This window comes from Paralichthys olivaceus, chromosome 5, assembly GCF_024713975.1.
Source record: "Paralichthys olivaceus isolate ysfri-2021 chromosome 5, ASM2471397v2, whole genome shotgun sequence".
Classification (NCBI taxonomy): Eukaryota; Metazoa; Chordata; class Actinopteri; order Pleuronectiformes; family Paralichthyidae; genus Paralichthys; species Paralichthys olivaceus.
This window is the reverse complement of record NC_091097.1, coordinates 2,504,172-2,565,119: the sequence shown is the minus strand read 5'-3', so window position 1 is coordinate 2,565,119 and position 60,948 is coordinate 2,504,172. Positions and strand designations below refer to the sequence as shown.

The 60,948-nt window shown below is 40.1% G+C and overlaps 2 protein-coding genes and 2 long non-coding RNA genes across 4 annotated transcripts; 2 read left to right on the top strand and 2 right to left on the bottom strand.

Moving 5' to 3' along the window:
• The first annotated feature begins 529 nt into the window (after nt 1-529).
• LOC109641948 (cytosolic phospholipase A2 gamma-like) lies at nt 530-15,408 on the top strand. The gene is made up of 14 exons (XM_069525240.1): nt 530-791; nt 1,708-1,818; nt 6,129-6,271; nt 6,497-6,683; nt 6,796-6,901; nt 7,226-7,366; nt 8,020-8,085; nt 8,202-8,342; nt 8,509-8,655; nt 8,737-8,820; nt 10,009-10,157; nt 12,738-12,909; nt 14,369-14,542; nt 15,212-15,408. The coding sequence occupies exons 1-13, from the start codon at nt 699-701 to the stop codon at nt 14,539-14,541; spliced, it is 1,713 nt and encodes a 570-aa protein (XP_069381341.1). The 5' UTR covers nt 530-698; the 3' UTR covers nt 14,542; nt 15,212-15,408.
• Nucleotides 15,409-25,226: 9,818 nt separating this feature from the next.
• LOC138407784 (uncharacterized) lies at nt 25,227-26,948 on the top strand. The gene is made up of 2 exons (XR_011241122.1): nt 25,227-26,146; nt 26,834-26,948. It is a non-coding gene; the product is annotated as an uncharacterized lncRNA (long non-coding RNA).
• LOC138407785 (uncharacterized) lies at nt 26,689-34,395 on the bottom strand. The gene is made up of 3 exons (XR_011241123.1): nt 27,862-34,395; nt 27,277-27,332; nt 26,689-27,095 (listed from the first exon to the last, which is right to left on the bottom strand). It is a non-coding gene; the product is annotated as an uncharacterized lncRNA (long non-coding RNA).
• A 1,024-nt stretch (nt 34,396-35,419) lies between these two features.
• On the bottom strand, nt 35,420-49,676 carry LOC109623911 (cytosolic phospholipase A2 gamma-like). Its single transcript, XM_069525338.1, has 15 exons — nt 49,534-49,676; nt 49,422-49,453; nt 48,180-48,290; nt 44,331-44,473; nt 43,922-44,105; nt 43,700-43,805; nt 43,222-43,362; nt 42,542-42,589; nt 42,281-42,421; nt 41,951-42,097; nt 41,786-41,869; nt 40,268-40,416; nt 38,395-38,566; nt 36,287-36,460; nt 35,420-35,616 (listed from the first exon to the last, which is right to left on the bottom strand). The coding sequence occupies exons 2-14, from the start codon at nt 49,425-49,427 to the stop codon at nt 36,288-36,290; spliced, it is 1,605 nt and encodes a 534-aa protein (XP_069381439.1). The 5' UTR covers nt 49,428-49,453; nt 49,534-49,676; the 3' UTR covers nt 35,420-35,616; nt 36,287.
• Between the last annotated feature and the right edge of the window lie 11,272 nt (nt 49,677-60,948).

Below are 60,948 nucleotides of genomic sequence, written 5' to 3'. Positions count from 1 at the left end.
CAGAGAAACTCCAGAAGATCTCCAGAGATCAGTGCATGACAGAAAGCAGCTTTAATGAATCAAATCATCTATACACACTCAGCGTTTCCAATATATTGATCTATGAGGGTTTATTTGCATTTTAATACCAGGTGAGAACAAGGCCTCGGAGTTTACATTGATGGGTCATTGTGCTGAAGAAGACCTGATTAACAGCTGGTTTTCAGACCGATGGAATCAACCTTGTCATGACGTCAGCAACTGTTCTGTTGTTTACCTGATGGATCGTAAGGTAAGATACTCTGACAGTTCATTCAGAGAACAACCAAGCTTGGCTCTTTTTTATAGCAACTCTCAAGTTTTATTCCAGTTTCACTCAAGAGGAAACATGCAAGGTGTTTTACTTGTAACAGTGTATTTCTATAGAAGATGAATCTCAGTACTTGTACCAACACAGACCAAAACCATGCACCTTTACGGTCTGTTAAATGTGTGGGAGTGTGTTTGTCATGACTTTAGTAATATCTGAGTGCCACCCCCCCCCCCTTTCTCTTTCTGCGTGCTGTGTTACCGAAGCAGTTGCTCAAAAGGAGAAAAAAAACCTGCCTCTTCTGATCAGACAAATAAAACAGCAGAGGAGTTTAGGCACAACTTTTACCACGACGAGGATTCAGCTCCAGAACTTAATTTTGCCGAGAAGTTTGTTTTCACATGCAGACATGCAGACTGGAATGCTAAACTTATCTTTCTCATTGATTTGCCTGTGGCTTGTGATTTCAGGAGCTCTGGTGGAAGCAACGGACAACATGGAGGTAAGAAGCAGCAGGATTGAAGATGCATATTAGTAGCATGATTATTAGAATAATTCACTGTTGAGGTGCTGTTACTCTGATCTGTATTTGTCTGTATGGTATGATATTAAAAAAACAAAACAAAGGATAATCTTTCATGCTGCTGGGCACTGAACCATACACTTTTATTGACTGTGATGGCAATGTATTATAATACTTTAAATATGATATCATTTTGCAGCAGCTGTTTATTGCAGTGTTTAAGAAATACACTGCAATATGTATAGTGTGTTATTGGAGCAAATTTCAAATTGTAATCTATCCATCCATTATCTATTCCACTTATCTGATGAGGGTCGGGAATTCACAACTACTGTATCTTAATAGTTATCAACTATTCCCTATAAAAGAGGTCAACTAGTCATTTCAATGTAAAAGACATATTTTTTTTCAACCCATATCAATGTACATGAGAGTGATATAACGTTTGGTTGTCAGTGATCGGACGTTCAGAGAATTGTTTCATTATCGTCTGCCGTCCTTGTCCACTCTGTTGGCGCTTCTCACTAACTTTGCTGCTGCTAGCGTTAGCAGCAAGCAGGTTTAGCTTTAGATTGTTGTGCATAGAGTTGGTATAGTTGTTGTACTTTAGGGCAATCGTACATGTAGCAGCTGACACTTTTATCTGCTCTGGTAAAATATTGATGATTTTAGCCGAGCACCTGAATTTGGTCGTACTGCTGCTTTAGGCAACTGCGACAACAATAGTTTTGATAGTCAACTAGTTGAGTAGTCCTATTTGAGCCTTATTTGAGGGTTGCAAGGGGGCTGGAGTCCCAAATTTAAATTCAGCTTTTAAATTGATATTTGAAGAATATACAATCACAGGTTCCATTCAGTGTGCTGTATAAATTGGTTGATCTTATTCCCCCCCCAGGAACACATCCATCAGTCCCACTCCCTGTGTGCTGGTGAGCAGGACTATGTTGACAGGAGGAAAAGGGTAGTTCTGGAGTCACTCAACAAACTGGGAATCAACTGTTCTACAGTAAGAAAGAAACTGCTCACACACTACACTACATTTCTGTCTGTCTTCTTTTTGTTTCATTGTCTGCTGGTTGGTGAAGTAAGGGAGTTAGGAGGAAGTGTATGCCTCTTAGTTCTTCTGCTTTCTACCTGATGTGGCATTTTGCTGTTTGTCATGCCTGAGTGAATTTCACCTTTGTGCATTGTCTCCCACTCCATATTTTTATCTGGGAAGGTGTCATATCTACTCAGATATCATTTTGCCTGTTTTTGCGTAACACACACGTCCTCCATGGCTTTGTATGATCACTATTTTAAGGTCTTACAGTAAAATTTGAGCAGACACTGCTGAAGCTGTATGGTCTTAGGGTAATGAATACAGTGGTAAGTTTTGTGATATGTTATAAAATGTATCACATAAATGTTACTCATGGGTTACTGACTCAAAATGCTGTCAAAGAGGTGCTGCCTGTTTACAGTAATCCACTGCAAATCCATAGTCTGTCCCTGCTTTGCACAACACAAACAGAGTTAAACTGCTTTCAGACATGCACTGAACTCCAGAGATCCTTTGGACATTCTCGGGAGGGTCTGTGTGAATGCAAATGTCTGAATGGGAGCCTCCAGGCTTTCTGTGGACTTTCTATAAAGTTTGCAGAAAGTCCAAAGGAGCTGATGTGAGAACACGACAGGATTCACTGTGACTGAATGGTTTAATAGATGACGACAGAAAACAAATACACACCAACGAAGATGTCAAGAGAGTTTTTTGCCAATAAGAGCTGATGCTGGTGTTGTATTGTAAACATGAAAATGTTACACCCTGCCTCTGCCGGCTGCACCAAATCAGCATACCCAAATTAACTCTGTCAGATTTGATTTCAACTCTTGTGAAGTGTCTATATGGGTCCACACAACAAAATTTAAGTCTTGGAGAGTTACTACTAACACTTATTAAGTGTAGTTATTGACTCTTTTTGGAGGTAAAATTTAACACTTTGTTACCTATACAAGTGTTAAATCCATATTAAGTCTTATAGGTGTAGTGATAGTTCTTCTTAATTCCTAAAAGTAATGGAGAAATAAAGTTTGCTGAAATAAAGAGGCCATGTTCAATTAAAACACATGTACCACATTAACATTTAAAACATAATTTAAAACATAAAACAATAAGGAACAATACATGCACATATGAACTCTCCACATATTTCTTTGTTGTTGTGAACATGTTTGAGCGGAGAATCTCCTGCTGCTCGGTTCTTGTGTGAAAGGCAAACCTGGGAAAAAGTCCAGACCCAATTCTCTGGACTTCCCCTGGAGTTCATGTCTGAAACTTATGTCGGACGAAAAATTACTAAAGTATAAATAAATAAATGCATAAATAAATGTGGAAATAGATGAATACATAAATAAATACAGAAATAAACATCTTAAATTTATTTCCTCATTTATTCATTTCTGTATTTCTGTGTCCGTATGCTAATGAGAAAGGCAGTCCTAACCTCAGTCTTGAGCAGGATTGGTCACAGGACTGTTGTGCAGTAGTTGCTGTTTGCAGTGTTGTGTAAGTTCTCACTTAAAAAGAACGAGTTCAAAGTTCAGTTCATGCACATGAATTGACCTAGTTCACGTTCATAGTTCATTTTTAATTGGGATGATTGAGAAACAAACTTACGATCATGTGTTTAGTTATTAATCAAAGGTGTGGGATCATGTCTGCGTGCCACTCCGGTCAATTTAACACTGAGTCCTGACTATGCGTCAAATCTCATGTTGTACTGAGCACAACATGCTGACAAGTCATTTTTCATGATGTTTAAATGAGTCTCATGAACTCTGGAATCAAACAAACACTGAGTTACTTCATGTACTGATCAGGTCCTGATAACTACTGATGAGTGTTTAAGAGTTAAAGTGAGAGCAGGTCAGAGTGGAGGAGGAAACAGAAACTCCAGCTTGATACAAACCAGCTGCAGCTTCTGCTCTGATCATGAAGCAGCTGTGACCAGAGGATCTCTGTGTTTCACTGTTTCCACTGTTCTTCAAAAACACACAGAGATGTTCCGACACCATCGATTCATAACTGAACACATGATCGTAGGTTTGTTTCTAAATCATCCCAATAAAAAATGAACTAGTTCGTTTTCATCTCGTTCTTGTGTGAACTGACACAACACTGCAAACAGCAACTACTGCACAACAGTCAGCACTGAAAGGCAGAAGTAGTAGAACTGGATCGTCACACTCCTGTGACCAATCCTGCATGAGACTGATGTTAGGACCGCCTTTCTCATTAGCATACGGACATAGAAATAAATACATTTGGAAAAGAATTTATTTATTTATTTATGCATTTGTATTTATTTATTTATTTATGTCTTTCTTTTTTTCTTTATACTTAAAGGTCCAGTGTGTAAGATTTAGGTGAAAGGGATCTATCAGATGAAACTGAATGTAAAATAATCTTCATGATGTTTCATGAATGTGTATCATCTAAATTGTATGAATTGTTGTTTTTTTTTTACCCTAGAATGGGGCCCTTTGTATCTGAATACTTTATATTTACATCAAGAGCAGGTCCTCTCTACGGAGGCCGCCATGTTTTTTACAGTTGTCCAAACTCTACAAAATAAACTTTACGTTTTTACGAAAACTGAAGGTTTCCACAGGTTCTCTCTCATGTTTGGAAGGGGAGGGTGAGGTGAGGGGCATTCGGCTGCAAAATGCAATTTCATCACTAGATGTCATGAAATTCTACACACTGAACCTTTAAGTCATTTTTCTGTCCTCCATAGAAAGCAGCTTTAGAGAGCAGCAGAAGAACATAGTTGAATATTCAGCAGCAGTACAGACATTATTCAACAGCTTTGCACGCCCACAATTTCAGCACTGACTGTCCTTTTCAGAATCAGAATCAGAAATACTTGATTGATAAATTGGAATTGTGTTTGTTACAATTGCTCCAAGTAAATGGTAGAAATATAGCATATAAGATTAAAAATAAAATATGAAATATATACAATATTGTGCGTACTGTACATTGAATATTTAGTGCAAATGAATATGCTTGTAATGACTTCAGGCAGGAATGACTTCCTGTGGCGCTCTGTGGTGCATTTTTATGATTTTCATGCGGTAATGAGGAGAATACAGGGCAAACATTTTCCTAAACAAAAAACAAATCTTTCATTTCATTTTCTAGAGTAACATTGAGAGAATGATAGTGGTCCCCAAACCCACCTATAATATTCTTTATATTTCATTTTTTGTAACCTGTCTGATGCACAAAACGTAGAACACGATGAAGATATTATTATTATTATTTAATTATTTATTTATTTATTATTTAATTATTTAATGGTGGTAAGAGGGGGATAGATATGTCTCAAAGTCTCAGATTTCTTTGAAGCCTCTGAACCTAAGTTTGCTGCCTGTAGACTTTTATTGTTATCAAACTACCTGCGAGCCAAATAAATGAAAGCACTTTACATGTGTTACAAATTCACTTGGGTACTGAGAGTCAAAGTTTTGCTTCAAGTGGTTCAGGTAATGACTGAATCATGTTCTCATAGTTCACAATATGCACTGAAAGTGTTCAGCCCTAGATACCTTTACAAACCTGCTTGACTTGACTTGACTTTTCTGCTGCTGATATTTTCTCAAGTACGAGTTAACATTCTGAACTACAGCCTGTACAACAAAGAATGCAGAGGAGAGACTGCTTGGGGGCTCAAAGGATTTGCTCACATACCTCAGTGGGACTGACTTAGCTTTTTAGCCTATTAGTCTCCAAGTTATTTGTTACTTCTGATAATATCATTGTACAACATGTATCATAGTGTGTAGAGAATATATATGAGTACATATGTAACATAACATAATTAAATGTGTGTGTGTGTTTGTCTTATAATATATTATATTGTAAAAAATAGTAAAAGTATTTTTCTGTCATTTACAATTTTGCCCTGTTTTTCTGTTCCTATTTTGATTGGCATGTAAAATAACAATTGTTTTATGTAATTTTGCATATTGCTACATATTGTATATTGAGGGAAAATAGCATGAACATCCCAACAACCGCAAAATATTCTGAATAAAGCAAACTTTTCACCTCAACATCTCATTTGATATAGAATGAGATGCAATATTAATTTTTTTTGGATCATTTCTGAAGGAAATGAGTGTTTAAATAGGATACAGAAACCCAGTAGCCAACAATAGCCTCATAAATAACCCAAACAAAGAAGTTTACCTAATTAATAAATAATGTCATTCTCTACAGTTTCCTGCAATTAGCTTAGCAGCTATCAGATTTACCATCTCTCCAACCAGGATTGGGTTCCCCACATCGCTCTGCTGCCATCAGGTGGGGGTCAGAGGGCAGCTGTGGGTCTGGTGGGGTCCCTCTATCAGATGGAAAAGGATGGTCTGCTGGACTCTCTGCTTTACCTTGGAGGAGTCTCTGGGTCAACTTGGTAACAATCACAGTTTCACACACAGAGTCAAGTTTGTGTAATGAGAGCTGAACAGCTGCTGATAGATTATGGGACAGGTGATGATGGGACATAATTGGCATGTTATTACATTAACATGTGGCTGGAAGAGCTACTACAAATAACTCATTACAGAAGAAGACTACATAAAAAAAACATTTACACTCGCTAATGATTTCATTTGACGTGTTGACCTATCTTCCTCAGGTCCATGTCCACCCTGTACAGTGACCCGCAGTGGAGCGTCAACATGGACAGAGCGGTGTCCATGTTTTCAGGTCCTGGGGTCGAGCTGGGGCATGCTCTGGCCTGGTTGGACAAGAGGGCAAATAAGGAGCTTTTCTCTCTCACTGATGTCTGGGGGGTCTTAACCTCTGCTGGGATCATGAAACATGTACAAGTCCACACATGCATGCACGCACACACACACTGTTACTTCCTGTTTGAAAACACATCCTGTTACAATGATTGTAAGCACAGTCCATAAATATCTTGTTTTTCATCAGATGGACTTGCGGCATCTTTCAGACGAGGCCAGCAGGAATGCTACAAACCCTTATCCCATCTACAGCGCTGTAGAGAAGGGGTGCTTTTCAGATGGGCCTATAGAAGGTATATACATGCATATGCTGTGGTTTAGGAGAAAGAGCGGGTTGTACACTAATCCAGAAGGTCAGAGATTTAATCCCTGTCTCCCTCATTTTGCATGCTGACGTTTCCTGAACCCCAAATTACCCCTGACACCCAGTAATGTCTGAGTGATGTGAGATAGAGAGAGTGCTGCACATAGATGCAGTGTATTAATGTCTGTGTGAATGGGTGAATTTTATAGATAAAAAACCTTCACAGAGCTTTTCTATGCACATGTCACCGCAGGGTCTAAGTGATTCACTCACTGAATAACAGTAAGTGTGAAATTCCCTCTATGTCTCGTAGGGAAATGGTTTGAGGTGAGTCCTCATGAGGCTGGATTCACAGAGCTGGGTCTCTTTGTTGAAACGTCTCTCCTGGGCAGTAAGTTTCACAGCGGTGAGCTGCTGGAGCAGAAGCTAGAGCGGGACATGGTCGAACTACAAGGTGTGTGTTTACATGTGAGAATGGTAAGTGCATGGATTTGCATGTTTAGAAGAATTGAATCAACAAGAAGCTACTGATGCTCTGGTATGTAAATTATGAGCATATATACGATGCAGAGTATGGTGTTCATTTTATGTTTTCAGTTTGTTTTACTGCCCCCAAGAGGCAATTCATCTGATGATAATAATAATATCAATAATATAAAAAAATCCGGTTTAAAATACAGGTTAGGATGAAATCATATACTGTATATGAAAGAAGGGGGGGGGGGGGGGGGGGGGGGGCATTCATTAAAATGCCAAAAATATACCTTGAGTTAAAAACACTACTGGAAATGTTCCTTCAAATGATCTCTGTGTGACAATGCATATTCATGACTGTAAACTCATATTGCATAAGTGAGATCATTATCTGTTTGACACATAAAAGGCTGCAGGGGTGTCGTTTAAACACATTTAAATGAGAAGAGCACAGAGAAAAGCAGAATTAAAGAAATTCTCTCATTTTTCAAGTAACTCAAACTGATGTAATTTTGTGTTGGTGTGTATTTTTGCCATATTGCATCATACAATAATAGATTGGCAGGAGTGTTGGCCATGCATGCATATGAGTCGTCATTTTCAAACCTGTGTGTGTGTGTTGAACTTGTGCAGGTGTTCTGGGTTCTGCGTTGGCTCATGAGGACGTTATCAAAGACGTGATCCCTCCCTGGTTAAATGGTAATTACAATCACATTTCTATACCCACACAGGAAAACAAGTAGTCACAGTAAAACATGTGTGAGTTGAACGTCATACACGTTTGCTCTCTCTGTGTGTGTGTGTATTTGGCTCAGTGGACGGGCATATAGACAGTGCTGCTGAGGAGTTCTTTCGTATATACAACACCCTTGACAAACTGGTGGACCTGATCAGAAGTTCCACAAGGGATCCGACTGCTCTTTCTGAACTGAACATGCTGCAGAAAATACTAGAAGGTGATGGTCCTGCTCAGATGACATAGTTTTACCCATTAAATGCTGTTATTTTGGCAGCTGTAAGCTCATTCGTTAAACTGCATTGACACCCAGAGAGAAATGTTGTCAATGATTCTTGTGATACAATAAAGAATGCACGGTGCCTATTAGATTCTCATTTTTCCAGACAAGGTTAATGTTAATCGTTCTATGCTGCTGGGGTCAAAGAATATGGAGGAAAGAAAAAGTATTTTTCAGCAGTGGAGAGTGGAGCTGCTGGAGGAAGTAGACACCTGGAGCCAGAGTCTGGAGGATGGAGCTTTCAAAACTCATGGTCAGTGTGAAAGTACTGTTTATTTACTTGATTGAAATGAGAAGGAAAAGCATCTATTTGTTCTCAATGTGTTTCCCCCAGTCTCTGAACTCATTGTGAAAGTCATTCAACTGATTAAGAAGTGGGAGTGGGGAACAACCAGAAACTACCTCTACCAACACAAAGGTGAGAAGACAGACCTACTCAGCAACTCTAAGAAAGAAGTTGAGTAATGCTCTAGTTCAGTCACCGTCATCACCATGGTTTCCATCAGCTGCTTTCCTCCGATGGAGGTAACATTTACTGGTGACCATACAATGTAAATAAAGATGGAAGACACATCCCCACTTCCACCCACTATTCAGAAATGAAGCCAAAATATCCTGTATTTGAACCCTGCCATCGTGGTGTTGGATCGTGATCGTGGTGGCAGCTGATCATGGACTATAATTACAACAAGACTGCTTGATATACAATACTCTTGCACACTTATTTTTCATTACTGGCAATAACTCCATTTCCATTATCATCGCTGCTCGGTTCATTTCTATCAGACAATTTATTATGTATAAATACTTCAAACGGCACACCTTTCTATTATGTCACAAACTTTCAATTTTAACTATTGTAATTTTGTTGAGGTGTTCAGTTTCACGCTGCCTCTATTGCATTGTTTTATTTTGGTCGTTTTTCCGTACTCTTGCTGATTGTTAAGGACAGAGGATGTCGCACCTTGTTAAGCCCCATGAGACAAATGTATGTGTGAATATGGGCTGAACAAGTAAAATTTGATTGATGAGTTTGCACAGTAGTGATCGGGGGATGGTCACAGTAGTAGGGTCCAGCTGATACACTCCCTCAACCAATCGCAAGTCAGTCTTAGCTGTCAGATATGAATATGAAGTTTCACCCTGTTTGAATAGCATCCAATGGTAATTATAACCACACGTAGCAGAAAAATGAACACATCAACAAATATTAGCGTAGCTTCATAACAACTACCTAAAATGACAGAAATCATGATTGAGAAAAAAACGTATTTGACACGTACTTTAACTTTTTAGTTTGGTCCCTATCCTATCCTCTAACGAGGAGGCAACAGAGTTTCTGACCTATATTACAACCAGCCACCAGGTGGCAATTGAAATGCTTTGGACTCACTTTTGGGGACCAGTCCTGTCGTTAGTCTATACATACAGTCGATGCTGGTGACATAGTTAGCAATAAAAAAGTAAAGAAACAAATACAGTAACTGAAAAGTGACATTGTCTTATAATGGTCCAATATGATAAAGACAAAATGCTAAGTATATAAATTAATAAATAAATAACAGATTTGCTTGTAATAGTGATTGCAAATGATTTTGCCGGTCAGATGTTCCACCTTGCCTTGGCACCAAAGAACAATTCCACCTGGTTGATGCAGGGCTGCTGGTCAATGTTGCCTACCCTCCTTTTCTGGGAGAGAAGAGAGACATTGACCTCATTATTGTACTGGAGAACAGCGCTGGAACAATGTTTGAGGTAAAGAGTGTGCATGTTTGAGCGTGTGTGTTCCTATACATTTCAGCCTGAGGCCTTGTTTTAAAACATGGGGTAACTAATGACCATATTAGCTAAATATATTTGATAAAATCTGTTATTTCAGTTGATTGTTGGCTCGTAATTAGAACTCACAAATAAGCCTAACCCTGCTCTGCACATGTATACACAGTATACACCAAAACTGAGTAGACTGCTGTGCAATGTCAAAAAATGTAAAAAAACTAGTACAACTTCAATACAACACAACTGTGGGACACCCAGTGTTTTCCAGGCTCATTGGATAAACAAGGTTTTTAAATTCACCTGTGAGTAGCTTGAACAGGTAAGAAACCAGGCTGCGAGAAGATCAGTAGGCTACTGAACGAGTGAGAGCCATCTATAATCAGGGAAACTTTCTTTTAATGGGGGTAGGTTGTGTTGTGGGTGAAAACTAAGTTTCACTCGTGGTCCAGAAGTTCAAAAATCCAGTCGAATAAAAAGCAGGAGAGTCAACTCAAAAGCAGCAGAGTTTATTGTCGACAAAAAACCCGAGAGCATTCAGTAGCAAGCCGGAGCTTAACCAGAGAAGGACTCTGTCTAAGTCGTGTGGTGCTGTCTTATAAACCCTTTAGTGACCACACTTGTCAGCATTTCATTGGTCATCATCATTTTGGGACACACGTGTCATTAGGTTATTGGTCTATCGTTTTATCGTGGGCACACGTGTCATCATTTCATTGGTCACTTTTCTAGCTCTGGAAACTTCCACTGGGCATGTTGTGATCTTACACTAGTTTTGCCCAGACATGTCCAGACATGTCTATTTTACTTTTAAACAGTTTTGCTCATTCTTGACACCATTATCTTTTGTTCAATCAGCTTTCTATTTTTTAAAAAGATATTGTTCTTACATTTGACACCATTATCTTTTGTTCAATCAGCTTTCTATTTTTAAAAAGATGTTGTTCTTACATTTGACACCATTATGTTTCAATTCGGTCAAATTGTCTTTTTTAAAAGATGAATATTTCTTCACACAAGTTATACAATCACCTCATACTGCTTGTTACACACAGAATATATGATTTGATTTGTAGTTACATTCACTAACTTATTGTAATCAGTAATAAATCATGTTTCAATCACACATGTGCAGATTCTTAAAGGTATATAGTGACATTCATAAGGGACATGGTTTGATGGCCAAAAATTATACTACAGTTGTATAATTATAGTGTTTGTATGTTCATTCAGAGAAAATGTTCATATTCCTAAAAACAAACCTCATAGGGTTATCTGAAAAAAGGCATTGTCAAACAATCAATTATATTTCAATTAATTCCTCATGACCCATTAAAGGGGCACTATTCTAGTCAGAGGACCCAATAAAGTTAAGGACTAAGACAAATTTAATGAAAGAATGGAGCAGCAGGGGGCAAGATGTTCCAACCTGTACTTACAAGTATGAATAGATCAGGCTAAAAAAAACACAGGGTCCTCATAATGCATTTCAGTAGCCTCTTTCTGGCCAGCAAATGTTCATGTCTGCCCCCAGTTTATAATGCAGACTTTGTTATAGCTGTGTTGTCTCCAATCCCAGTCTGAGGTAACCCCCAGGTTAAATCATCAAGTCTCTACCCTTAGGAAATCATACAGTTTTCACAGGCTGAGCACTATGAATGATCAAAGGTAAAATGATGTTTATATTAAAAATGCTTGAAATGATTTTTAGGTGAACTGAAAAAGGACAGTGGGGAGCACAGAGAGAGACAACTGAACTCAGGTGTAACACATTTGGGTGGTGCAGCCAATCAGAGGAGTGAGAAACAGGACAAAGACAAGTACATTAAGGTTGAGACACACAAGAGCTGTGTCTTAATTCAGTGGCTGTATGCTTTGTCGATCACAAAGGACAAAACGCAAAGACACTATCTGGTCTACAAATGCCCCCCCCCCCCCTTATTGCTGTTGCCAAGCAACAGACACAATGAGAAAGTTTTAATGCCCATTGATATTTCAACACTTGTACTGTTGGGTTGAGGTGAAGTGTGATACTCAAGCACTGGATGTCTTGTTGCTTGATTCATTACCTCTATGAAAAACAGTCACCGAAGCTCAAAGAATCCGGGGGAGCCTTCAAAATGGGACAGCCTAGTCACGCCACTTTGATGCAATCGTTAAATTGTAGCCTCCAAAGGATGCAGCCCCTGAATTGAGACACAGCTAGTGTCAGTTGCTTCAAAGAAAGACAGGAAATAAATAACTCAAAGTCCAAATGCCATAACATTTCAAACAGGTATAAACAGAAGATTTCTCAAAGTAAACCAAAAGTCCTCTGTTGACATTAAAGGTCCACAAAGACAAAAGTTTAAAGTCTCTCTATACCAAACTAGCTCCAAAACAAGTCCAAAAAAGTCTTGAGGGCAGAATAATAAGATTGTGAAAAAGTGGTACCTGTGGTTTATGAATTAAAGGATAGTTGAGTTATAACAATTCCTCATCTGTCATTTGTTGACCACTCAACAAGTTCAAGGATGTAAAACCGTGTGACACTGGTGTCCGCTCCTGCGTTCTCCTCAGACTCTGACTCTGGCCAGAGAATATGCTGCGGAGTTAAAGAAGCCTTTCCCTGAGATAGACGATAAGGTCCTGGAGGAGAGAGAGTGGCCAAAGGACTGCTACGTGTTTGAGGGAAAAGAGAAGGAGCCTACAATCGTCTACATGCCGCTCTTCAATAGACGGAACTGCCACGGTCTGTGACGCACACATACACACACATTGCATTGTTATGAATGTGTTTCTCTCTTGGGGCCACTGCTGTATATTGCAATGTACAGTGTATTATATTTGTGTAGCATAGGAACAGGAGCAGTGAATTATTTGTTTTGACAATACCTTTTGTCAATCTGAAAGCATTTCTCTCAGTGGAAGTCAAGATTGATTTCACATTAATCCATAAATATGAAGCTGGGGAGAAAACGAAGACCACACAAAATAGCATTTGGGGTTGTGTTTGTGATATTTCAGCCTCAGTGCTAATAATCACATGGCAGCTTGTCAGCATGCAAAAATGGAGCGACGCTTGCAAGGTAGTTCAGGAAGACAACTGAGCTTGGCTGATCCTATCATGTGGCATACCTCACTCTCTACAATCATCTCTAATACACATACTATGAGGCAGTCTATTTAAGCAGTGAAAGTTTCTCATCACTCCCTTTGCTCACTCCTTGCGATAGTTCAAGCTACATTACATTACATATCATTTAGCGACTTTTATCCAAAGCGACTTCCAATAAGTGCATTCAACCATGAGGGTACGAACCCAGAACAGCAAAAATCATGTAAGTACAATAGCTTCGAAAAGCTGAACTACAAGTGCTACATGTAAGTGCAATATACAATTCATATAAACACCAGAGTAGACGACATCTTCTTAACCAAGGTGCAGTCGGAAGAGATGTCTCTTCAGTCTGTGGTGGAAGATGTGTAGACTTTCTGCTGTCCTGATGTCAATGGGGAGCTCGTTCCACCATTTTGGAGCCAATACAGCAAACAGCTGTGATTTTGTTGAGTGGCTAGTTGCCCCTCATGGTGAGGGAGCAGAAAGCCGATTGGTCGATGCAGAGCTAAGTGCGTCCACTTGTGTAAGGTTTGACCATGTCCTGGATGTGGACTGGCCCGATTCATTCGCAGCGGGGTACGCAACATACTTGTGTCTTCAAACGGATGCGGGCAGCCACTGGTAACCAGTGAAGGGAACGGAGGAGTGGTCTGGATATGGATGTATGCTTTTGTATTTCAGTATCTGACAATGCTGAAATGCATTATCAGGGCTCTGCATGCTGATGCTTGCAGGAGTGTGCACAGTGGTGTCGTCTTTAAAATTCGTTTGCAAGCGATTTGCTGTACATAACCCAAAGTACATATACATGTATAATAGTGTCAGTATTAAGAAACTAAGGACTTGCACATATTCTGCCAAATAATCTCCAAGGATTAGCACCTGTTTAAATCCGAATTCAAGAGATTCTCAGGTATCCAGGTCAGACCTTGTAGATTCTCCCAAACAAATCAAATAGATACAAATGAATACTAATTACTCCTTGGCACACATTGTGTGACTTACTACAAGCTCTATGAATTTTAGCAAGGTGTCATAGAACAGCAGGATCTTATTTGATCAGAGCCTAATAAGCCTTCACTGTCTATAGATGCAGAGGAGATCAATGCGAAGATGGAGGAGTACACCACCTTCCAGCGTCCTTTCAATGATACCAAGATCAAGTTTGTGTTGGAGACAGCTGAAGCTAACATGAAGAACAACAAGGAAACTCTGCTGAGGGAGATAAACAAGGCCGTCCTCCGCCGAGAGAACAAGAAATGAGGTTTGGCCGGAGTGTTACAGGGTTGTCAAGCAAGACAATGAGAGAGACACATTTTAATTTCTAATTTGTGAGCTCAATGTCTCAAGGTTGTATTCACCAAACTCTCTCTCTCTCTGTCAGATACAATAAATAATCCAAAACATCCAAACAACTGAAATTAGCTGCTGTGACAAAATACCCCAATCAAGTAAATTGCCAGGCCGTGATGATGATGGTGATGATGATGGTGGTGATGGAGATAATGATATTTGATATCTCTTCATAAAAGAAATGTATCTATTATATTTGAACTCAAAGTTCCTTCAGGATAAGATAACGGAATTGCTCAGGCAAAGAATCCCCTGTAATGAAAGCTCTTTATCTGTTTTTCTCCTCATGAATTATTTGTGTACTTGAGAGGAAATTCTAAGTATGATTGAATTGGTGAATTCCACGAATTTTCTTCAATTGCTCGTACTACTTTAGAACAAATCTGTCTGTAGGACTGGTTCTCGCCTCTGTGAAAAATGGTAATTGATGGATCAAAAAGACACTCAATAAAATGAGTTCATGTCATATCTGTGCATCACTGTGTGTCTGAGACCGAGCGAGAGGGAGATGTGGATAGCTGATGAATAAATATTCGACTTATCAGAAATCTTTCTTCTTCTCTTTTCCTCTCCCTTCCAGGAAGTCTGTGCTGCACCAGCCCTGAGTCTTATCATCGTGGTGTGCTCTGAACTAACCTGTGTGGTTTCACAATGATTGTGAATCAGTCTCTGACTTCATCTACATAAAGAGTCGGAGGAGAAGAAGCACAAACAGAGCATGCATGTAATGATGTCTGCTAAGATGGCTGACACTCTAAATAAATGTCGGTTACATAATGTGAGAGTAATTGTCTTCTTCACGGGTTTACTGCACTGCACATACATAATGGGTTTGACAACATTGTAGAAATTATTTTTCCTATCACATGATACGATGAAGTCACAGGATGACTCTAGCAGTCACTTAAGACTTAGACTGCACTAACCCTGTGACCCCTTGCCACACATATCTGTACAATTTCAAGGATAACACAGCAAAGAGGTTTTGACCGATCAGAGTCCTGCAAGGGAGGAACTCCTGGTGTGAAGACATGTGAGAATGGAGTGTTCATTAACAACAATGACAGAAGGGTTATGGTACACACAGTGGTGAAGTGGTCCCTGGAGAAGTGGGTATACTCTCAATGTTTGCCCTTTTTTAACGCAGCCGAGAAAATGCCCTGTTTTAGAAACAGTGACATGTAAGACTACTCTATTTAGTTTACCCAAAAATCCATCAGTAGTATTTGCTCATTGTCACATAATTTCTGCTGCTTGATCTCAGGGAGGAAGGATTATGAAATTACTAAACCAATACTGGCCCACAGTCTAGTGAGAGACAACTATGCATTTTGAGTGAACTATTGACACCTATTCTCTCACTTGGCAAGTCAGTAGTTTCTTTTGTAAACTGTTTCTTTGAACAGCTGATTTGCAACAGATAGCGTTGGCCAGAGTGTGCCACTATTATAAAATTAACATGACTTGATCAGGAGCAGTTTGTCGGTATTACTGGTCACACGGGCAGCCTGCATAAATGTAAAATATAGATGAGGCAAACATGGTGTTTCAGTTATTTTTTGAGCATTTATTTAAATAAAATATGTGTTTGTATTCCACCTTAGATAAAAAAAATGCAAATCATTCTGTTCCATACATCAAAACCAATCAGATAAACTCAAAAGTGCACTTTCATAAAATTGAAATAAACACTATTTTAGCATAACTCATTAGATATATATATATATATATATATATATATATGTATCTAATCATATATCATATATGTATCTAATGAGTTATATATATATATATCATATGATGATTGAACATCATCATTCAAATTATTCAACAAAACAATATGTAACAAAACAATGAATAGTTAACAATGAAAAAAAATGCATTTACAACACATTAACAGAGATATACTCTGTCACTGTTATCTGTGATTGTGTTGTGTTCAGCTGTTAAGTGTCTTAGTTGCTGAAGCACTCTGTTTTCCCACATCATTGAACGTGTCACAGGTGGGCACCTGGCCGTTTGGACCAATGGTAGGGGTGGGATGGCATGGCTGGGTCCCCATTGGCCGGTGGTCAGCAGGTTGGGCCATATACCAGTGAATGGTGCGCATCAGGGGGATTTAGAAGTGGGTATGCGCAATGCTTACTGAAAAATAAGCGGGTATACGCCGTATATCCTGGACTACACCAGTGGGTACACGTACATAATGCTATTACTTATATTTTATATGAATATGATTTCAGTCTTCACACACCATATTCAGCCTGAGTGTCGCACTGCATGTGAAGGGAGTAACCCAAACATAACGCAAGAGGTCGCAGCACACCCACAAGAGAGAGCTCCAGTGTGCGTCTCACAGTCTGCGAACACCACAGGAAATGAAATGAATCACTGTGATAACTTCAGTCAGGTTGTCACTGAGGAAGAATTGTTCTCTTTATTAACTCTGAGATTGGGACAAGTGCATCTGAATCCAACAGTGTAATATTGTATAGACTCTCACCATTATATAGAAATCATTTTGTATAGCCTATTCTTCGGATCTTGAGTGGATGTGTGACTTTATCTCACTCTGTGTTTGTCCCCTCCTTGTTATTATTTAGGACGTCTCCTACTCATATACACTGTGTGTGTGTTACTGTGTGTGTGTGTGTTACTGTGTGTCATCATCACACAGTGTCATGAACACGCTGTCTCTGTCAGTCTGTGCGCTCCTGGCGCGCTGCGCGTTTGTGGGTAAAGTTGTCTGATCCAGCGCAGACAGGCGCCACTGACATCCACCCGCTCCGAAGGAGAACCAGCAGAGGAACACGCGTCAAGAAAGATTTTTACAGCTGGAAAATACTTACAGGCGGATAAACACACAGATAGATGGTTAAACGCTGAAATGATCCAGAACCGCGGAGAAAACGAGGACGACGCTGTGAGGGCGGATCTCCTGCGGGGCTTCACACCATCTCTGCGCTCCTTGTGAGGGGACACACCGAGGGGCTGAGGGGGAGAAGGAGAACTGAAGAGGAGGGGAAAATGCTCAAAGTTTGTCCGCGTCGTGTGGAAGTGACAGCCCGCAAAGCGCCGTCCCGCAACAGCTGCAGAAAATGAGCATGAATTGAACGAAGAATGCATGTCGTTTGGGAAATATCTGTGAGAGGCCGTTTAGGAAATAATTCATACTTGCTCTCACATGTTACATCATACTCTCTCACAAACACCACTATAGTCACACACACTTACTATCATACTCTCTCACAAACACCACTATAGTCACACACACTTACTATCATACTCTCTCACAAACACTACTATAGTCACACACACTTACTGTCATACTCTCTTACACGCTATTATGGAGGGAACAACATGATAGTGAGTATATGAGAGAATGATATGCGATGTGTGTGAGTATAGTAGTAAGTGTGAGAGAGTTTGATTGAAACGGAAGTCAACTTGAATTTTCAGTTTCTGATTGGCTCATCGCGGGTACCAGATGTGTCTCTCCAGCGGGATCTCAAGGACAATGTCCCGCCTCCTCTAAGATGACCAATTTTTAGACGTAACAAGTGAAAATGGTCGACGGGGTCCGGGTCAATGAGGCAATTGGACTTTTAAATAACATTTTAACCTCTTCTGATGTGATAACAACAATGTCAGACATTTCCAACCGTAATCAACAGCCCTCACGTAGCGTGGTCGATGAGGTAATGCGGCGGCTCTTCAGACCTGGAGCAACAGGTGCATCAGGGCAGAGCGGATCCTCTCAAGCTAACCGTAATGGCAACCAAACAAATCAACCGCGATTTCATACACAACAGTACTTTGGCGGATGGGCTTCCAGCAGGTCAAGGAAGAGGTAAGGCAATTTCATAAAGTGGATTAATTGAGCCTTATGGACTGCTTAATAACATTAACAGCACGAGCTCGGGTTCACGTGGGTCTGTTTGGATGTCCAGGTCTACTTTCACAGATCAGCAATGTTTTTGCTGCCACATTAAAAAGTTTTAGCTAGTAGCCTATAACACAAGGGCAACCAAGAGTAGACGCTGCATTGGCTGCTGAGGCGCAAGAAATACGGCTGCCATCTTGGACCGGTCACCCGCTCCCCTCAGTGTCATCTGTCTGACAGGAGAAATGAAGTGTCAGTGTGTTTAATCAATGAAAACTCGCTGAATAAAAAACTGATTTTCACAGGGGTTTTTCCTGCAAACGTCATACATGTAGGCATGATAGCGGACACATGATTCGGCGTATTTTAATATTCATAGTAGGTTTAACAGTAATAGAATATTCTGGTATGTGATATGTAATGTGTGATAGGTATTTTGCAAAAGACACACGATGTATAATATAATATAACACACACACACACACATGTATATAAAAACACTAGTATATGATACAGAAGCAGATTGTGTACTACTCAGCTATTTTAACAAGTTGAAAAATGAATAATAACAATAATACATTATACATCCATATATAAGATAAAACACAATAGAACGAAGTTATATCTCAGAAAAAATGAACATATATATATATATATTTTTTCTTTCTGATAGGCTATAGATATATAAGGAGATAGATAGAGATATAGATATATATATTCATTTTTTCTTTAATGCCAGTGTGAGCACTCAGGTCGTACCTGAGGATCGGACCGTACAGTGTGAGCACAGAAATCATGAGCTTGTGCCTCACATCGCGACATATTTACTCGTACAGTGTGAGTTGGCATCAAACAGGAACGTTTACAAAATCGTAGTGTATTCCAGGCTTTAGAATTGCTCCACTTCCAGGCTATCGTCTGAAAGTAAAACATAAGCTTACCCATATTAAGATGAAATTATTCACCAACTTAACATGTACAAAAAACCAAAACATTGGCTTACTGACAACATGCAATTACAGTGCACTCTTTTTTTTTCTTTCTTTCAGGCCTACCACCCAGCACCATCCCAGTTTTAACAAAAATGTCATCCTCCTACCCCATTCTGCATGGGATGAAGTTTGTAAACACAAAACAAAAAGAAAACTTCACGAGAATGGCTTAATTCTAAGCGCCTTTGAGATTAGGAAAATGTGGGACAACAGGACAGTCGTTGCAGAGATTCAAGAGGCATTCCAAAACAAAATTCCAGAGGATGTCAGGTATTATATTATTTGAATTTGTGATACATCAGGGGTTGAAACTGGCCTTGCAATTCATTCATTGATTCGTTATTACTTGTTACTTGACAGTTACATCATAGCTTTAGCAAGTGTTGTGTGTATGTAGCAGCCCTAAAAATAAACTGATACCATGATTACCATCATCACTCAATGGATATATTGTATGTTGAATCCTGTCCATAACTGCTGCATTCACAGTGAAGTCATTTTCTGTAACAACAACATTGTTCTCAGTCTCTAACTCAGGAGGGTTGTCTTCATTGATTCCAAAGGCATCATGTCTAACAAAAATGTCCCGAGTAGCATCAGCTCCAGCAGATTGGAGAACACCTCTGTGCCACAATTGTAGAGGTGTCTGTCCTCCCTCTGTAGACAATCCATGGTTGTTCCACTGATTTCAGAATTCTGCAGCTGCCCTTTGAACTCTTGGCAAGTAGATGTAATGGAGACAAAACAGATGTTGTTCATCGGTTGAATCCAATATGCCTTCATTTTCCATGAAAGTGAAGAGGTTGCTGAAGTGGAATGATACAACTCTGTTAAGCTCTGCCCATAAACGTTCTATTCTCTGATTATGGACACTGCAACCAGTAATGACACTGCCACTGTTCAGCCCTCGTCTCTCCAACATATATCTGGCAACCACTGTGTTCTCCATGCCGTGGTCAGAGCGTACCCTTAGAGGGAGACCAAAGGTCTGTACACCAGTACAGAACAGTCCCAGTACACTTGAGGCCCTGTTGTTGTTCAGACACTGTAAGTATATGATAGTTCGACTAAAGCCATCCACACATCCATGGAAGACCATCCGCCACCTTACCAGTTTATGGTTTCCATCTATGTGCCTGTGGGGAGAAAAATAGCAAATAATTGCTTAAGTGTAGCCCTGAGATTGAGACTGGTCATGTATAATAAGCCACTTAAATTAACTAAGACAACGCACTGTACAAAGCATCAAATTAGATGTGTGAAACTGGTAGGATGTAATAAACTATTCCATTTATGAGGTACATTGAGTATTTCCACCTACCATATGTCTTTGTTCAACTATATTTTTAAGACTAAAGTAGCATCAGTAGGCCTAACTTTGAGTACCACCATTACTGCTAATACTTTAATAATATTACTTTTCCCCATAATACAACTAATTACTTACAGCAACTCTTCCATAAAACATCTTGTTAGCCTACTTTTTTCTGTCTGATTGTTAATTGAACACTGCAATTAGGCCTACCTACATTAGGCTACTAGATTTTGTATGCATGTTGACCTGCAGTAAGCAAGCTTGAGATGACACACTGTTTAAATATGACAGTTTATTAATGTCCTCTAATGGTTCATTACCTGGACAAGCAGTAAGGATTGGGTATTTACAAGAGTTTAAGGATTAATGGGAAACTAATATAATGATCTGTGTTACAAATTACTTTTCTCATGAGTAAATGGGCTAATTTTACTTTTGAAATTAGTAACAAGTACTGAGTAATAAATAAAATGTTTTGAGTAACAACCAAAATACTCACCACAATTGATTGGGAGTTTGAACATTATATATTCTTCGCGGAATTGCACGACGACGACGAAGGGCCCGTCCTATAGGATCAAGTTCTTGCAGGCAATGTCTTAGACGCCACCGCTGTATATGGATGTTCCGTGATCTAAGGCTTCCATGTATATATCTTTCTCCAGCATTTGGGGTTGTTTGAAGAATGTCACAGACTATATCACCCAAGACGTCAGCAGACATTGTTGTGTAGGCCAGTGATCCAATTTGAAGATTTTGTCTGTGGCTGTACTATGTCCTCCTACTGATACCAAAGCATAAAGCTATTCTTTGCCAGCTCATTCCCAGGGATGAACAGTAGGTAATTTGTTCAAGTAGAATATTGTATTGTGGGCGACCAGGATGGCCAGTTATTATTGTTGGTGGGCCTCTTGAAGTCAACATTTCCCTTTGGCTCATTTGCAGTGATCTTGAGTTTTGAAATGAATTTATGATGGAACAAAAACATAAATGTAGGGCCTCCAGTGTTACAAAGCTCTCTTGGTCGACACCTCCTTCAAACTGCTGGCTAAAGAACAAAATTGTCCGTGCATATCCATTAAGCTCAAAGAATAACCGATCCAAAATCATGCTGTCATATCCACCTCTGTCAGTTTCCCTTGCAATGTGCTGAAGGCACCTCATTGCATTAGTGAAAAAAAATCCTAATTACCATTTACTCCTAACAAAAAGTTGCTTTGAAAAAGAAGGTAAATTAGTGGAAAAATCATATTTGTAACTGCAGCTACTTACAAAATTAAAAGTTGTACTTATAAAGTTGCCTTCTTTATTTCAGTTCTCCCACACAGCTTCCATTTAGCTAGCAGTAAGCTCCCAGAGCTGTGTACCAATCAAGGAATGAGGCTTTATACTATTTCCTGTTTAAACAAACTAACTTCCTGTTTTAGTAATTGTGAGTGTAATAGTGTATGTTAGTATGAGTATGATAGTAAGTGTGTGTGAGTATGATAGTAAGTGTGAGAGAGTATGACAGTAAGGGTGTGTGACTATAGTAGTATGTGTGAGAGAGTATGATAGTAAGTGTGTGTGAGTATAGTAGTGTGTGTGTGTGTGTGACTATAGTAGTGTTTGTGAGAGAGTATGATAGTAAGTGTGAGAGAGTATGATAGCAAGTGTGTGTGTGTGTAACTATAGTAGTAAGTGTGTGAGACTATAGTAGTGTTTGTGAGAGAGTATGATGTAACATGTGAGAGCAAGTACGAATTATTTCCTAAACGGCCTCTCATAAATATCTGTGATTCTGCAAACATATATCATCTGCACGTCATCAGGTAAGGAGACTGATTCTTTATCGTTTCTACTAATGTCAGGCAGAGGAGTGATGCCATTACTGATGGTGCACACTTTACTATTAGGACCAGGCAGCTGTCAGTCAGGTACTGTGGTCTCTCTCTGGACACATCAGCCAGTTTGAGTCAGGAGAGTCAGATCATAGAGGTGAATGAATTAACTCAGAACTCACACATCATATTCAGTTTTTTGATTTAGAGCCTTTCGTGCCCTTATTTTGGACAGTTTGGACAAGTGTCCATGGAGGACGTGTTTTAATTTAATCAACTATTGAGTCACTGAGTATTATTGTAGCAACCACAACTATACTATAAAGTTTTGGGTTTTGTCAGTCAAGAAGGGCAAATGGGCAGTTGCCTGAATAATTTTGGCCCTGTGCTGTGTGTGTGTGTGTGTGACACGATCATGCACTCTATGAGCTCTTTGACCTGTAGACAGTGATAATTATGAACTCCTCTGCCTGTTAGTCAGCTTGTATGTTTATGCCACTACAGCTTACTACTGTGATTTGTGCGTGTGAGAGTGCGTCTGCATGCACGAAAGGCTCCAGATCAAAACACTGCTACAAAAATTTAGTTCAGATGCTCTGGAGTACTTTTAAGAATGTACATGCCTTGTTTCTTACCTGTTCAAGCTGCTCTGTAACACTCAAAACTGAAGACGCTGTGGTGTTCACAGGTGAATTTAAAAACCTTGTTTATCCAATTAAGTGTAAAGTGTCAACTTTGTAACATTTAGACTTTTTACATAGAAATGTAAAGATGTTTCGAATTTTGGATCGTCAAACATTTTTTGACATTGCACAGCAGTCTACTCAGTTTTGTTGTATACTGTGTATACAGGTGCAGAGCAGGGTTAGGCTTATTGGTGAGTTCTAATTACGAGCCAACAATCGACTGAAATGACAGATTTTATCAAATATATTTAGCTAATATGGTTATTATGTGATACCCACAAAATAAGCGGTTTTGTTGAAATATTATTCTTGTTTCATTTCCACTTTTTAGTTTATTGCTATTGTATTATTTATTTTATTATAGTCTGTCTAATTTAAGAAACACACAATGACATGCTGTTGCATGAAATGGACACTGGGTGGCAGCACTTACCAGTTTTGATGTTTATTTCTGGAAAATATGAAAAGATATACATTTAACGTGAATGTTAACTAAAAATGGTAACTCCCAGTGCTATAATGCAGACAGAATAACAGAAATGATTCATGACTGCAGTGAAAAAGTTAAAATGAATTTGAGAATAAATATAATCCTGATGAATGGAGAAGGAGCAACAGTGTCCTGCCTCGCTGATGTTTATATTACTTTTCCAGAGGGTTATCTATACATCTGTCAGCGGGGACCAAGCCGGGACCCGCTACAATAAGTTACCCCATGTTCTCAATGTGTTTCCCCCAGTCTTTGGACTCATTATGAAAGTCATTCAACTGATTAAGAAGTGGGAGTGGGGAACAACCAGAAACCACCTCTACCAACACAAAGGTGAGAAGACGGACCTACTCAGCAACTCTAAGAAAGAAGTTGAGTAATGCTCTAGTTCAGTCACTGTGATCACCATGGTTTCCATCAGCTGTTTTCAGTGAAAAAGATACAAAACACTGCTCAAACCTAGCACATCACTTAAGAGCAGAAGTTAGCAGACACCTAGACAGAGTAAATATTAAAATATATTCAGTTTACATTGATGAAGTGCCTGGAAACGGGACTCCAGCTCAATGCTAATGTTGCTATGTGTCTACTGGAAGTGGAAAAAACTGTTACCTTTCTTCCATCATGATCCCTCCGATGGAGGTAACATTTACTGGTGACCATACACTGTAAATAAAGATGGAAGACACATCTCCACTTCCACCCACTATTCAGAAATGAAGCCAAAATATCCTTGTGTGAGATTCAAAATCCGGACCCTGGTCACTCAGAAGTTTCTCTGGAAATCCATAGTGCACCAGAAAGTTCTCCCATAAGCACTTAGCCACAGTCTGCGCCTTCTGGTTTTGAGTCGGAATCGCGATTGCGTACTTAGTGAAATGGTCTGTCAGCACCAATATATCTTTTGTGTTGCTCCGATCAGGCTCCACTGATAGAAAATCCATGCAGACCAGCTCCAAGGGTCTGCTGGTCTTGATGTTACACAAGGATGATGCTGCTCTCTCCGTTGGAGTCTTCAGGCGCACACAACGTTCACACATCTTGATCCTCTGCTCCACATATGCGGACATTCTAGGCCAATAGAATCGTGACCTCACGAGGTCCAGAGTCCTCTCTATGCCTAGATGACCCAGGTCACCATGTAGACTTCTCAATGCTGTGGCTCTTAGTCCAGTTGGTAGCACAAGCTGATACATGACTCGTCCATGCACTTGTCGTGCTCTGTACAACACTCCATCTCTTAGCTCTAGACGCTTCCATTCTCGGAGCCACAAAACAAGTTCTGGAAGCTCTTGTCTCAGGGAAGGAGAGGGCATGTCTCCAAACTCCTTGTGCTCAATGACCACTCTGAGATCAGGGTCATCTCTTTGCTTTGCTCTTATCTCCTCTTCAGTCCAATGACCGATAACAGGGAGTCCCTGATCATCTTCCTGCTGGAAGCCACTGGGCAGAACATCAGCATGGATGGCAAGAGACTCGACCAGTGTGACTGATGGATTTGGACATGTCGAGTTTTTATGAGACCACTCTACATCATGCCTCTCACAGATGGCCCTCACTGCTTCCGGAAGAACAACATCTGGAGTGCCCTGATCCTTGAGGTAATGTAAAGTGAACTGTTTAATCCTTTCACGTTCTTTCCTCGACACAGCGCCATCCCGGAACTCCCCATGTGGTCGACGAGAAAGTCCGTCTGCGTCTTGATTCTGAGTCCCTGCTCTATACTGGAGCTTGAAGTTGTATGTCGATAGAGCTGACAACCACCTGTAACTTATGGCATCCAACTTCGCAGTTGTCAAGATGTAATTTAAGGGGTTGCTGTCTGTAATTACCAAGCGGCAACATCCCGTGCTGAGCGCTGAGGCCAATACGGAAGTGCAAATAACTGCAGTTCACTGGGTGGCCACTTGAGGCTGGCTCCAAGAGGGAGTCAATTCCCATTGACTCCCATGTTAAAAAGCCCGACTTTAGAGCAGGATTAAACCTGTTTACAGCCTGGTTCAAAAAACGAGTTTAGTCTCAATCAGTAAGTTCTTCCTCCATGACAACTCTGGGGGGGGTGAATTTTTTTCTAACTCGCTCGTTTCGATAATATAGAGGTTTGAAATTATGAATAATTATCACTTGATTGACACGTGACGTCACCGTTAGCTCGTCACTCTGGCTGTTAGCCTGCGGTCTGCTCGGCTTCACCTGAGCTAACAGGCTAATCCCCGTCACCGAGCATGAGTCTGTGGAGGAGTTTTCACTCACATGTGAATATCATCGTCTGTTGTTCGGCTGATGTCCTGACGGAGAAGTGGAAGACGTCTGTGCTGCAGTGTCTGTGGTGAGTAAAGTACTGTCTTTGATTTACGTGTCAGTAGTGATGAGCAGGTATCATTGTTACCTGGCTGGTTAGCTTAGCTCCGCTAACCTCCAGGCAAGATACCAGCAGTAACGGCGATGCTAACGGGAGGGATGGGAGTTATTAACCCGACATGAAGCGTCCACACAGCGGAGAGAGGAGCGTTAGAGTTCATGGTGATAAATCTTTTAAACTGAAGGCGACTGTGTGTTTAGTGAATATCACCAAGTTAGATATCTAACGTTATGTAAAGTTGTTCAGCTCCCCAACCTATTTGGCTTGACTACGTTACTGTGAGTAACTTCAGTAATAATGTTTTATTAGATTATTGGTTCAGAAATAACGTTAGTGCAGCTGCTGCAGTGTGAAACTTATTGAGCTGAACTTTATTTATGAATGAACAGTTTACCTACCAGGTATAGACCTGTTTTCATAACTTACTAACAATTAAAGCACATTATTGCACATGATGCATTACATTATATATGCAATACTTTTAATGTGAAATAACTCCATACTGCACATTCATTGTAGTACACTGTTTAATCCCAAACCATATTCAGATACATACTTAAATATCCACAGAATATAAGGACACAGACTTTGTTTGAAAGTAACACGTATCTCTGCAATAATGCCATACTTTTATGTTTCCTGTCATTTTATTAGGGACGGAGGAACCTGAGGGACACAGCTGTGCTGACCGTGTTCTGTCTCTTATGTCAAAAAAGAAAAGACAACACTTTTTATCTAAGGTTTATTAAATCAGAAAGTAAAAGATGAACATTGTTGTGATAGTGTTAATTTTACCAACCATAATGGATATAGAAATTTACTCAATATTATTATCATGTTGACCAGCCTGAAGCTGCCGATCTCCACCTTGTTGCTGCTGCCACAGTGGATTCTGAGGACATCAGGTGTTGCAGTGCTTCATGAAATGAAAAAAGTCATGTTAAAGGATGTTTTATGCTAAAATCATTGTCACATCTGTAGATATTAAGGAACAGAGGAGAAACATGATTATTTACAGATACTGTGCAATACAATAATTACAATAATTTTGACACATGTAATATCAGCTGTGTTAAGCAGCCAAGACGGGTACCTACAGTTTATTCTGTGTTCAGCAGGTGGAAGCACCACAGATTTCAGCCAAACTGATGAACTAAAAGAAATAAACATTTTATAAATATATAAAATGTCTTTCTACCACATCTGTAATATTCAAGGGTGATAATCTCTCACAGTGCTGGTGATAACTTCAAGTCCCTCAACTTCTCGCAGTGTTAAAACAGATACATATATAATAAATATGAGCGCTGTTTACAACAGTGGTGTGTGGAGATTATAATCACATCTAAACTGTTATATAATTACACATCTGCACTGAGTCTAATTCACTGTGAATTCATAACAGGCTAAAAAAAGAGGTTGTAATAGTAATGGCGGTTATACAAGTCTGTATCACATGCAGCTTATTAATATTAACTTATTAAAATTACAATCAAATGACAAAACACAACTCTTTACTAAAGCTAGTTAACTTGCTTCAAACTTCGTTAGATGTGTTAAATAAACGGTGAATTACCACAATAACATCAAAAACCACTTGAGGCATGTAAGTATATGTGGTATGATTATAATAATAAATAAATCAATAGGTTTTGTTGTTTTAAAGTTTCAGGGTAACTTACCTCTGTTCGGTTCGATGTTACGACCGCGACCATCCCGGAGCAACAACACCGCAGCGCTAGCCGGTTAGCAGTCGCGGGTAGCATTTAGCCTAGCTCCTTAGCCTGAGCTAACCAGGAAACGATAAGCTCTGTGGGCGTGGCTCAGTTGTCAGTCTTCACTCGGCCCGCCTAGCGTCCACTCGCGCGCCTCCTTTTTGCCCATTTATGGGTTAGCCCGGAACTAGGAGGAGTCAGGCCCCGGCAAGATGGCGCCGGGTGAAACGCCCACTACGAGCCTCATTTTTGCTCTTCAGAAACCAACGGGTGACGTCACGGACACTACGTCCATCTTTATATACAGTCTATGGTTCAGCCCATATTCACACATACATTTGTCTCATGGGGCTTAACAAGGTGCGACATCCTCTGTCCTTAATGTAACCCAGGTTACTAGCCCCTTTTTCTTAGTAGTCCAGTTCATCAGTTTATTGGTGAAATAAATAAGTAAATTCATATTTTTGTGACGGATAAATGAATAAATAGGGTTGATTAAAATAATCTTACCTAGAAGAAATAAATAGGATTTAGGATTAAAATCTTAAATATGTCAATAAATAGAAAAATAAACAATGTACACATGTTTATTTGGATTTAGAGGTATTTTGTTTCATCTCAAGTGTGGTGAATGTGCCTTTCTTAAAGTGTACAAGATTCAGGTGACATGAGGGTTATGGGTCATCGTGTGTCGTTGTTTTTTTCTCTCTCTCTATACTGGACCGACGTCGAGGCAGCTAAATGCTACATGCTACCTTTTCGCTACACATTAGTGTCTTTTGAGCAAGAGAGCAAGATAATGAGACAGCTTTGTCACTGTCGATATTGGCGTGGGGAGCAAGACCCTCTCTTGTTATTATTAGAGGACCGTGTATCCTGCAAAGAGGACGAGGGAGAGCTGTAACCTGGACTGATGAGAGCCGTGAGACCTGCATTGTGCTGGAGATTGTGTGTGTGTGTATAATAATTGAGCCTCTGGCCGGGTCTTTTTGTTGTATGGGTTCCTGGTTTCATGACCTGCATGGAGATTTCTTCTGCTGAGATTCTTCCTGTTCTGTAAGGTGGAGGGGAACTCAGTGGTCGTGGCGAGCCATCCAAAAAACAGAGCTGTGATCTTGTCAGTGACTTGGGGATTTATTTAGTAGATTGTTGGTTGATTGCTCAAGTGTTTATTGACCCTCATAGTATTTTTTTATTACATTTTCTTAACCAATACAATACCGCAAGAAAATACTTACCTGTTGGTTGTGTGATTTTTTCCCCCTCTTCCACTCAGTGCAAATTACTTATACCCCTTTCTCCTATAGCGAAATTAGACTTCTGATTTACTGGTCTGCAAGAATACTAACACATTTATGAAAACACATATCTGTATCACCCAAGCATTTATCACTGACAGTAAGAGCTGAGGTGGGTTACAGAAATTTGGCGAGCTAGCCAGGAGAAAGTGGAGTATTATTGAGTGACGATAGTAAAAAGGTAGATAAGAAAAAGGAGATAGTTAAAGATGAAGGGATAAATGTTTGTAACTCAGTTATTGTTAATAGGTTAACTCAAACTGAAGTAGATGAGGAGCTTGAGAGGTACCTAGGATGCTATGGCTCTATTAACAGAGTACTAGTTATTGATGATCCAAAATCAGAGTATCATCTCTGTTCCATTGTGGAATTTGCAAATAGCTCTGCAGTGCAAACATTTAGACCTATGTTGCCAATAGAATATCAGAGCTCAACTGATGCAAACATTACCTTCAAGGTGCGCTCCTTAGATAGTGTTTACACTAGCACTGCTAGCAGTAGCGCCACCAAGGGGTATCTTGAAGAACTGCAAGCCATTGCTAATAAAAGTGGGAGGTCATTTCAAAATGTGCTCCAGGAAGAACTGATGAAGATAAGCACAGGGAAAGGAGTGAAGCTCCCTGCTGACACTGCACTAGTCGAAGACTCTCAATTAAACAGTCAGGATGCAACTGGTCGGGAGGTCAAGAATGTTAAAGCGTCGTCACAGGTGATGCAACAGCCCTCTCTTCTGCTTGGCTCTGACTCACCTGAGATAGTCAGGAACTTACCAGCTGTGTTCCCACCATCTCCTTCACCCAGATGTGGCCAGCTGGGATTGAGTGGTGATGCCCGAGCAATATCAACACCATCTTTAAAAAGGCTTGAGGCCACTATTGGGAGTCCACAGGTAACATCCTTGCCTACCAGAATGAATGGTCAGTCGCAGCCTGCTGTGTTTACAGCGGCACCATAACCTAGCATAGCCGCTAACTTGAACTCTCAGCACCAAAGGTCCCTACCAAACAGAGCTAGTGGTAATGATGGCACTGCTTCAACGACACACTCAGTACTTACCATGAATGATGTAAATCCTCCTGCTGTACAACGGGTTGTTGTTGAGCATGTCATGAGAGCTAATGAAGCTATGTCTCCCATGCACTCTTCATTTAGCCTCAGACCTTTCTCCGGGAAGCTTCCTCGGCCTAACAATGAACTTGATTATGATACCTGGAGAGCAAATGTTGAATTATTCTTGACAGATCCCTCCATGTCTGACCTGCACAGAACACGCAAGATCTTAGAGAGCCTATTGCCTCCAGCTACTGATGTTATCAAGCATGTTAGCCCTCAGGCTTTGCCATCAGTGTATCTTCAGCTACTGGATTCGGTCTATGGCTCAGTTGAAGATGGTGATGAGCCAAGTTTATGGGGATATCTTAACCGCTTGCAAGTTGCTCTGAGTGCTGTGGTCCGACGAGGTGGTATCGCAGAGAGTGAAAGAAACCGCTATCTCTTGATGCAGTTCTGTCGAGGCTGCTGGAATGATGGCTTGAGCGAAAAACGGATGCACTGCCCTCCTTTGCTGAACTGGTGCTACTCATCAGAACAGAGGAAGATAAACAGGCAAGTAAACATAATCGTATGAAGAAACACCTTGGACTACACAAGTCAAGTCCTGCTGCCCCAAAGCTGAGAGTTGCATCACAACAGTTAGCTGCATGCAGTTGTGCTACACCTGAGAGAGAGGTTACTGAGACTGAAGTCGGACAGTCCGGTTTAGGGCCAACAGCAAACAGTAGGCCCCGTCCATGGTATTGTTTCCGCTGCGGCGAAGACGCTCACCTTGCAGTCAACTGTGGGAGTGAACCAAATCCCCTTCTAGTTGAGGAAAAGAGACAGCTGCTTAAAGAGAAACAACAGCAATGGGATCAGCAGTTAACAGTTAAACTGCTAGAAGCCCCTGTTGCAGGGCAAACAGGGACTAAAAGACCTACTAAATGCCCTAGAAAAACAAAAGCGACTGGCAAGTAAGTGTGGTAATGCTAACACCACTTCCACCATACTGCCACCAAAGCTGGTTGGAACGAAATGTATTGCTCAAGTCTCTATTGAAGGTAACAAAGTTAATTGCCTGCTCGACACAGGATCTCAGGTGACCACTATCCTGCTGTCATTCTTCCAGACTCACCTGTCCCATCATTCCTTGAAATACTTGGATGATCTTTTGGATGTAGAGCTGCAAATAGAAGGAGGCAATGGAGAGGCTGTGTCTTACCTTGGATATGTAGAACTCAACCTGATGTTTCCAGAGGACTTCTTGGGAGAAAATACTGAGGTCCCAACGTTAGTGTTGGTTGTCCCTGATGTGAACAGTGTGCCCCAAATCCTCATTGGCACCAATTCATTAGATGTCCTCTATTCTAACTTTGTTGAAAGACATGATTGTCGCCCTCAGTCATTCCTTCCTGGCTACAGCGTGGTTTTGAAAATCCTTGAAGTACGACAAAGGCAGGCAAGTACTGGAGCTCTTGGGTTGATAAAGGCACATAGCAAAACTCCTGAAGTGGTGCCAGCGGGCAGTATAGTTGTCCTGGAAGGACAGGTCCACATGAGTGGTGCTCACCAGGAGAAGTGGGCTGTTGTGGAGGCCGCATCTGTGTCGTCCATTCCTGGCAGGTTGCTGGTTGCTAGCTCCCTGTGCACCTTACCTGTCAAGCACTCCTGCTCAATGTCAATCCTTCTGAGGAATGAGACTCAACACGACATTACAATCCCTCCGAGGACAGTGTTGGCTGAGATTCACGCCATTCAACAGGTAATGGGGAGGGAACCTTCTGCTGATTTGACCACTCCTGAAACCAAAAGGATGGAGTTTGACTTTGGGGATTCCCCTTTACCGGCAGAGTGGAAAGAGTGAATCACAAGACTGCTCAATAGCACACCTGAGGTCTTTTCCCAGCATGACCTGGACTTTGGTCATACCAACAAAGTGAAACACCATATCAAGCTGAGTGACAACACTCCTTTCAAACACCGAGCTAGACCCATCCATCCACATGATGTAGATGCGGTTAAAAAACATCTCCAAGAGCTGCTAGATTCTGGTATCATACGTGAGTCTGAGTCCCCCTTTGCATCCCCTATAGTCATCGTGAGAAAGAAAGATGGTTCTGTGAGGTTGTGCATTGACTTCAGGAAACTCATCTTACAGACCATAAAGGATGCTTACGCTCTACCAAACTTAGAGGAAGTGTTCTCCCACTTGACTGGCTCTAAATGGTTCTCAGCCTTGATTTAAAATCAGGCCATTACCAAGTCGAAATGGAAGAGGCTGATAAACAGAAGACTGCGTTCGTGTGCCCCCTTGGCTTTTGGGAATTTAACAGAATGCCACAGGGAGTTAGCAATGCACCAAGTACATTCCAATGGTTGATGGAGAGATGTGTGGGAGATCTCAACCGTAGGGAGGCGCTGGTCTTCATCGATGATCTCATAATCTTCTCAGACACCTTGGAGCAACATGAGTCAAGGTTAATACAAGTCCTCAACCGGCTGAAAGAGTTTGGCTTAAAATTGTCATCAGAGAAAATGCAAGTTTTTCCAAACCTCTGTTAAATATCTTGGTCATATCGTCTCCCAGCACAGAGTTGAGACAGGTCCACAAAAGATTGAAACCTTTAAGACCTGGCCAGTACCCAAGAACGTCAAAGAACTGCGCTCTTTCCTTGGCTTTTCTGGGTGCTACAGACGGTCTGTGAGGGACTATTCAAAGATCACCAAACCTCTAAATGACCTCACAGCAGGGTACCCACCCCTCAGGAAACACAGTCAAGGAAGAGAAAAACCTTCCCTTTACTTCCATCCAAAGGAATACTTTGGGGAAAGATGGACTCCAGAATGTCAAAGAGCATTTGAGGAGATTATTGACAAGCTCACCACAGCACCTGTCTTGGGGTTTGCAAACCCCAAACTCCCATACATCCTTCATACTGACGCAGAAGTCCAGAAGTGGTCCAGAAGTGGTCCAGAAGTTCAAAAATCCAGTCGAATAAAAAGCAGGAGAGTCAACTCAAAAGCAGCAGAGTTTATTGTCGACAAAAAACCTGAGAGCATTCAGTAGCAAGCCGGAGCTTAACCAGAGAAGGACTCTGTCTAAGTCGTGTGGTGCTGTCTTATAAACCCTTTAGTGACCACACTTGTCGGCATTTCATTGGTCATCATCATTTTGGGACACACGTGTCAGTAGGTCATTGGTCTATCGTTTTATCGTGGGCACACGTGTCATCATTTCATTGGTCACTTTTCTAGCTCTGGACACTTCCACTGGGCATGTTGTGATCTTACACTACTTTTGCCCAGACATGTCCAGACATGTCTATTTTACTTTTAAACTGTTTTGCTCATTCTTGACACCATTATCTTTTGTTCAATCAGCTTTCTATTTTTTAAAAAAGATATTGTTCTTACATTTGACACCATTATCTTTTGTTCAATTAGCTTTCTATTTTTTTAAAAAGATATTGTTCTTACATTTGACACCATTATCTTTTGTTAAATTAGCTTTCTATTTTTTAAAAGATATTGTTCTTACATTTTACACCATTATGTTTCAATTCGGTCAGATTGTCTTTTTTAAAAGATTAATATTTCTTCACACAAGTTATACAATCACCTCATACTGCTTGTTACACACAGAATATATGATTTGATTTGTAGTTACATTCACAAACTTATTGTAATCAGTAGTAAATCATGTTTCAATCACACATGTGCAGATTCTTAAAGGTATATAGTGACATTCATAAGTGACATGGTTTGATGGCCAAAAATTTTACTACACAAGCACAACGTGTGTGGCCCTATATCAGGAACAGGACGGACAGATGAGAGCTGTCGCCTTTGTAAGCAGAGGATTGACAAAGAGTGAGGCGAAATACCCCGCTCATAAACTGGAGTTCCTCGCTGGGCTGTCACTGCTAAGCTTAGTGATTATTTGTACGGCACTGATTTCACTGTAATTACCATAGACTGTATATAAAGATGGACGTAGTGTCCGTGACGTCACCCGTTGGTTTCTGTAGAGTGAAAATGAGGCTCGTAGTGGGCGTTTCACCCGGCGCCATCTTGCCGGGGCCTGACTCCTCCTAGTTCCGGGCTAACCCATAAATGGGCAAAAAGGCGGCGCGCGAGTGGACGCTAGGCGGGCCGAGTGAAGACTGACAACCGATATTGTTGTTTTGTTACATATTGTATGTTGAATAATTTGAATAATGATATATATATATATATATATATATATATATATATATCTAATGAGTTATGCTAAAATAGTGTTTATTTCAATTTTATGAAAGTGCACTTTTGAGTTTATCTGATTGGTTTTGATGTATGGAACAGAATGATTTGCATTTTTTTTATCTAAGGTGGAATACAAACACATATTTTATTTAAATAAATGCTCACAAAATAACTGAAACACCATGTTTGCCTCATCTATATTTTACATTTATGCAGGCTGCCTGTGTGACCAGTAATACCGACAAACTGCTCCTGATCAAGTCATGTTAATTTTATAATAGTGGCACACTCTGGCCAACGCTATCTGTTGCAAATCAGCTGTTCAAAGAAACAGTTTACAAAAGAAACTACTGACTTGCCAAGTGAGAGAATAGGTGTCAATAGTTCACTCAAAATGCATAGTTGTCTCTCACTAGACTGTGGGCCAGTATTGGTTTAGTAATTTCATAATCCTTCCTCCCTGAGATCAAGCAGCAGAAATTATGTGACAATGAGCAAATACTACTGATGGATTTTTGGGTAAACTAAATAGAGTAGTCTTACATGTCACTGTTTCTAAAACAGGGCATTTTCTCGGCTGCGTTAAAAAAGGGCAAACATTGAGAGTATACCCACTTCTCCAGGGACCACTTCACCACTGTGTGTACCATAACCCTTCTGTCATTGTTGTTAATGAACACTCCATTCTCACATGTCTTCACACCAGGAGTTCCTCCCTTGCAGGACTCTGATCGGTCAAAACCTCTTTGCTGTGTTATCCTTGAAATTGTACAGATATGTGTGGCAAGGGGTCACAGGGTTAGTGCAGTCTAAGTCTTAAGTGACTGCTAGAGTCATCCTGTGACTTCATCGTATCATGTGATAGGAAAAATAATTTCTACAATGTTGTCAAACCCATTATGTATGTGCAGTGCAGTAAACCCGTGAAGAAGACAATTACTCTCACATTATGTAACCGACATTTATTTAGAGTGTCAGCCATCTTAGCAGACATCATTACATGCATGCTCTGTTTGTGCTTCTTCTCCTCCGACTCTTTATGTAGGTGAAGTCAGAGACTGATTCACAATCATTGTGAAACCACACAGGTCAGTTCAGAGCACACCACGATGATAAGACTCAGGGCTGGTGCAGCACAGACTTCCTGGAAGGGAGAGGAAAAGAGAAGAAGAAAGATTTCTGATAAGTCGAATATTTATTCATCAGCTATCCACATCTCCCTCTCGCTCGGTCTCAGACACCAAGTGATGCACAGATATGACATGAACTCATTTGATTGAGTCTCTTTTTTTCCATCAGTTACCATTTTTCACAGAGGCGAGAACCTGTCCTACAGACAGATTTGTTCTAAAGTAGTACGAGCAATTGAAGAAAATTTGTGGAATTCACCAATTCAATCATACTTAGAATTTCCTCTCAAGTACACAGATAATTCATGAGGAGAAAAACAGATAAAGAGCTTTTATTACAGGGGATTCTTTGCCTGAGCAATTCCGTTATCTTAACCTGAAGGAACTTTGAGTTAAAATATAATAGCTACATTTCTTTTATGAAGAGATATCAAATATCATTATCTCCATCACCACCATCATCATCACCATCATCATCACGGCCTGGCAATTTACTTGATTGGGGTATTTTGTCACAGCAGCTAATTTCAGTTGTTATGATGTTTTGGATTATTTATTGTATCTGACAGAGAGAGAGAGAGAGTTTGGTGAATACAACCTTGAGACATTGAGCTCACAAATTAGAAATTAAAATGTGTCTCTCTCATTGTCTTGCTTGACAACCCTGTAACACTCCGGCCAAACCTCATTTCTTGTTCTCTCGGCGTAGGATGGCCTTTTTTATCTCCCTCAGCAGAGTTTCCTTGTTGTTCTTCATGTTAGCTTCAGCCGTCTCCAACAAAACCTTGATCTTGGTCTCACTGTAAGGAAGCTGGAAGGTTTTGTACTCCTCCATCTTCGCATTGATCTCCTCTGCATCTATAGACAGTGAAGGCTTATTAGGCTCTAATCCAATGAGACCCTGCTGTTCTATGACAGCTTGCTAAAATTCATAGAGCGTGTAGTAAGTCACACAACATGTGCCAAGGAGTAATTTGTATTCATTTGTATCGATATGATTTGTTTGGGAGAATCTACAAGGTCAGAAATTAAAACTAGCAATGAAAAAATAATTTAGTTAACAGAAATAAACAATTACAAAAAACGAAAACTATATAAAAACTACAATGAACAATGCAAAACTAACTAAAACTAAACTGAATTGCAGATAAATTCAAAACATTTTTGTTTTATCCCTCGATTACTGCCTGTCCTGCAGGTGATGGTTAAAGAATGAAATTGAAGGACTTGATAAACCATATTTGGTGTCACACATTGTTTCATCCTTTTTCAGCTTCTACAAGTCAAGGATTTCTATTAATACCTGGAAAAACTAAAACTAAGACTAAAACTAAATAAAAACTAAACTAAAACTACAAAATCACTTGTTGAACTAACTAAAACTAAATTGAAATAAAAAAGCAAACTGAAAAACTAATGAAAACTTCAAAACTATAATAACCTTGATATTTACTTTGGATTATGTACACCAAATCGCCTGCAAACGAATTTTAAAGACGACACCACTGTGCACACTCCTGTAAGCATCAGCATGCAGAGCCCTGATAATGCATTTCAGCATTGTTAGATACTGAAATACAAAAGCATACATCCATATCCAGACCACTCCTCCGTTCCCTTCACTGGTTACCAGTGGCTGCCCGCATCCGTTTGAAGACACAAGTATGTTGCGTACCCCGCTGCGAATGAATCGGGCCAGTCCACATCCAGGACATGGTCAAACCTTACACAAGTGGACGCACTTGGCTCTGCATCGGTTTTCTGCTCCCTCACCATGAGGGGCAACTAACCACTCAACAAAATCACGACTGTTTGCTGTATTGGCTCCAAAATGGTGGAACGAGCTCCCCATTGACATCAGGACAGCAGAAAGTCTACACATCTTCCACCACAGACTGAAGAGACATCTCTTCCGACTGCACCTTGGTTAAGAAGATGTCGTCTACTCTGGTGTTTATATGAATTGTATATTGCACTTACATGTAGCACTTGTAGTTCAGCTTTTCGAAGCTTTTGTACTTACATGATTTTTGCTGTTCTGGGTTCGTACCCTCATGGTTGAATGCACTTATTGAAAGTCGCTTTGGATAAAAGTCGTTAAATGATATGTAATGTAATGTAGCTTGAACTATCGCAAGGAGTGAGCAAAGGGAGTGATGGGAAACTTTCACTGCTTAAATAGACTGCCTCATAGTATGTGTATTAGAGATGATTGTAGAGAGCGAGGTATGCCACATGATAGGATCAGCCAAGCTCAGTTGTCTTCCTGAACTACCTTGCAAGCGTCGCTCCATTTTTGCATGCTGACAAGCTGCCATGTGATTATTAGCACTGAGGCTGAAATATCACAAACACAACCCCAAATGCTATTTTGTGTGGTCTTCGTTTTCTCCCCAGCTTCATATTTATGGATTAATGTGAAATCAATCTTGACTTCCACTGAGAGAAATGCTTTCAGATTGATAAAAGGTATTGTCAAAACAAATAATTCACTGCTCCTGTTCCTATGCTACACAAATATAATACACTGTACATTGGAATATACAGCAGTGGCCCCAAGAGAGAAACACATTCATAACAATGCTCTGTAACATTTCATTTGTGCTAACCTATTAAATCTAGAAGCCATTTCATTTAACACAGGAAAAAAAAACTGTCCATACTGCATCATGAAAACATAGCTCATCTTTGTTTCTGTCCACTGAAGTTGAAATCATATTTAGAAGCAGTTCTGGCTCAAAGAGGAAAAATCATTAAGTGTGTGTATGTGTGTGTATGTGTGCGTCACAGACCGTGGCAGTTCCGTCTATTGAAGAGCGGCATGTACACGATTGTAGGCTCCTTCTCTTTTCCCTCAAACACGTAGCAGTCCTTTGGCCACTCTCTCTCCTCCAGGACCTTATCGTCTATCTCAGGGAAAGGCTTCTTTAACTCCGCAGCATATTCTCTGGCCAGAGTCAGAGTCTGAGGAGAACGCAGGAGCGAACACCAGTGTCACACGGTTTTACATCCTTGAACTTGTTGAGTGGTCAACAAATGACAGATGAGGAATTGTTATAACTCAACTATCCTTTAATTCATAAACCACAGGTACCACTTTGTCATAATGTTATTATTCTGCCCTCAAGACTTTTTTGGACTTGTTTTGGAGCTAGTTTGGAATAGAGTTTCTGTTGTATGGACTTTAAACTTTTGTCTTTCTGGACCTTTAATGTCAACAGAGGACTTTTGGTTTTCTTTGAGAAATCTTCTCCAAGGCTAGCGAGACTCACAGGGACTAGTGATGGCGATTCATAGTAAATAAAGAGTTTCGCAGCAGATAATGCATTATTTAGAGGCTGTATTGTAGATGCCCCAGACAGTTGCATTGTATGGATATACGCCGATTGCGTGTGGATCTAAAAGCGTCCAAAGGACTCCAAGTTACTCCAAACCTTTATGGGTGGGTAGATCTACATACCATATACTGGAAATAAGGACCAGGTTGAAAAAAACCAACTTCTCCTTTAATGTACTTGTCTTTGTCCTGTTTCTCACTCCTCTGATTGGCTCACCACCCAAATGTGTTACACCTGACTTCAGTTGTCTCTCTCTGTGCTCCCCACTGTCCTTTTTCAGTTCTCCTAAAAAATCATTTCAAGCATTTTTAATATTAAGATCATTTTACCTTTGATCATTCATAGTGCTCAGCCTGTGAAAACTGTATGATTTCCTAAGGGTAGAGACTTTGTTAAACCCTGAATGATTTAACCTGGGGTTACCTCAGACTGGGCTTGGAGACAACACAGCTATAACAAAGTCTGCATTATAAACTGGGGGCAGACTTGAACATTTGCTGGCCAGAAAGAGGCTATTAAAATGCATTATGAGGACCCTGTGTTTTTTAGCCTGATCTATTCATACTTGTAAGTACAGGTTGGAATATCTTGCCCCCTGCTGCTCCATTCTTTCAATAGATTTGACTTAGTCCTTAACTTTATTGGGTCCTCTGACTAGAATAGTGCCCCTTTAATGGGTCATGAGGAATTAATTGAAATATAATTGATTGATTGACAATGCCATTCAGATAACCCTATGAGGTTTGTTTTTAGGAATATGAGAATTTTCTCTTTCCATAGATGAACATTGAGGCCTTCATTTTAATAAGCAGGAAGAATAAGTAGACAAGTCCAAGGCTTAATTCCTCTGCCAATCCAACCATGGGCTGCTACAAAAATTGAGTTCAGATGCTCTGGAGTACTTTTAAGAATGTACATGCCTTGTTTCTTACCTGTTCAAGCTGCTCTGTAACAACTCAACTCTGAAGACGCTGTGGTGTTCACAGGTGACTTTAAAAACCTTGTTTATCCAATTAAGTGTAAAGTGTCAACGTTTTAACATTTAGACTTTTTACATAAAAATGTAAAAATGTTTTGAATTTTGAATCGTCAAACATTTTTTGACATTGCACAGCACTCTACTCAGTTTTGTTGTATACTGTGTATACATGTGCAGAGCAGGGTTAGGCTTATTGGTGAGTTCTATTTACGAGCCAACAATCAACTGAAATGACAGATTTTATCAAATATATTTACCTATATGGTTATTAGTTACCCCATGTTTTAAAACAAGGCCTCAGGCTGAAATGTATAGGAACACACACGCCCAAACATGCACACTCTTTACCTCAAACATTGTTCCAGCGCTGTTCTCCAGTACAATAATGAGGTAAATGTCTCTCTTCTCTCCCAGAAAAGGAGGGTAGGCAACATTGATCATCAGCCCTGCATCAACCAGGTGGAATTGTTCTTTGGTGCCAAGGCAAGGTGGAACATCTGACCGGCAAAATCATTTGCAATCACTATTACAAGCAAACCTGTTATTTATTAATTAATTTATATACTTAGCATTTTGTCTTTATCATATTGGACCATTATAAGACAATGTCACTTTTCACTTACTGTATTTGTTTCTTTACTTTTTTATTGCTAACTATGTCACCAGCATCGACTGTATGTAAAGACTAATGACAGGACTGCTCCCCAAAAGTGAATCCAAAGCATTTCAATTGCCACCTGGTGGCTGGTTGTAATATAGGTCAGAAACTCTGCTGCCTCCTCGTTAGAGGATGGGACATGGACCAAACTAAAAAGTTAAAGTACTCATGATTTCTGTCATTTTAGGTAGTTGTTATGAAGCTATGCTAATATTTGTTGATGTGTTCATTTTTCTGCTACGTGTGGTTATAATTACCATTGGATGCTATTCAAACAGGGTGAAACTTCATATTCATATCTGACAGCTAAGACTGACTTGCGATTGGTTGAGCGAGTGTATCAGCTGGACCCTACTACTGTGACCATCCCCCAATCACTACTGTGCAAACTCATCAATCAAATTTTACTTGTTCAGCCCATATTCACAAATACATTTGTCTCATGGGGCTTAACAAGGTGCGACATCCTCTGTCCTTAACAATCAGCAAGAGTACGGAAAAACTACCAAAATAAAACAATGCAATAGAGGCAGCGTGAAACTGAACACCTCAACAAAATTACAATAGTTAAAATTGAAAGTTTGTGACATAATAGAAAGGTGTGTCGTTTGAAGTATTTATACATAATAAATTGTCTGATAGAAATGAACCGAGCAGCGATGATAATGGAAATGGAGTTATTGCCAGTAATGAAAAATAAGTGTGCGATAATAAGAGTATTGTATATCAAGCAGTCTTGTTGTAATTATAGTCCATGATCAGCTGCCACCACGATCACGATCCAACATGATGGCAGGGTTCAAATACAGGATATTTTGGCTTCATTTCTGAATAGTGGGTGGAAGTGGAGATGTGTCTTCCATCTTTATTTACAGTGTATGGTCACCAGTAAACGTTACCTCCATCGGAGGGATCATGATGGAAGAAAGGTAACAGTTTTTTCCACTTCCAGTAGACACATAGCAACATTAGCATTGAGCTGGAGTCCCGTTTCCAGGCACTTCATCAATGTAAATTGAATATATTTTAATATTTACTCTGTCTAGGTGTCTGCTAACTTCTGCTCTTAAGTGCTGTGCTAGGTTTGAGCAGTGTTTTGTATCTTTTTCACTGAAAACAGCTGATGGAAACCATGGTGATCACAGTGACTGAACTAGAGCATTACTCAACTTCTTTCTTAGAGTTGCTGAGGAGGTCTGTCTTCTCACCTTTGTGTTGGTAGAGGTGGTTTCTGGTTGTTCCCCACTCCCACTTCTTAATCAGTTGAATGACTTTCATAATGAGTCCAAAGACTGGGGGAAACACATTGAGAACAAATAGATGCATTTCCTTCTCATTTCAATCAAGTGAATAAACAGTACTTTCACACTGACCAGAAGTTTTTAAAGCTCTTTCCTCCAGACTCTGGCTCCAGGTGTCTACTTCCTCCAGCAGCTTCACTCTCCGCTGCTGAAAAAAACTTTTTCTTTCCTCCATATTCTTTGACTTCAGCAGCGTAGAATGATTAACATGAACCTTGTCTGGAAAAATGAGAATCTAATAGGCACCATGCATTCTTTATTGTATCACACATGATCACAGACAAGAAGAATCATTGACAGCATTTCTCTCTGGGTGTCAATGCAGTTTAACGAATGAGCTTACAGCTGCCAAAATAACAGCATTTAATGGGTAAAACTATGTCATCTGAGCAGGACCATCACCTTCTAGTATTTCCTGCAGCATGTTCAGTTCAGAAAGAGCAGTCGGATCGCTTGTGGAACTTCTGATCAGGTCCACCAGTTTGTCAAGGGTGTTGTATATACAAAAGAACTCCTCAGCAGCACTGTCTATATGCCCATCCACTGAGCCAAATACACACACACACACACAGAGAGAGCAAGCGTGTATGACGTTCAATTCACACATGTTTTACTGTGACTACTTGTTTTCCTGTGTGGGTATATAAATGTGATTGTGATTACCATTTAACCAGGGAGGGATGCAGCATGCCAACGCAGAACCCAGAACACCTGCACAAGTTCAACACACACACAAGTTTGAAAATGACGACTCATATGCATGCATAGCCAACACTCCTGCCAATCTATTATTGTATGATGCAATATGGCAAAATACACACCAACACAAATTATTCTGCAAAAGTTACATCAGATTCAATTACTTGAAACATGAGAGAATTTCTTTAATTCTGCTTTTCTCTGTGCTCTTCTCATTTAAATGTGTTTAGACGACACCCCTGCAGCCTTTTATGTGTCAAACAGATAATGATCTCACTTATGCAATATGAGTTTACAGTCATGAATATGCATTGTTACACAGAGATCATTTGAAGGAACATTTCCAGTAGTGTTTTTAACTCAAGGTATATTTTTGGCATTTTAATGAATAACTTACTGAATTCCTCCCCTTCTTTCTTTCTATTTAAACCAGATTTTTTTAATATGATTGATATTATTATTATCATCAGATGAATTGCCTCTTGGGGGCAGTAAAACAAACTGAAAACATAAAATGAACACCATACTCTGCATCGTATATATGCTCATAATTTACTAACCAGAGCATCAGTAGCTTCTTGTTGATTCAATTCTTCTAAACATGCAAATCCATGCACTTACCATTCTCACATGTAAACACACACCTTGTAGTTCGACCATGTCCCGCTCTAGCTTCTGCTCCAGCAGCTCACCGCTGTGAAACTTACTGCCCAGGAGAGACGTTTCAACAAAGAGACCTAGCTCTGTGAATCCAGCCTCATGAGGACTCACCTCAAACCATTTCCCTACGAGACATAGAGGGAATTTCACACTTACTGTTATTCAGTGAGTGAATCACTTAGACCCTGCGGTGACATGTGCATAGAAAAGCTCTGTGAAGGTTTTTTATCTATAAAATTCACCCATTCACACAGACATTAATACACTGCATCTATGTGCAGCACTCTCTCTATCTCACATCACTCACACATTACTGGGTGTCAGGAATAATTTGGGGTTCAGTGTCTTACCCAAGGAAACGTCAACATGCAAAATGAGGGAGACAGGGATTGAATCTCTGACCTTCTGGATTAGTGTACAACCCGCTCTTTCTCCTAAACCACAGCATATGCATGTATATACCTTCTATAGGCCCATCTGAAAGGCACCCCTTCTCTACGGTGTTGTAGATGGGATAAGGGTTTGTAGCATCCCTACTGGCCTCGTCTGAAAGATGCCGCAACTCCATCTGATGAAAAACAAGATATTTATGGACTGTGCTTACAATCATTGTAACATGATGTGTTTTCAAACAGGAAGCAACAGTGTGTGTGTGAGCACGTGCATGCATGTGTGGACTTGTACTTTTTTCATGATCCGAGCAGAGGTTAAGACCCCCCAGACATCAGTGAGAGAGAAAAACTCCTTATCTGCCCTCTTCTCCAACCAGGCCAGAGCATGCCCCATATCGACCCCAGGACCTGAAAACATGGACACCCTGTTCATGTTGACGCTCCACTGCGGGTCACTGTACAGGGTGGACATGGACCTGAGGAAGATAGGTCAACACATCAAATGAAATCATTAGCGAGCTTAAATGTTTTTTTTATGTAGTCTTCTTCTGTAATGAGTTATTTGTAGTAGCTCTTCCAGCCACATGTTAATGTAATAACATGCCAATCATATCCCATTATCACCTGTCCCATAATCTATCAGCAGCTGTTCAGCTCTCATTACACAAACTTGACTCTGTGTGTGAAACTGTGATTGTTACCAAGTTGACCCAGAGACTCCTCCAAGGTAAAGCAGAGAGTCCAGCAGACCATCCTTTCCCATCTGATAGAGGGACCCCACCAGACTCACAGCTGCCCTCTGACCCCCACCTGATGGCAGCAGAGCGATGTGGGGAACACAATCCTGGTTGGAGAGATGGTAAATCTGATAGCTGCTAAGCTAATTGCAGGAAACTGTAGAGAATGACATTATTTATTAATTAGGTAAACTTCTTTGTTTGGGTTATTTATGTAGCAATATGCAAAATTACCTAAAACAATTGTTATTTTACATGCCAATCAAAATAGGAACAGATTCTAAAAGATATCCACAGAAAAATACTTTTACTATTTTTTACAATATAATATATTATAAGACAAACACACACACACACACACATATAATTATGTTATGTTACATATGTACAAATATATATTCTCTACACACTATGATACATGTTGTACAATGATATTATCAGAAGTAACAAATAACTTGGAGCCTAATAGGCTCAAAAGCTAAGTCAGTCCCATGCAGGTATGTGAGCAAATCCTTTGAGCCCCCAAGCAGTCTCTCCTCTGCATTCTTTGTTGTACAGGCTGTAGTTCAGAATGTTAACTCGTATTTGAGAAAATATCAGCAGCAGAAAAGTCAAGTCAAGCAGGTTTGTAAAAGTATCTAGGGCTGAACACTTTCAGTGCATATTGTGAACTCTGAGAACATGATTCAGTCATTACCTGAACCACTTGAAGCAAAACTTTGACTCTCAGTACCCAAGTGAATTTGTAACACATGTAAAGTGCTTTCATTTATTTGGCTCGCAGGTAGTTTGATAACAATAAAAGTCTACAGGCAGCAAACTTGGGTTCAGAGGCTTCAAAGAAATCTGAGACTTTGAGACATATCTATCCCCCTCTTACCACCATTAAAATCCATGATTCTTTTAGTTAGTGCCAGATAATATCTTCATCGTGTTCTACGTTTGTTCATCAGACAGGTTACAAAAAATGAAATATAAAGAATATTATAGGTGGGTTTGGGGACCACTATCATTCTCTCAATGTTACTCTAGAAAATGAAATGAAAGATTTGTTTTTTTGTTTAGGAAAATGTTTGCCCTGTATTCTCCTCATTACCGCATGAAAACCATAAAAATGCACCACAGAGCACCACAGGAAGTCATTCCTGCCTGAAGTCATTACAAGCATATCCATTTGCACTAAATATTCAATGTACAGTACGCACAACATTGTATATATTTCATATTTTATTTTTAATCTTATATGCTATATTTCTACCATTTACTTGGAACAATTGTATCAAACACAATTCCAATTTATCAATCAAGTATTTCTGATTCTGATTCTGAAAAGGTGACAGTCTGTGCTGAAATTGTGGGCGTGCAAAACTGTTGAATAATGTCTGTACTGCTGCTGAATATTCAACTATGTTCTTCTGCTGCTCTCTAAAGCTGCTTTCTATGGAGGACAGAAAAATGACTTAAAGGTTCAGTGTGTAGAATTTCATGACATCTAGTGGTGAAATTGCATTTTGCAGCTGAATGCCCCTCACCTCACCCTCCCCTTCCAAACATGAGAGATAACCTGTGGAAACCTTCCGTTGTTGTAAATACGTAAAGTTTAGTTAGTAGAGTTTGGACAACTGTAAAAAACACCTGCTCTTGATGTAAATATAAAGTATTCAAATACAAAGGGCCCCAGTCTAGGGTAAAAATCAACAATTCATACAATTTAGATGATACACATTCATGAAACATCATGAAGATTATTTTACATTCAGTTTCATCCGATAGACCCTTTTCACCCAAATCTTACACACTGGAACTTTAAGTATTAATAAAAAAAGAAAGAAATGTATAAATAAATACAAATGCATAAATAAATAAATAAATTCTTTTCCAAATGTATTTATTTCTATGTTCGTATGCTAATGAGAAAGGCGGTCCTAACATCAGTGTCATGCAGGATTGGTCACAGGAGTGTGATGATCCAGTTCTACTACTTCTGCCTTTCAGTGCTGACTGTTGTGCAGTAGTTGCTGTTTGCAGTGTTGTTTCAGTTCAGACAAGAACAAGATGAAAACGAACTAGTTCATTTTTTATTGGGATGATTTAGAAACAAACCTACGATCATGTGTTCAGTTATGAATTGATGGTGTCGGAACATGTCTGTGTGTTTTTGAAGAACAGTGGAAACAGTGAAACACAGAGTTCCTCTGGTCACAGCTGCTTCATGATCAGAGCAGAAGCTGCAGCTGGTTTGTATCAAGCTGGAGTTTCTGTTTCCTCCTCCACTCTGACCTGCTCTCACTTTAACTCATAAACACTCATCAGTAGTTATCAGGACCTGATCAGTACATGAAGTAACTCAGTGTTTGTTTGATTCCAGAGTTCATGAGACTCATTTAAACATCATGAAAAATTACTTTTCAACATGTTGTGCTCAGTACAACATGAGAATCAGAATCAGAATAAGAATCACTTTTATTGCCAGGTATGTGAACACAAACGAAGACTTTTTCTTTAGTAGTTGAAAAAACCAACAAACATAGAGACATGACGCATAGTCAGGACTCAGTGTTAAATTGACCGGAGCGGCACGCAGACATGATCCCACACCTTTGATTAATAACTAAACACATGATCGTAAGTTTGTTTCTCAATCATCCCAATAAAAAATGAACTATGAAAGTGAACTAGGTCAATTCATGTGCATGAACTGAACTTTGAACTCGTTCTTTTTAAATGAGAACTTACACAACACTGCAAACAGTTAATAGTTTACAAATGATCCCATGAGGGAGTTAATGTCAAACACTTTATAAGTGTTGAGTAAAACTAACTCTGGTTGAAGTGAAGTGTTAAATTTTACCTCCAAAAAGAATCAATAACTACACTTAATAAGTGTTAGTAGTAACTCTCCAAGACTTACATTTTGTTGTGTGGACCCATATAGACACTTCACAAGAGTTGAAATCAAATCTGACAGAGTTAATTTGGGTATGCTGATTTGGTGCAGCCGGCAGAGGGAGGGTGCAACATTTTCATGTTTACAATACAACACCAGCGTCAGCTCTTATTGCCAAAAAACTCTCTTGACATCTTCGTTGGTGTGTATTTGTTTTCTGTCGTCATCTATTAAACCATTCAGTCACAGTGAATCCTGTCGTGTTGTCACATCGGCTCCTTTGGACTTTCTGCAGACTTTATAGAAAGTCCACAGAAAGCCTGGAGGCTCTTATTCAGACATTTGCATTCACACAGACCCTCCGGAGAATGTCCGAAGGATCTCTGGAGTTCAGTGCATGTCTGAAAGCAGTTTAACTCTGTTTGTGTTGTGCAAAGCAGGGAAAGACTTTGGATTTGCAGTGGATTACTGTAAACAGGCAGCACCTTTTTTGACAGCATTTTGAGTCAGTAACCCATGAGTAACATTTATGTGATACATTTTATAACATATCACAAAACTTACCACTGTATTCATTACCCTAAGACCATACAGCTTCAGCAGTGTCTGCTCAAATTTTACTGTAAGACCTTAAAATAGTGATCATACAAAGCCATGGAGGACGTGTGTGTTACACAAAAACTGGCAAAATGATATCTGAGCAGATATGACACCTTCCCAGATAAAAATATGACCTGGGAGACAATGCACAAAGATGAAACTCACTCAGGCATGACAAACAGCAAAATGCAACGTCAGGTAGAAAGCAAAAGAACTAAGAGGCATACACTTCCTCCTAACTCCCTAACTTCACCAACCAGCAGACAATGAAACAAAAAGAAGACAGACAGAAATGTAGTGTAGTGTGTGAGCAGTTTCTTTCTTACTGTAGAACAGTTGATTCCCAGTTTGTTGAGTGATTCCAGAACTACCCTTTTCCTCCTGTCAACATAGTCCTGCTCACCAGCACACAGGGAGTGGGAGTGATGGATGTGTTCCTGGGGGGGAATGAGATCAACCAATTTATACAGAACAGTGAATGGAACCTGTGATTGTATATTATTCAAATATCAATTTAAAAGCTGAATTTAAATTTGGGACTCCAGCCCCCTTGCAACTCTAAAATAAGGCTCAAATAGGACTACTCAATGAGTTGACTATCAAAACCACTTGTCAACATCGTCCATCGTTGTAGAGTAGTCATTGGTCAGTGGGTTTAACACAGTGCAGTGGCATCTACAGCAGATGTGCAACAGGGGGCGCTGTTATTATTGACAAGCAGTTGTATAAAGCAGCAGCATGACCAAATTCAGGTGCTCGGCTAAAATCATCAATATTTTACCAGAGCAGATAAAAGTGTCAGCTGCTACATGTACGATTGCCCTAAAGTACAACAACTATACCAACGCTATGCACAACTATCTAAAGCTAAACCCGCTTGCTGCTAACGCTAGCAGCAGCAAAGTTAGCGAGAAGCGCCAGCAGAGTGGACAAGGACGGCAGACGATAATGAAACAATTCTCTGAATGTTCGATCACTGACAACCAAACGTTATATCACTCTCATGTACATTGATATGGGTTGAAAAAAATATGTCTTTCACATTGAAATAACTAGTTGACCTCTTTTATAGGGAATAGTTGATAACTATTAAGATACAGTAGTTGTGAATTCCAGACCCTCATCAGATAAGTGGAACAGATAATGGATGGATGGATTAAAATTTGAAATTTGCTCCAATAACACACTATACATATTGCAGTGTATTTCTTAAACACTGCAATAAACAGCTGCTGAGAGATGATATCATATAAAGTATTATAATACAGCCTGTGTTTTATCAATTGATAATTTTCTTTTTTATTAATTTTCAACAATTTTCACATTACAAAAACACTCTAAAATCTCTTGTTGCCATCACAGTCAATAAAAGTGTATGGTCCAGTGCCCAGCAGCATGAAAGATTATCCTTTGTTTTGTTTTTTCAATATCATACCATACAGACAAATACAGATCAGAGTAACAGCACCTCATCAATGATAGTTTTTTGCTGAGGGACGCTAGTTAAACAGTGAATTATTCTAATAATCATGCTACTAATATGCATCTTCAATCCTGCTGCTTCTTACCTCCATGTTGTCCGTTGCTTCCACCAGAGCTCCTGAAATCACAAAACACAGGCAAATCAATGAGACAGATAAGTTTAGCATTCAAGTCTGCATGTCTGCGTATGAAAACAACCTTCTCGGCAAAATTAAGTTCTGGTCCGAATCCTCGTCGGAGTGAAAGTTGTGCCTAAACTCCTCTGCTGTTTTATTTGTCTGATCAGAAGAGGCAGGTGTTTTTTCTCCTTTTAAGCAACTGCTTCGGTTACAGACAACACACAGAAAAAGGGAGGGAGAGAGAGAGATAGGGAGTCAACCTGGGACAGGTGCCAACAACAAAAGGTGCTCAGATATTACTACAGTCATGACAAACACACACCCACACATTTTACTGCAATAAGACTCCACAACTCATCTACCTCTGTCAGAGCCACCATCACAGAACTGCACTAACATACCTGTCACCTTTGCACCATGTACCCTGCACTACACTACGTGTGTTAATTTAAACCACTTTAATATTACAGACCATTTTATAGAATAATATTGTCTTTTGCACATCCAGTCCACGTATTCTTACACTGCCAGTATATTGTATAGTCAAGTACTTATATTTATACCCTACTATTTATTATATATCACAGCATATTATATCATACTCTGTATATTCTCTGTATATTCTTCGGATTTACAAGTCTATATACACATATTTATACATGTGTACATGTTGTTATTATATTATTATTATTATTATCACTACTACTACTACTATTATTATTATTATATATACTATTGCTGCCATTATTACTATATACTGCTATTATATTGGTATAATTACTGTCTATATAAATATATATTATGTTATATTGTATACTATATATATATATAAATATATACTGTACTACTATTCTTATATACTGTCTAACAATAACATTACCATCATATCATCATTACTATTATCATCATATTGCCACTGCACTACTTGTCTGACTATTCATCTTGTGTTTCTGTTTTTGTTCTTTTTACCTCAATGTTTTGTTTTGTTCTATTGCATTGTGTTTTGTTGTGTTCTGATACACAAGCTGCTATGACAACTTAATTTCCCTCCGGGGATGAATAAACTACTCTATCTATCTATCTATCTATCTATCTATCTAACAGACCGTAAAGGTGCATGGTTTTGGTCTGTGTTGGTACAAGTACTGAGATTCCTCTGTAAAAATACTGATTCAAAAATATAGAAATACCCTGTTACAAGTAAAAAACCGTGCATTCCTGTTTCCTCTTGATTGAAACTGGAATAAAAATTGAGAGTTGCTATAAAAAAGAGTCAAGTTTGATTGTCATCTGAATGGAATGTGTTATGACCCTTCTGATGATATAGTGTCTAGGTATATTTGAAGGGCCTAACACTGCGCAGAGAAGGGTGTGTGGTGTGGCACCACAAGTAAACGAACCAAGGTTCGGGTAAAAGGAACAATAATTTACTATACAAAATTTCGCCACAGGGAACAAGGTAACTATTAGTAGTGCCCAAGCAAAGAAATCATAAATCAAAACGTGCAGTCCTAATCTAGTGCAGCAACACAATCCGGCCCGCGGGCCGCTTTGGACTGGCCCCCGGCGTGTGCTCCGGTAGCCTCATTCAGTTCGTGGTAGGTGTAGCATCCCCGGCTGAACGATGGTCAGATTCTTTTTCACTGATGGTTCACAATCCTTTATTTTCTCTCCATGCATGCCGTAACATATGAACACACCATAAGAACTTGTGCCTTTCCCAGCCAGGTGCTTAAAAACAACAAATGGGAATACTTTTCATGCAACAGCGAGGCACCTGCCAGTCGCGCTCTTTTCCGTATTTTTCAGGAAGTGCCTTCTAAAAATAAAAGAAACCATTTCAAAACAAATGTATCAAAAACCCAATAGGGCATTAATATAGAGATATTGCATTTTCAGAATTTTACAGCAAATATCAAAACACATCAGGAAAATCAGGACATGAAATATACGAAATAGAAAAATAAATATGCGGCATCTCTGAATAAACAACATAATACACACATTGACAACATTCACCCAACAAACAGTAAACACCATACAACACATACAGCGGCACGGGCGCTGCCGGCACATCTGGATCCTGCGCCGTCAGCGTGTGCCCAGCCCGCAAGCATGGTGCATCGGGCCAGCTCCCTCATGTTCAAACTTTCTAAACCTACCTAGCAAAACCCCCTGTAAACAAATATCCCACCATCCACGACCAGTGTTTGGGAGTAACGGAATACATGTACTGGCGTTACGTATTTGGAATACAAATTATGAGTAACTGTATTCCGTTACAGTTATAATTTAAATATATGGTATTCAGAATACAGTTACATTGTTGAAATCAATGGATTACATGACGGTACTTCTTTGTTTCACAAGTTTATTCACTCTCTAAATAAATTAAGGCAACTTGATGCATTTCCCAGAAACCCCAACACGAAAAACTAATGAAGCATTGCACGTTGTAACAATTCAACTCACTTAGTATGTAAAGGGGAAATTACAACGCTTAATTTAAGGAGCACGGGTGGATCTGTCTCGCTGGGTACGGGCGCCGCCGCCTCACCATTTTACAATAATCGAATAATACGTCAAAAGGCCGATAACCTGGTCATCGGCTCCCCCACATAGTCAATGATATATATATAATAACGAAATAAACCCAGAATGTTGCATTGAATGGTATGTATTGTCCATAACACTAATCATGAACACGCACCGCCTGGACGTGTGCCCGCAAACAAAGACGGGAAAGTAACACAAACACTCAACTTAAAACAAATCACATACATAAATATTTCCCCCAAACCCCAGGTTCACGCAGTCCCACAGTTCATCCAACGAAAACAGTTCATTCCATCTATCCCCGAATCCCAAAACGTCCGAAACCAAAGTTTACGCAGCTGTGGCATTGTGAGGTGCCGCAAACAATACACACATAGTCCACGCTATCCTCACCACCTCTGACCGTCCAGAAAAAGAGTCCGATCCTCCCGGTTGATCCCTGATTAATAGCCCAAGAGCAATTATCCCGTTCATTTGGAAATAATCCCTTGTGGTGCCTCAGGTGCGCAGGTAAATCACACGTCGCTGGTCGCTCACCGGCCCGCATAAACAGACAGCAGACGTCACCGATAATTCAATCTCTGAAAACAACACTAGAAAACGACACATCCACCACATGCACAGTCTCTCTGTTGCGAACAGATGTGGTCAGTATCTTGTCTTGTCACAGTATCATGGTCAGTAACTCATAATCATGTCAGTATCATGGTCAGTATCAATATGGTCACTACTACTATTCCCCGACGGCTGCCTCGCTGCCTCGCCTCGGTATGCACCCGTTTAAGCCAAGTAAACAGGTGCTTGTGCATGTTTCGACCGGACATAAATTTTGGGGGACAACAAATGACCAATCAAATTTGCCCCTTCGCAATCTAGAGTGCATCACTGTGGCCGTTATGACTCATACCTTTCAAGCTGCGCTAACGAGACAAACATGTCGCTCTCCACCTTAAAAAAAAGAAAAGTTGACTCAGAAAATAGGCAGTTCAAAAATGAATGGACAGAGAAATACGTATTTATTACTGTGGATAGTAAGAACCCGGTGTGTTTAATCTGCAATGAGTGCATCGCCGTGTGTAAAGAGTACAATTTGAGAAGGCATTTGAAGACGGCGCATGCTAACTTTGATGCCACTTTCCCACTGGGCTCTGCTGCTCGGAAGCAGAAGATATCGAGCCTCAAATCTTGTTATGAGCGAAGATGTCAAACTTTATTCTGGGCCTCTACGGATCAAGTGAGAGCAACGGCGGCATCGTTACGAGTGGCGTGGATATTGGCTAAAAATAAAAAGCCGTTTACAGACTCCGAGGTGGTTAAGGAGTGTATGCTAGCATCCATTGAGGAGTTGGTAGCAGATGAGAAAACACGAAAAAGTGTTATCGATTCCATCAAGCAAGTTCCAATATCTGACTCGTCAAATATGAGGAGAGTGGAGTCCCTTGCATCGGACGTTTTCAAGACGCTTTTGGACAATCTGAGGAAGGCCGAAGTGATGTCTCTGGCCGTGGATGAGTCCACCGATAACAGTGATGTTGCACAGCTGTGCCTCTATGTGCGATTTTTTGATGGGGAATGTTTTCGTGAGGATCTGCTTGGACTAATTCCCATGGAGGGACATACTACCGGTGAGATTCTTTTCAACAAAACGTTTCATTCTTTGAAGTGAACAACTTGGATTTGGCGCGCGTCAACATGTTGGTGACTGATGGTGCACCCTCGATGGCGGGCAGGGAGCAGGGACTAGCTGCGAGGATGGCAGCCGTGGCTCCGCAGATGAGATCACTTAATTGCCTCATCCACCAGAGCCTCCTGTGTGCCAAGCTCAGAGGTGAGTTGAAAGAGGCCATGGACGCTGTCATGGCCATCATAAATTTTATCCGGTCAACTTCCAGCTTACAGCACCGCCTTTTCCGCAAGTTATTAGCTGACATGTCTGCTGAATATAAAGATTTGCTCATTCACAATGACATTAGATGGCTTAGCAAAGGAAACGCATTGAAACGTTTTTGTGAGCTAAGAGAGGAAATTCTGGTGTTTCTCCGGTCTTCAAAGTTGAAAAAAGCTGGCAAGTTTCTGTCTCTGATGGGAGATGATGAATTTAATGCCACTGTTTTCTTTTTGAGTGATGTTTTCCACCATTTGAACCACCTCAACTTGGAGCTGCAGGGCAGGGATAAAACAGCTGCAGAGCTTGTGGAGAAGCTTCATGCTTTTCAAAGGAAGTTCTCACTTTTCTCTTTTGATCTTTGTCCTGGGAAGATGCTCCACTTCCCCACATTGAGGAGTTCTGGCCTACAAATCACAGAAATGATGTCCGGCTTCATTGACTCATTGAAAAACAACTTTGCCTCAAGGTTTTATGATTTTAGCATCCCCAGTGGAGTTATGACATTTGTAAAGGATCCATTCTCTGTGAACATTCAATCAGACTTTGCATTGAAAGGAAAGGAGCTTTTATCCTCTGTGGATGAGGGGTCTTTACAACTAGAAACCACTGACATTCAGTCATCAGGTGACTTGCGACAGTCATGGCAGCAGGCAGGTTTTGAAAAATTCTGGACCCATGAAGTCAGCCGTGATAAATTTCCACACTCAAGGGATCTTGCACTTTTTGTTCTGACAATGTTTGGTTCAACATACACTTGTGAGTCATCATTCTCACACATGAATGCCATTAAAACTCATAATCGCATATCCCTTACTGACCAGCATCTACATGACTGCATGCGCATTGCCCTGACCACTTATAATCCTGACTTCACTGCTCTTGCCAAGTCAAATAGATGCCATTTTTCTCATTAGATGGCAAATGTAGGTAAATTGCTTGCAAGTTAATAGGCATGTTAGTCAAGCAAGCATATTAAGGTTCATTTTTGTAACAGTATGATGTAATTATGATGTTATTCGCCTCATTAATTGTCATTCATTTTTGTTGTAATTCAATTCAGAGGCCTACTATGCAGTTTTGTTTTGTATTTGTAGAATACCATGCACTTTTAAGTTGTTGCAATTCTATTCAGCTTCATGCAATGCACTTTGTTGGTGGAGATACATTTGATTCTGCCAAATCAGTTTAATCTTAAATATTGAGGACAATGACTAGTAAAGTTGTGTGGTGATACAGCTATGTTCAATGAAGTGCATGTTTTTGTTAGTTAATTGCATTTCTCCAATTGTCTATTAATATGGCTTGGTTATTGCTGACCTGGTTTGATTTTTGAATCCTTGGGCCTATGCAGCCTCTTGGGTATATGTTGTTAAGCAAAATAGAATAAATTGTTTCCTTCAGTATGTTGTTGTCATTTCTTTATTTGTTACCGTGATTACTCATATCCTCCTGCCCCTGACTTTGCCTCAGTTTCAAGAACCGGCCCCAGCTCCAAACTAATTGAAGAGCCTTGCTCTATGCTATCACAGAAACAGAAACAGAATCCTAAGCTACTCTACTCATTTCTCCATTGACTCCCATGTTAATTTTGGGAAGAAAGTTAGAAAAGGAGAAATGCGAAAAAAAAATTCTAAATTGCTCCCACGGTCTCATTTCTGAACTCTCCCCAATGAAAATAGATCTGTATGTTCGTGGAAGTCTTGGGATTCTCAAAATGTTTTCATTTCTCAGATACGACTTATAGATTTTGAGTTAGAAGCTTTTGTTTGAGGGTTGGTCTGAAACCAGTTTTTGTCTCCAAAGTGTGCGCGCAGCAGGTGTTCCTCATCTAATCAGTGAGTAACCATAGCAACCCCATAGACTGTCAGAGGTCAAGTCTCCTCTATAAATTTACTAGTATCAAAGTTTTTGCTACCATCCGCTTTGGCCCAGTGGTTAAGGCACTCGGATCATGTGATGTGAGTCTGGGTTCGAATCCGGGTGAGGGTAGTGGTTTTTGCTAATTTTTGGAGCATATAAATAAAAGTAAAAATAAGCCCCCACACCCCCCCCCATAGTAACTGGATGTTACCAGGAACATGTAATGGGCCTTTATTTTGAAAATAAGCCCCCCCCCCATTATAATAGAATGTTACTAGGAAGTCTATACAGAGCCTATATTTTGAATATAAAAATAAACAACCCTCCCCCATTGTAATAGAATGTTATCAGGAAGTCTGTACAAAGCCTTTATTTTGAAAATAAGCCCCCCCACCCCCCATATTACAAGGAAACATGTACAGAGCTTATGTTTAAGTGTATAAATAAGCCCCCCCAACCCCCCAATAGTAACTGGATATTACCAGAAAACATGTAATGGGCTTTTATTTTGAATATAAAAATAAACAACCCTCCCCCATTGTAATAGAATGTTATCAGGAAGTCTGTAATGGGCCTTTATTTTGAAATAAGCCCCCCCATAGTGATAGAATGCTACCAGGAAAGCTGTACAGAGCCTGGTTTTTCAAAATAAAACCCCCAGATGGTTACAGGATGTTCCTAGGGAGCTGGAAAAATAGTGGATTTTCAAAATAAAACTCCCAAATAGTTTCAGGATGTTCCTAGGAAGAGTAAAAAAAAGCTAGAATTTCAAAATAAAATCCCCAAATTGTTAAGGAATGTTTCTAAGAAGCCTAAAAAAAGCTGGACTTTCAAAATAAAATACCCAAATAGTTACAGAATGTTCCCAGGAAGCCTGAAAGACGCTGGATTTTCAAAAAAAAAACCCCAGATGGTTACAGTATGTTCCCAGGGAGCCGGAAAAAGAGTGGACTTTCAAAATAAAACTCCCAAATAGACACAGAATGTTCCCAGGAAGCCTGAAAGATGCTGGATTTTCAAAATAAAACCCCCAAATAGTTACAGAATGTTTCCAGGAAGCCTGAAAGACACTGGATTTTCAAAATAAAATCCCCAGATGGTTAAGGGATGATCCTAAGAAGCCCAAAAAAGTCTGGACTTTCAAAATAAAAACCCCAGATAGTTCTAGGATGTTGTTAGGATGCTTGAAGGATTCTGGATTTTCTAAATAAAATCCACAAACAGTTACAGAATGTTCCCAGGAAGCCTGAAAGTGGCTGAATTTTTAAGATTAAATGCCATGGATGGTGATCAGACCTTATAACATGGTTTCTCTCTGTCTCTTAAATTGGTACAGTCTCTCTGTCACCGACCTGGATTCATGCATGATTATAAAATCAAGCAACATTTGGAAATGTCTTTTGCTCTCACCGTCTCTCATGTAAACCTGGATAATATGTCTCTCTGTGCGCGAGCATCGGCGACGAGCACAAGGCACCCATTCAAAATGTCTCGGCAGGAGAGATTTTCTAGTTATGGGTGCCTTGCCAGCTGGGGGCTCCGCCCCCAGCTGGCAATGCATTGCATGGGGCGAAGCCCCATGCAATGCATTGGCACTTATATTATTATTCCTCGAACATTCCAACTTATTATGGGTGCGCTCCGCCCCCAGCTGGCAATGCATTGCATGGGGCTTCGCCCCATGCAATGCATTGGCACTTATATTATTATTGCTCGAACTTTCGGGTTTATTATGGGTGCCTTGCCAGCTGGGGGCTCCGCCCCCAGCTGGCAATGCATTGCATGGGGCTTCGCCCCATGCAATGCATTGGCACTTATATTATTATTCCTCGAGACTTTCTGCGTTTATTTTTCTTATTTCTTCTTCCTAAAACTTTGTCCCGCTACTCCTCCCACAGATTTCGTCGCACATACTCGAGACCTATAAAATACGATGCGGATTTACGTCGAATCGTGTGCTATGACTTTTCTAAGAATTTCGTCCAATAATTCGCTCAAAAATCGCGAAAACGTGGCCGAAATCGATGAATGGGACTCAAGCTCGCTTTATCAAAAGAGCGAGTTTCCAAAAACGGGCGTTTTTCAGCCGCTTTTTTTGTCTTTAAACACTTCTCCTAGCCACAAACGGAGTCCGACAGACATGATTTTTACATCTGGTGAAAGTAGAGTTTGTTTCCTACGCACACATGCCACTCTGACATCTCTCGGTCCAGTAGTTTAGGCTGAGTCAATTTACCGAGAAATCTTTTCCGGTCTCACCTCTCCATTGACTCCCATGTTGATTTTTGGAAAAAAGTCCGAAAAGGAGAAATACGAAGAAAAATTTCTAACTCGCTCCCACGGTCTCATTTCTGAACTTTCTCCCGCCAAAACATATCTGTACGTTCGTGGAAGTCTTGGGATTCTCACAATGTTTTCATTTCTTAGATAGGACCTATAGTTTTTGAGTTACAAGCATTTGTTTGAAGAGTGGCGCTAGAGCAGCACCCTCTAACTTTTGAATGGACTTCAATGGAGATCACCAAAAAAGATTCCTGATGAGAAAACTAAATTTCTAAATCGCTCTTACGGTCTCATTTCTTAACTCTTATTAAATAAAAACATATGTGGACGTCGGCCAAAGTCTTGTGATTCTCACAATGTGTTCATTTCTCAGATACGACTTATAGATTTTGAGTTAGAAGCTTTTGTTTGAGGGTTGGTCTGAAACCAGTTTAAGTCTCGAAAGTGTGCGCGCAGCAGGTGTTCCTCATCTAATCAGTGAGTAACCATAGCAACCCCATAGACTGTCAGAGGTCAAGTCTCCTCTATAAATTTACTAGATTCAAAGTTTTTGCCACCATCCGCTTTGGCCCAGTGGTTAAGGCACTCGGATCATGTGACGTAAGTCTGGGTTCGAATCCGGGTGTGGCTGGTGGTTTTTGCTAAATTTTGGAGCATATAAATAAAAGTAAAAATAAGCCCCCCCACCCCCCCATAGTAACTGGATATTACCAGGAACATGTAAGGGGCCTTTATTTTGAAAATAAGCCCCCCCCCCATTATAATAGAATGTTACTAGGAAGTCTATACAGAGCCTTTATTTTGAATATAAAAATAAACAACCCTCCCCCATTGTAATAGAATGTTATCAGGAAGTCTGTACAAAGCCTTTATTTTGAAAATAAGCCCCCCCACCCCCCATATTACAAGGAAACATGTACAGAGCCTATGTTTAAGCGTATAAATAAGCCCCCCCCCCCCCCCCCCATAGTAACTGGATATTACCAGGAAACATGTAATGAGCCTTTATTTTGAAAATGGCCCCCCCCATTGTAATAGAATGTTACCAGGAAGTCTGTACATAGCCTTTATTTTGAAATAAGCCCCCCCATAGTAATAGAATGCTACCAGGAAAGCTGTACAGAGCCTGGTTTTTCAAAATAAAACCCCCAGATGGTTACAGGATGTTCCCAAGGAGCTGGAAAAATAGTGGATTTTCAAAATAAAACTCCCAAATAGTTACAGGATGTTCCTAGGAAGAGTAAAAAAAAGCTAGAATTTCAAAATAAAATCCCCAGATTGTTCAGGAATGTTTCTAAGAAGCTTAAAAAAAGCTGGACTTTCAAAATAAACCCCCCAGATGGTTACAGAATGTTCCCAGGGAGCCAGAAAAAGAGTGGACTTTCAAAATAAAACTCCCAAATAGTTACAGAATGTTCCCAGGAAGCCTGAAAGACGCTGGATTTTCAAAATAAAACCCCCAAATAGTTACAGAATGTTTCCAGGAAGCCTAAAAGATGCTGGATTTTCAAAATGAAAACCCCAAATAGTTATAGAATGTTTCCAGGAACCCTGAAAGACACTGGATTTTCAAAATAAAACCCCCAGATGGTTACAGGATGTTCCCAGGGAGCCGGAAAATGAGTGGACTTTCAAAATAAAACTCCCAAAGAGATATAGAATGTTACCAGGAAGCCTGAAAGACGCTGGATTTTCAAAATAAAACCCCCAAATAGTTACAGGATGTTCCAGAGAAGCCTGAAGGAGGGGGAATTTTAAAAATTAAATGCCATGGATGGTGATAAGACCTTACATCATGGTTTCTCTCTGTCTCTCTGAAATTGGTCTCTCACTGACCTGGATCATGTATGTTTACAAAATCAAGAAGCTTTTGGTAATGTCTTTCGCTCTCACCGTCTCTCTCTCTCTCTTAAGCGTAATGTCTCTCTGAAATCGGATGTCATGTAAACCTGGATAATATATGTCTCTCTGTCCTTCGTCTTAAAGGAAATGTCTCTCTGTACGCGAGCGTCGGCATCGACGAGCACAAGGCACCCATTCAAAATGTCTCGGCAGGAGAGATTTTCTAGTTATGGGTGCCTTGCCAGCTGGGGGCGGAGCCCCCAGCTGGCAATGCATTGCATGGGGCGAAGCCCCATGCAATGCATTGGCACTTATATTATTATTCCTCGAACTTTCGGGTTTATTATTCTTCGTTCTTCTTCCGCCGTTTTTTTGTCCTGCTACTCCTCCCACAGATTTCGTCGCACATACTCGAGACCTATAAAAAAACATGCGGAATTACGTCGAATCGTGTGCTATGACTTTTCTAAGAATTTCGTCCAATAATTCGCTCAAAAATCGCGAAAACGTGGCCGAAATCGACGAATGGGACTCAAGGTCTCTCGCCCTAAAGAGAGAATCGGCCAAAACGGGCGTTTTTCAGCCACTTTTTCTCTGTTTAAACACTTCTCCTAGCCACAAACGGAGTCCGACAGACATGATTTTTACATCTGGTGAAAGTAGAGTTTGTTTCCTACGCACACATGCCACTCTGACATCTCTCGGTCCAGTAGTTTAGGCTGAGTCAATTTACCGAGAAATCTTTTCCGGTCTCACCTCTCCATTGACTCCCATGTTAACTTTTGGGAAAAAGTCAGAAAAGGAGAAATACGAAGAAAAATTTCTAACTCGCTCCCACGGTCTCATTTCTGAACCCTTTCTCGCCAAAACATATCTGTACGTTCGTGGAAGTCTTGGGATTCTCACAATGTTTTCATTTCTTAGATAGGACCTATAGTTTTTGAGTTACAAGCATTTGTTTGAAGAGTGGCGCTAGAGCAGCGCCCTCTACCGTTTTCATTGACTTAAATGGAGATCTCCAAAAAAGATTCCTGATGAGAAAACTAAATTTCTAAATCGCTCTTA

What these genes read in the sequence shown, in the direction of transcription:
- LOC109623911 (XM_069525338.1), bottom strand. An exon ending in TTCAGATGGGCCTATAGAAG is followed by an intron (nt 43,363 to 43,699) that starts GTATATACATGC and finishes TATGTCTCGTAG; the next exon opens with GGAAATGGTTTGAGGTGAGT. An exon ending in GCTGCAGGAAATACTAGAAG is followed by an intron (nt 42,098 to 42,280) that starts GTGATGGTCCTG and finishes TCATTTTTCCAG; the next exon opens with ACAAGGTTCATGTTAATCAT.
- LOC109641948 (XM_069525240.1), top strand. Translation starts at nt 699, where the DNA reads ATGCAGACTGGAATGCTAAACTTATCTTTCTCATTGATTTGCCTGTGG. An exon ending in GCGCTGGAACAATGTTTGAG is followed by an intron (nt 10,158 to 12,737) that starts GTAAAGAGTGTG and finishes CGTTCTCCTCAG; the next exon opens with ACTCTGACTCTGGCCAGAGA. An exon ending in CAATAGACGGAACTGCCACG is followed by an intron (nt 12,910 to 14,368) that starts GTCTGTGACGCA and finishes CACTGTCTATAG; the next exon opens with ATGCAGAGGAGATCAATGCG.